General features: G+C 42.7%; 3 protein-coding genes across 3 annotated transcripts; 2 read left to right on the top strand and 1 right to left on the bottom strand.

Annotated features, from left to right (window-relative positions):
- Nucleotides 1-34,849: 34,849 nt before the first annotated feature.
- mmadhcb (metabolism of cobalamin associated Db) lies at nucleotides 34,850-54,584 on the top strand. The gene is made up of 8 exons (XM_076747033.1): nucleotides 34,850-35,069; nucleotides 35,191-35,255; nucleotides 38,229-38,373; nucleotides 38,482-38,696; nucleotides 41,060-41,165; nucleotides 41,468-41,598; nucleotides 53,179-53,265; nucleotides 54,150-54,584. Exons 1-8 carry the CDS (start codon nucleotides 35,057-35,059, stop codon nucleotides 54,342-54,344), a joined length of 957 nt encoding a protein of 318 aa, XP_076603148.1. The 5' UTR covers nucleotides 34,850-35,056; the 3' UTR covers nucleotides 54,345-54,584.
- A 2,939-nt stretch (nucleotides 54,585-57,523) lies between these two features.
- Nucleotides 57,524-62,285, top strand: LOC143330035 (uncharacterized). Its single transcript, XM_076746183.1, has 12 exons — nucleotides 57,524-58,577; nucleotides 58,688-58,809; nucleotides 59,144-59,459; nucleotides 59,564-59,646; nucleotides 59,819-59,871; nucleotides 60,071-60,110; nucleotides 60,188-60,255; nucleotides 60,356-60,445; nucleotides 60,582-60,895; nucleotides 61,040-61,218; nucleotides 61,450-61,622; nucleotides 62,063-62,285. The coding sequence occupies exons 1-12, from the start codon at nucleotides 58,418-58,420 to the stop codon at nucleotides 62,283-62,285; spliced, it is 1,821 nt and encodes a 606-aa protein (XP_076602298.1). The 5' UTR covers nucleotides 57,524-58,417.
- Nucleotides 62,286-62,872: 587 nt separating this feature from the next.
- On the bottom strand, nucleotides 62,873-65,137 carry LOC143330033 (uncharacterized). Its single transcript, XM_076746182.1, has 3 exons — nucleotides 64,196-65,137; nucleotides 63,300-63,518; nucleotides 62,873-63,208 (listed from the first exon to the last, which is right to left on the bottom strand). The coding sequence occupies exons 1-3, from the start codon at nucleotides 65,041-65,043 to the stop codon at nucleotides 63,001-63,003; spliced, it is 1,275 nt and encodes a 424-aa protein (XP_076602297.1). The 5' UTR covers nucleotides 65,044-65,137; the 3' UTR covers nucleotides 62,873-63,000.
- Nucleotides 65,138-71,162: the final 6,025 nt, after the last annotated feature.

Here is a 71,162-nt window from a genome sequence, read left to right as displayed (position 1 = left end):
AGGCCAAATCTCTCCATCACCCCAAATAAATAGTCCCACTCCATCCCACCAAAGGCTTTTTCGGCATACAGGGACACCACAACTTCAGGGCAGGTAGTACCCGGCACGTTTAGTATGTTGAAAAGTCTTCTGGTGTTGTGGAATGAGTGGCTCTCCAACATGAAGCCCGTTTGGTCTAATGAAATGATCTGAGGAAGAACATGTTGAAGACGGAAGGCTAAAATCTTAGCAAGAATTTTATAATCTACATTTAGTAGAGATATGGGTCTAAAACTACTATAGAATAAGGGATCTTTATCTTTTTTTAAGAGAAGAGTTATAGTAGCATTAGTTAGAGTTGGAGGAAGTCGACCAAGAGACAGAGCCTCATTATATACATCCCTTAAGACTGTTGAGAGAAGTGGAGCAAGTTTCTTATAGAATTCTACTGTGAACCCATCAGGGCCCGGTGATCAACATCAATATTCCTTTATTTGTCCCGCGAGGGGAAATTTCAGATTTGCCACTCTGTAAAGTCTTAATAGCACTTATAATCTCAGCCGTTGAGATTGGGTTGGCTAAACTCTCCGCCAGCTCTTCATCCACTCTGGGAAACTTAAGGGTGTTGAGTATATTAGCTGTACTAGTATGAGGATGTTCAGATGTATACAAATCTGAATAAAATTTGCAAAATGTTTCATTAATAGATTTAGGGTCAGTAAGAATTTCACCTGATGGGGACCTAATACTGGGAATAAGCCTGGAAGTGGATGTAGCCCTAGCTTGCTGGGCAAGGAGTTTTCCTGCTTTGTCACCTGATTCAAAAAAACGCTGTCTAGACTTAAGCAGTTGCGATTCTGCTTCATTTGTAGATAAAAGATTAAACTCGGCTTGGAGTTGTAAGCGCTTGGATTATTAGAATAGCTGTTATCAATCTCTAAAATCTTTTGTGATAATTCCACTTATCTGGACATGGACATTTTCTTGAGGTGCGTTGTGTAGGAAATTATTTGACCTCTTAGGTAAGCCTTAAATGCTTCCCACAAAGTTCCTCTTGATATATCCGGAGTGTTGTTTATTTCAAAAAATATTTGTATGTTCGATTTTAAAAAGTCTACCAAGGAGTCATTGGATAATAAATGTGAATTAAAACGCCATGGTTTAAAGATACAACTGTAGTTTTGAAACTGTATATCTAATGATGTGGGTGCATGGTCTGAAATCACAATACTGTGATACTCACATGAGTATACATTGGAGAGCAGTCTGTTGTCTCAAAGAAAAAAATCTATTCGAGAATAAGAGTGGTGAACGTATCAAAAAAAAGAAAAAGGTCTTTTGTTAGGAATAATTAGACCTCCATGGATCTGAGAGACCCAGCTCCTTGGCAAAAGGGGTTAGCAATTTGGCCGAATTGATCTGTCTAGAACAGCGTCTTGTACAAAGTTGAAGTCCCCCCCCCAATAATAATTTGGTATCTGTCAATGTTGGGGATAGAAGTGAAGAACCTGGAAAAAAATTGCTCATCATCCCAGTTTGGCGCATAAATACTAGCTAATATAACATTAGTGTTGCAAAGCCTCCCTGATACAAGAACAAACCTGCCAGCCGAATCAGCAACAGTTTTCTCAGATTCAAACGAAATGTTGCTCTGAATTAAAATTGCAGCACCCCTGGCTCTTGCACTAAACTTTGAATGATACAAATGGCTGAACCTGCCTCTTTTGATCCGCAAAATCTCTTTGCTGTGCAAGTGTATCTCCTGCAAAAAAACAACATCACCTTTCAAATCTTGACGATGAGACATAATCTTATTTATTTTAGTGGCTTTATTCACTCCCTTAACATTCCATGATATGAAACTAATGTTATTCATGATGTTTTTATTTTCCATATGGGCCTAGGCAATGGATTGTCCTGTACAGCATAATGTAATATCTGAGAGTATCTGGGAAGAGTGAGAGGGGAAGGGGGAGTGGAAAAAAAAAAAGGGGGGGAAGAAGAGAGACCAGGTGCAAGTTCATGCCCCATTCCAAGCCCACACATATTCGCAGTGACCCACCCCCCACCCACCGATCCCACAAATACCCATAACCCCTGCACAAAAGTGCTATCTTCACTCAACAAAATTCTCCCGGGGTTTCTTTCCTCTAGTCTCCCACCCCCCCCACCACACAGTATTCCAATTAGTGAAAAGACAGACCTCAGCATTATTGCCACGCACTTTTGGGGCACAGCTGGTGTAAAAACAACATAAATGAAGACCTTATAATGTATCATGAAGAGGGAAGTTATCTCCTCAAAGTGGTAAAAAATAACACAACTAGCCCAGGTTATTGAAAATGATGTAACAAGTAGCATGGCAACCTTTAACATCAACATAAGGTCAGTCAATAAAACACTGTTGTATACGTGCACCACACAGTAACATGGTTGAGGAACTCTATTCAAAGTAAAATGTTGGTACAGACCTGCACCATAATAGAAATTCTCAGAACAAAATAAAGTAGGCTATCGTATATTAGCCTATGATAGGTTTTGTCCATTATTGTCCATGTCAATAGGGAAAGAAAAAAAAATAAATAGAAATAATAATTATAATAATAATAAAGATGATATGGGAGAAAGAGCAAACCTGTAAATAGCTCGACCGCCATTTATTTACATCAGTTCTCTGATGAGGGCTTTTGGTACGTGGTCAAGACCTTCTTCGCTTCGGTCACTAATAAGAGACGCTGTCTACTCCCGTCCTCAGCTGCAATGAACAGCCGCGCTGGGTAGAGAAGTGAAGGCTTCAGATCAAGGACGTAGAGTTGGCGCATAACATCCTTGTAGACCTCTCGTTGTTCCAGAACTTCAGGACACGTAGACTGGTTTGCCATCATATTTGACTTCGTTTCGCTTTTTACAGGCAGCACGAATAACCGCATCTTTAATCTGAAACTTGTGAAAGCAGATAATCACAGCTCTGGGTTTTTTTCCCTTGGCTGGTTTGGGTTTGAGTGCGCGGTAAGCCCGTTCGAGTTCAGGGGGAGAAGGAAGCACATTTGTACCCAACAGATCCACCAGAAAGTTAGAGAAAAAAGATGTTGGCCATGAACCTTCGATCGCTTCAGGCACTCCTATGAGACGAACGTTGCACCGTCTGCTTCTCCCCTCAAGATCAGTAAGTTTCGCTTTTAGTTTAGCATTATCTTCCGCCATGGAGGCTACCTGTGCTCCAAACAACTGCAGCTGGTTTAGTCCAGACTCCAGATCAGATATTTGCTGTTCGTGGTTGGCTACAGTGGATTGAATCCCATCCAGTTTGGTGTCAATGGCAGCGAGCTTGTTTTCAAACTTTATGGCGAGTGAGTCAGGATTGGTCAAAAGGTCTGCCCTCAGCTCCGCTAGCCTGTTTGCTAATGTGACATTTTCGATATCGTCAGATGCGGCGGCTTGTTCCGACTTTTTCGATGGCTTGGTTGGTCTGGTAGACATTGTTCGGTGACAAAGTGATTAGGTAGCGTTTATAAGTTAGTTGTCATCAAGTTGAGGTCGTTTAAGTTAACATATTGTCAAAATAGAGACTGTGTGGCAGGAGCCTGGAAAAACCTGACTACTCCATCTTGTTTACCAACCGGAAGCCCAACAAACAGTAATTTTAACAGATCTCATAAGACAATAACAAATACCCTGTGTGAAGACTTTGCAGACCACTTCAGACACAAAATTGATAACATCAGATCCAGTCTTTTATCTCAACAAGTTTTAAGTACCAACACGTCTGGATCACAGGTTTTACCTGAGGAAACACTGGGGAGTTTTGCCCTGGTTAATGCAAGGACACTTGGTCGAGTTTTCTCCCAGGTAAACCCCACAACCTGCCTTTTAGATCCAATTCCCCACACTGTTTTTTAAAACACTCTATGGATTCTTTGAGGAACAGCTGTTATACATGGTGAATTGCTCTCTTCAGACGGGTGTCTTCCCCACCTCCTTTAAAACGGCGGTGGTGAACCCCTTCTGAAGAAGAGCAATTTAGACTCCAACATTCTTGATAATTACCGACCTGTATCCAACTTACCTTTTTGAAGAAAAATTTTAGGAAAACTTGCTTTTAACCAAGTAAATGACTTTTTAAACAAAAACAACATTTTAGAAAGGTATCATTCTGGTTTTTTAGGATGAACCACAGTACAGAGACAACCCCATTAAAGATTTTAAATGATATCAGGTGCAACTTAGATAAACACAAGCTCACAGTCTTGGTATTACTGGATCTAACCGCCGCCTTCGATACAGTAGACCATCACATTTTATTAGACAGACTGAGGCACCTGGTCAGCCTCTCAGGTACTGCTTTTAACTGGTTCGTCTCATACCTCACTGACCGACACTTCTTTGTGAGTTGGGATGCATGTTCCTCAGGAACCCATGAGATCAAGTGTGGGGTTCCCCAGGGGTCAATTTTAGGTACAACTCTTTTTAATCTTTACATGCTACCCCTCGGGGACGTCATCAGGAGCATGGCATCAGCTTCCATAGTCATGCTGATGATATGCAACTGTACATTGCCCTGTCTCCTGATGACACAGGGCCAATTGATTCCCTTTTTAACTGCATTTTAGAAACCAAGTCATGGATGGCAGAAAATTTCCTTCAGCTCAACCAGGACAAAACAGAGCTCTTAGTTATTGGTCCTGAAGGCCAGAGAGAGAAACTTTTACCAAAACTACAAGATCTTAAACCAACACATTCTGTAAAAAATCTGGGCGTGATTTTTGACTCTGAGCTTACTTTTATTCCACACATCAAAAACATAACAAAGATAGGTTTTTACCATCTTAAGAATATAGCCAGAGTCCGCTTGTTTCTCTCTCAGGCCAGCACGGAGGTGCTGATGCATGCTTTCATCTCGTCGCTTAGATTACTGTAATGCCCTGCTCTCTGGTCTTCCCAAAAAGAGTATCTCCAATCTTCAATTACTACAGAATCCAGCCGCATGAGGGAAGCACATTACACCAGTTTTAAAATCGCTGCATTGGCTCCCCGTACATTTCAGGATAGATTTTAAGGTTCTTTTATTAGTTTTTAAATGTCTTAACGGTCTCTGGTCTTCTTATTTATCTAACCTACTTTTACCCGATCAACCCTCGCGGACCCTGAGGTCCTCCGGCACTGGCCTCTTAACCATTCCAAAAGTAAGAACTAAAACACACGGGGAGGCGGCTTTTAGTTATTATGGCCCCCAATTGTGGAACAGCCTGCCGGAGAACCTCAGTGCCGCAGAGACTGTTGATGTTTTTAATAAGAGGCTCAAGACCCACCGTTTTAATCAGGCTTTTAATTGATTTGTTTGATTTATCTAATCCTTTAATCAGGCTTCTTATCGTATTTAATCTTTATTCATATCTTATTTTAGTTGCATGTTTTAACGACATGTTTAATTACTATTTATTTCATTTATTCATTTTATTTTATTTTATGTTTATGTCTTAGTCCCTTGGTTTTTAGCTCCAGTGTTTCCTCATGGGGGCCCTTGGTTTTTAGCTCCAGTGTCTCCTCATGGGGGCCCCTCACACTGGGAGCTGCTCTTGGTCTACTGATGGGGGCGCTGCCAAGGGGACGGCTCTGGCCTGGATGGCTGGAGGCCTCTGCACCTTGTTGTGGGGCCTCCTGTCTGCCTGGGTCGGGTCCCTAGTCATGAGCCGGGAGCCCTCTCAGTGTGGATGGCCCCCAAAGGTGGCTTATTCCTTGCTTTGTCCGTATGGGTGTGTGCGCGGCTGTGTGTGCGTGCGTGTCTGTGCGTGTGTGTCTCTATATGTCTCTGTATGTATTTATGGGGGTGGGAGGGCTGGGTTTTCTTCTTTGTTGTTTTTAGCCTCTGTGAGGCACTTTGTGTTGCTTTTTAAGTATGAAAAGTGCCATATAAATAAATAAAGTTTGAAGTTTCTTCTTTGGGGTTTTACGGCAGCTGGCATCCATAATGTTGCATTACTACCATCTTCTGATTTTACTTTACATCTTTATCCATTTTAAGGGGAGATACTGTGGCATCCCCACACTCTAATATACATTTAACGGTGTCCTCCACCTGGCCTATTTTCTGTAACTGTGTCATCATTTGTCATGTGTCATGTATAAATTTCCTGCATGATATTAGAATATGCTCAACAGTCTCAGCCCTCGACACTGAGTGCAAAGACCTGTTGAGTGTTTTCCTAGGATGAATACTGTACCGTTAAGGTTGCTGTGGCCAATTAATGTGTTCACTCCACTCCAATGCCATTAGAATAGCATATAGTTCAACAGTATATATATATTCAAATAATCTGATGTTCTCTTGCTAAATCCACTTGGTAACTGGGCACAGCAACTGCAGACCATGTTGCTTTTGTTTGAGAATCCTTTGATCCATCTGTAAAAATCTGAATACAGTCTTTATATCCCCGGTCCCTGTAACTATAGTATTCCCTGATTAAATTGGCATTCTTGTTACTGTGCTTAATTCTGAGCAATTCTGACACACAGATCTCAAGTAGTTCTGTAAAAGGGGGGCATTGGAATAGTTTAGGGGGGATTTTCAGTTAGGGTGTTATGGAGGTTGGTGAATTAAAATGAGTGAATAGACTGGGAGAACCCCCAGCAATCAAGTGCACAGAGTAATACACTCCGTGTAGAAGCTTTTTGATCGACCCTCTCTGACTAACACGTGCAAAAATATTTAAAGATGAAACAGAAAGTTATTGATAAGTGGAAGGACTGTAAACCTGGCTCCTTGGGGTTGGTATTATTTGAAACAGTGGCTAGATGGCAGAAGAAAGTTCCAAAAGAAGAAGAAGAAGAGAAAAGAACAGATAGATTTGTAGATTGGACTAGGTAAATGCAAATGAGGAGAATGTTTGGAGGATGTGAAAGCGCTCCACCAAAATTGAGCAATTTCAATATGTTTTTGAAGCAGGCAAAGAAGCAGGAGGCTGGAAGGCTGCAGAGAGGCAAGGCAGAAAAAAGGTAAAAAGGGCAGAAACATTTTTCACAAATTGTCAGTGTTTCATGGGAGAAGTTAAATTCTTCATTCAGACACTGTCCGCTGCACAACCAAAACATCAAATGCCAGTTAAGACCTTGACTCCCCCAGAGACACAATTTACTGAGCCAAAAGATAACACACCCTTGCCAAAATATCAAATGACAAAGCTTTTGTTGAAGTTAAAACTGCTCTGTCCACACCCTGCTCCCTCCATACCCCGTACTACTCAGAGCCTTTTCATTTGGATGTTGATGAAAAGAACAGTTTTGTGAATGCCATTCTTTTTCAAAAGGGGGAGAGAAGAAGTGCAACAGACAGGAAAGTGTTGATGTACAATAGCTCTAAGTTAGATGATGTGGAAATAGGACATGCTACATGTGTCAGACATGTAGCAGCTATAGGAAAAGCAGTAGAAAAAACATCCCCCATCACCATGGGAAACCAGACTATTGTGCACACTATACATGGAGTGAAAGCATTTCTTGACTCCAATGCATTCACACTATCAGCACATAGAATCCAAGGCCTACAAGAGCTGCTAAACAAACCTCACATTCATTTCACTAGTGCAGGAGCTAATATGGCCCTACGATGGATACCAAACAAGGTCGTGACTGTGTAGCAGAAACTAATAAGGAAATGCAACTACACTCTACACAAAGAACCAATCGAAAATGCTCAAATGATATTATATTGCGATGGACACAGTCATCATACACCGACTGGCACGTTAGTGACATCATATGCTGTTGCAGAGGAAACATCAGCAGGATAAGACACAAGACAAGCACAGATAGTCCCTCAACCAGCATCAGCTCAAATAAGATAGAATTTATTTATCTCACAATGGGGAAAAGTCTTCTCGATATATATAGATAGATAGATAGATAGATAGATAGATAGATATAATCGATATATATATAGATATATATATAATCAATATATATATATTGATTCAACTTTGGATGTTCGGTGTATGTTGTCAATGTTTTTCCTGTGTTTCTAGCTTGTAAAATGACAAAACTATGATCTTAAGCTCTCATAATCTTTTTTTTCTTGTTTTTTCCGGTTTCTACCACGTAACCATACTGCCATTTAGAGACCAGAAGCAGTTAGATTTCAGACACATGACATGACAGTTATAATTAGTAACGCTTAATTCACCAAATATAATCTGCCTTTCCTTGTTTCTTTGTTCTGTTAGTTATGCTATTAGTTATCATATATGCTAGTATGAGTATTGAAGAATGTTGTCATTATTCATAAAAAGGTATGTTAGCCCCGATTCTTTGTTGGAAGCACAAGAACAGACCAGAGAAATCTTCAGTTCACAGCCGAAGTATTTATTGAGGTCACAGGTAAAGTATATAGCAGCGCTGGGCCCGAAGTGACAGAGTTCTCAGAGTATATATCGATATATCTATCTATCTATCTATCTATCTATGTAGATAGATAGATAGATAGATAGATAGATTTGTGCTTAGTGCAGGGATGTGGTACTGGGAATGTTACACAGGAAATTGTCATGATCTTTCATGTCTCTGTTTTCTTTTGTTTCCGGTTTTATTTTGATAGTCTCATTTTCCCCTGTGTTGTCTCTATGTTTACTTCCTCTCTTTGTTCCCCTTCCCACCGTTGTGATTTTCTGCCCCGCCATAATGTGCTTCACCTGTGCTACCTCCCTCCTAGTTTATTTAGTCTGTGTCTTCCCTTCTTCCAGTGCCAGATCTTCTTTGCCTTCGTGTGAGACTTCCAGTGTCCTTAGTATCTGATCTGTATTTCTAGTGCATGTTTCGACCCTCTCTTTGTTCTTTGACCACTCATCTGCCTGCCGTTTTGGATACCTCTGCCTGTTTGGATTGCCTGCCTGTGCACCGACCTTTGCCTGGATTAAACCTTTTGAGCTGTATCAGCCTGTCTTTTGCTTTTATGAGTCCATACTTCTGTGAGTCTGATAGAAACACTGTTTCATTGGGCCACCACCCCAATGAAACAGTGTTTCTATCAGTGAGAATGCTCACTGGTTTTTATGTAGAAACAGAAGTTTTTTTTAACAGTGTTGGGGCTCAGATGGTTCCTCTTCTTAGAAACAATCTCTCCGGCCTTAGAAATACCCTTTCACATGGAACAGAAGATGCAGGACAACATAAAAAACATGAGAGCCAGGTGGTAAAGGTGGGGATGTTGGTGTTTCTGTCTACTCCAGTAGACAGGGGGATCTTCTGGGGACTATGTGAATAGAAAATCCTTTCACAGCATCAATGTCCAGGTTTGTGACCTACCATCTTAAAAATTATGTACATGAAAATGTATACATTACAATACACTGTAACTCATGTCATTCTCAGATTTGCACATGGTAAGGAAGCTAAAACTTTATTCAAATGTTATTTGTCTCCCTTTTTAATGCACTCAAGTGTGTCCTCTATAATTACAGGAGTGTTTGATGGCTACCTACTGGGGGATCAAGGCTATCCATGCCAGTCCACTCTGTTGAGCCCTTGCCCTGACCCTGAGCCGGCGTCCCAACAATGTTTTAATGTGGCCCACTGCAGGACTAGAGCCTGGGTTGAGGTGGCCATAGGCATACTCAAATCCCGGTTCAGTGCCTGCGTAAGCTCAGGGTCACCCCAGAGAGGGCATGTGACATCATTGTGGCATGTGCAGTTCTCCATAATATTGCAACTATTAGAGAGCAACACCCTGCCGTACAAATGAATGACCCTGAGGATGACCATCCCATCCACCCTGCAGATGTCCAGGATGGAAGGGCTGTAAGGGACCTAATCAGCAGAAATTACTTTTGATTAAAACAGTCAGATAAAGACAAATTCACATGTGATTTGGTCTTCTTTATTCCCTAAAAGTACAAAAGCAGCAGTTAGGATTTGTTATATAGTTCCAACCATTAACATTTCACCTCTGAAGTGCACCCACCTCAACCTGCATGCCAGTAATAGAATTTCAAGGTCTGTTTATCTAATCTGGTGATCCAGATAGACCATTTCCTTTTCACTTTTCTCTATACTCTTCATGAGGTGGACTCTATACAACTCCTTCACTGGTAACTGGGAAACAAATGGACAACATTTAAATCCTACAGTTCTACATACAGATTTAACATGGTATTGACTGAAAATCTCACTGCGTCAAGCTGCGCTGTGGAAGTTGATGGACCCTCCTCCTGGTGATGCCCAGCCATGTTCTGTTGAAGGACAAGAATGTGCTAGCTGTTTGTCCGTTATTTATGCTCATCACTTCAGTGTACATGTCAAACTCCAAATTCCACTCAAGAATGTAAAGGAATGTGAAGGGGTAGAGCACTGCCAGTAGCTACACATAACATTAAGACACACTTCAGTAAGCCTCTCTGGATCTCTCCATGTGGCAGCAGACAGCGTTTCATCGTCATCATCATTCCCCTCCTCCTGTGATGCAGGAAAAGATACTTTCAGAATACTTCGAACTATTCAATTCAATTCAATATTCCTTTATTCGTCCTCTCCGCCACCTCCTCCACCAGTTCCAGAGGGCATCCCAGCCCAGAGCTGGCCTTCCTAATGAGTTTGTCCAGCCTCTTCAAGAAGATCACCACCTGACCAATGGTGACAACGAGCTGGGTCCCCGGGCGCCGGTCTGGCTGCCCACCGCTCCTGGTCTGCCGCGGAGGAAGGACGACCAGGATGGGTGAAATGTGGAAGACAAATTTCACCTTTGTGTGCAGTGTTCCGCATGTGCATGTCGTGTGACAATAAAGGGGAATGTCTCCCCCCGATTCTTCTTCTTCTTCTTCTTCCTGTCAGCTGTTGTGATGATGCTTCCCCAGCAGACTACACCATAGAAAATGGCAGAGGCCACAACAGAGTCATAGAGTACCATCTTAGGCAAGATCTGAGTATGGAATATTTACAGCTGCAGGGTGTTTAATTATTTCAGTAGTAGGAGGCTGAATGAGGCAGATGACACCATCCACAACTGTTGGGTGGTGGAGATTTTATATAGTTTTATATATAAGAAGTTTTATATATAATGCAAGTTTTATTTTTTAAAAAGACACAAGTGTACACTTGCATCTGATATCTGACGTAGGCACTGTGTCCTGGGGGGTGACAGGCTCAGATGAGCATCCCCCGGGGATACCTTCAGCCACCGGTCGATCACGGTTTTGGCTCTTCCTTATTAAGAAGAAGAAGAAGAATCGGGGGAGACATTCCCCTTTATTGTCACACATCATGCACACATGCGGAACACTGCACACGAGGTGAAATTTGTCTTCCACATTTCACCCATCCTGGTTGTCCTTCCTCCGCGGCAGACCAGGAGCAGTGGGCAGCCAGACCGGCGCCCGGGGACCCAGCTCGTTGTCACGAGCTGTTGGATGTTTCTGTTGGATGAGCAGAACTCAGTATTTTATTGAGTGTTCGTGTACACATCGTCACATTTTAAATGACTTCAATACGTATAAGATAAAAATGTGTAAACATTGTATCAAGTGTTAATTACTAAGTGGGGTGTTAAGTGAGATGACGTGTTAAAACAACATGTTATTAGGGCTTTAAATTACTACTTGAAATAGCTACTGAATTAATATTTACTTTGTTTAATAGCCTATGTCAATTAAAAAAAAAAAAAAAATCAAAATGAGGTACAATCATAGCCTAGCAAAATATGCCTTACCTTTTTGAATGATGTTTCTATATTTCATTTTTAGCTGTTTCCAAGTTCATTTCTCCCCTGTTAGATTGCACCTAAATGGAAATAAGATTTTATTCCTATTTACATTCATAACTGTATGCTACGATCTTAAGTACGGTTAAATGTTAAGTCAATGGAATAGTACATTCAAACTTACGCGTTGACTCGGGTAGCAATTTTCTCCCATGTGGTTTCTCTCTTCTTCGCGGCTGCAGCGGTGATACATTTACGCCGAAATATGTGCTTATACTCTGTAGAGGCCTGCAATAAGACCTCCAACTCTGTTGTGCACGCACGCAACTCAAGGTGAACATACTCAGCTGATCTGGGTTGGAGGGTATTCCAGGTAGGAGGTTCAACAAACTCTGAAGGTGTGTCCCAATTCAGGGGCTGCATCCTTCGGAGGACCCAGCCTACGCGAGGTGTGTCCCAATTCAGGGGCTGCATCCTTCGGAGGACCCAGCCTACGCGGTCTCTGGAGGCTGGGTCCTGCGGAGGATCCTCCGTCGGCCGCATCAACTATCGGTAAATGGGACGGTCTAGCCTTCGGAGCGTGTCCTGATTGCGTCACGACGTCATAACTTCTTCCCTCCTAACCCGGGAAAAACACACGTACGGGGTGCAGAGATGCGCCCGTACAGCTCCTATCCCTTGTAAGAGGCGCGAAATGTAGCCTATTATACAACTTACATATTCACCTGATGTGAATATCTTCACAGCTTCGCGTCGGACGGTTCACGCCTCCGCGTCGTCCATTCATTTCTGATAATGGACACCTCGAAGGGCGTTATCCCGCTTATACCATGGTCACTTACGAAAGAAATAAATATTAAATCAATTATTAATACGTTAATGTTGTTGTTTTTTTACCGTTAACATCGTAAGTTTTTCACAAGACGCGGCTGAGTGGACTATTTAATATCGCTCGTTGTGACGCGTTGCCAAGGTAACCGGCTCTGGCCACAGAACCTGCAGCTCGGTCGGCGCAACTGTTATATTAGACCTAATCAGAGGAGGGAAGTGACGTGACTGCTTAACGTTATGTTACGTGATACAAAGTATCGTTTCAGAGGGCAAGTGCACCTCTTACCGCTTGTGTGTGTCCAGAGGATGATGCCAAATTTCGTTTCAAAGACTCAAAGTCCACAGATAGTTTCCTAAATCATTTTTATTGCAAGAAATATTATCCACCATTCATTCTGATCATTAAATGTGGTCAAAGGAAACTATAAAATCACTCATGTTGTCTACTGTCTTGCCGTTGTGTTAAATAAACTGTGAAATAATGTATGTTCTGAGTTTCTGTTGCCACGGTTACCAACTAGCGTTTGAGCCAGCGCAATAATTTAGAACAATCAGGCTATTTGACCGGAACTTTTTTATAGTTGTCCTACAACACTTTTTAAACGGAGACCCTGCAGCCAATCACAATCGAGTATTCACCCAAAGTAAGATATTAGTTGACATGCAAGCTTGTAACATTTGTAAGTGAAGAGTTTTAATAAGGCTAACTGTTAACTGAGCTCCTCATATCAACAGGTCGCCAATATTAAAAAAAACAATTGGTGCGCAAAGCATCTTGGGATATGGGAGGCCGTGAAGGATAGTAGCGACGCATCCTCCAAATACAGGGAAAAGGAGGACGCATTTGTCGGCTGCATTTGGAGGATCCTTCGAATTTGGACGAATTGGGACAGCCTTCGCGCAGCGTTATGACGTAAGCGGCCTTCAAATACATCCTCCGAAGGATGCAGCCCCTGAATTGGGACACAGCTGCGGTCTCTGGAGGCTGGGTCCTGCGGAGGATCCTCCGTCGGCCGCATCAACTATCGGTAAATGAGACGGTCTAGCCTTCGGAGCGTGTCCTGATTGCGTCACGACGTCATAACTTCTTCCCTCCTAACCCGGGAAAAACACACGTACGGGGTGCAGAGATGCGCCCGTACAGCTCCTATCCCTTGTAAGAGGCGCGAAATGTAGCCTATTATACAATTTACATATTCACCTGATGTGAATATCTTCACAGCTTCGCATCGGACGGTTCACGCCTCTGCGTCGTCCATTCATTTCTGATAATGGACACCTCGAAGGGCGTTATCCCGCTTATACCATGGTCACTTACGAAAGAAATTTATATTAAATCAATTATTAATACGTTAATGTTGTTTTTTACCGTTAACATCGTAAGTTTTTCACAAGAGGCGGCTGAGTGGACTATTTAATATCGCTCGTTGTGACGCGTTGCCAAGGTAACCGGCTCTGGCCACAGAACCTGCAGCTCGGTCGGCGCAACTGTTATATTAGACCTAATCAGTGGAGGGAAGTGACATCATTGCTTAACGTTATGTTACGTGATACAAAGTATCATTTCAGAGGGCAAGTGCACCTCTTACCGCTTGTGTGTGTCCAGAGGATGATGCCAAATTTCGTTTCAAAGACTCAGAGTCCACAGATAGTTTACTAAATCATTTTTATTGCAAGAAATATTATCCACCATTCACTCTGATCATTAAATGTGGTTAAAGGAAACTATAAAATCACTCATGTTGTCTACTGTCTTGCCGTTGTGTTAAATAAACTGTGAAATAATGTATGTTCTGAGTTTCTGTTGCCACGGTTACCGACTAGCGTTTGAGCCAGCGCAATAATTTAGAACAATCAGGCTATCTGACCGGAACTTTTTTATAGTTGTCCTACAACACTTTTTAACGGAGACCCTGCAGCCAATCACAATCGAGTATTCACCCAAAGTAAGATATTAGTTGACATGCGAGCTTGTAACATTTGTAAGTAAAGAGTTTTAATAAGGCTAACTGTTAACTGAGCTCCTCATATCAACAGGTCGCCATTATTAAAAAAAACAATCGGTGCGCAAAGCATCTTGGGATATGGGAGGCCGTGAAGAATAGTAGCGACGCATCCTCCAAATACAGGGAAAAGGAGGACGCATTTGTTGGCTGCATTTGGAGGATCCTTCGAATTTGGACAAATTGGGACAGCCTTCGCGCAGCGTTATGACGTAAGCGGCCTTCAAATACATCCTCCGAAGGATGCAGCCCCTGAATTGGGACACAGCTTATGTCTATCCCTGAACTCTGAGTTCTGAGATGGGAAACTCTGAGTATCCGGTTCCAGAACAGCTGATCTGAGTTAGTTCAATTAACTCTGAGTTCGCCTTGAGTTGCGCACAACCACTATAAAAAGCCATCATCAATGGAGCCCCTACGGTGGCCGGGAGGTGCAAACCAACATTACAAAATCTGAGACAATTTAACATTTTGGAAAACAAATTAACAAGACGTGAAACACATTTACAAGTGCCGAGACAAATTTACAAGTGGCGAAACAAATTTACATTTTGGAAAACAAATTAACAAGACGTGAAACACATTTACAAGTGCCGAGACAAATTTACAAGTGGCGAAACAAATTTACATTTTGGAAAACAAATTAACAAGACGTGAAACACATTTACAAGTGCCGAGACAAATTTACAAGTGGCGAAACAAATTTACATTTCAGAAAACAAATTAACAAATACAATCTACCGGAAAGGGAACGTCCCAAATACGGGGTTGACCCGGAAGTGATAACGGGAGCGGGTCAGTTCGATTTGTTGATGTTTTCAATAGACGGAGATGGACAGAGACCGAGTCATGTTTTGCCTGTTTTGTGGCAAACACATGAGCCAATTAACACGGTTTTGTTTTTCGTGTACTGTATGCACTGCTCTAACATATCTGGTCCGCCAGTCTGGTCCAAGCCTCTTAAACACTGTAACGACCGACCACACGAAAAACAAAACCGCGTTAATCGGCTCATATGTTGTCCACAAAACGGGCAAAACATGACTCGGTCTCTGTCCATCTCTGTCCATTGAAAATGTCAACAACTCGAATTGACCCGCTTCCGTTATCACTTCCGGGTCAACCTGGTATTTGGGACGTTCCCTTTCCGGTAGATTGTATTTGTTAATTTGTTTTCTGAAATGTAAATTTGTTTCGTCACTTGTAAATTTGTCTCGGCACTTGTAAAAGTGTTTCGTGTCTTGTTAATTTGTTTTCTGAAATGTAAATTTGTTTCGGGAATTGTAAATGTGTTATGGTAATGTAATGTTGTTTTATGATATGTAAAAATGTTTTCCAAAACGTAATTTTGTCTCACAGTTTGTAATGTTGGTTTGCACTTCCCGGCCACCGTAAGCCCCAATACCACGAGTCACCATAACAACTGAAAAAAAAAACCAAAAAAACATCAAGTTATTTTACCCCGATGGAGTTGGAGGTCTTATTGCATGCCTATTGGGAGTATGAGCACATATTTCGGCTTACTGGTTTATGCTTCTGCGTCGCGGCGACGCTGTACCTACGGCGTGCACCCGACGCCGTCACTGAGCATTCATGGTTCTGCGTCGAGGGAACGCGTTGCTCCGCAATTCACCGCCAAGCCGCTAAGGGGGTGTGGCTGTGTCTTTGTATGGTTTCCGGGGGCTCTTGTCGGATTTGTTGGTTTTCTTCCGGTCAGAGACAACAATGGCGAGATGGAGCGGTTGTTTTTGGAGATGGAGCTCATCGATATTGAACAACAACCATTTTTTCTTGTCGCTCTCACCACAGAAACTTTGAAAATGGCGGTGTTGTTGTGCTGCGACCATAGGGCTGCGACTGAACCGGAAATTACGTTCTGAGTGGACCAATCACAGTCCTCGACGTTCACGTCACGACGCGTCGACGTGACGCGTAGTCAGGATTTTTTGGAGGTGCACGTCAGGGGTATCAGAAATGAGTTAAAGAGAAAAAGTATTTTTCTTATACTGCCAGAATAAAGGCGCAGATTTTTACTTTATTCAAGAATCTCATGCCTCAGACACAGATTTACCATATTGGAGGAGTCAGTGGGGAAAGGATGTATGGTTTTCATGTGGCAGCAATCGGTCGGCAGGGGTAGCTATTTTGCTTGGCAGGTTTAAAGGCCAGGGGCCTCATTTATAAAACATTGCGTAGAATCCATACTAAAAGTGTGCGTACGCCCAAAAGCTGAAAATGGCGTACGCCAAAAAATATTCGGATTTATAAAACGTGCGTACTCACACCTGCACGCAATTTTCCCTTTATAAATCACACTCCACCTGGAAGATTGCGCAGGTGGATTCACCTCACATCCCGCCTCCGACACACCCACATTTTACCATGAATGGTCAATGCAAAGTACCTCATGAATGGCTTTGCATATAAATACGCCTGCTGATCAATGGCATTTTACGTTCGATCATGGCAGAGAAAAGAAAAAGAAATTTTACGGAGACTGAAATCGAGGTGCTTGTGGGTGAGGTGGAGGCCAGAAAGGATATTTTGTTTGGTGGTCACAGTAGTGGCGTCACGAATACAATAAAAAAAAAAAAAAAAAAAAATGAGTGGCGGCACGTCGTCACCGCAGTGAATAGTTCCAGTGCCACAGAGCGATCTGTGGCAGAAATTACAGATCCCTACACTACTGTGCGTCAAGATGAATGTGTCATGTGTTGACCCAGGCCACCGTGCCACTACATTCGTCAAGATCATGTCCGAGGTACAAATAATTTGTACATTGAGTGAATGCACATTTTTTCGATTCACATAAGCAAATTCATTTTCACTCTGAGCCCTTATAGCAATATATTTGGGAAACCGGACATTGCTGCAAATATCCCAGACCTAAGGACACAATTTAACTGAATTATATCATACCCAAAAGGGGCTTTAGACAGACAATGTAACATTATATAATATTAACCATATCAAACACTTGCCTGTCGGCTAATTCCCACTGAAAGGAGCCAGTCGCCAGAAACCCCAGAGTGGTCAGCACCTGGATGCGCCGGGATGGCGCGGTTCCGGCGGGTGGGTCTATCTAACACTGGGCCCAGTTCAGCACATAGATCCAACAGCACCGCTCTAGGGAATCTAAATCGGCTTATTAGCCAGTCATCATCATGGGCCAGCAAATCTCCGTGGTCCCTAAAATTTTTCTCCATCCTGATCCTACCATTTGCGTGATCTTCCAGCAGTGCCAGCGCATCCATTGTGCAGCATTACGCACGAGTGTCACCGCACTATTTATATGCTTACTCAGCAAATTGAATGATTGTTACACACCTTGTCAGAATTACTACTAATCCATCAGTGCCATCCACCGCTCTGTATCATTTGAAGATGGAAGTATGATATATGAACATTGTGCATACAGTAGTAGGCCTAACGGCTCATTAAAGGAACACATCTATAACACTGCAGACTTGGGTGTTTATGATTACGCGGGTCTATAAGTCTGATATGTGATGACATTAAATGTATGAGATCAATCTGGCTTCAATTCACCACCTCACCATCTGCACCGCCAGTTTCCCCGTCTCCAAAATGTTCGTACGCAAGCTTCAAAGTTGGCGTACCGGTGCGCACATTCTCACGCTAAATTTATTTTTATAAATCACAACCTTTGCGTAGGAAGTTGCGTAAGCAACTTTCAAGCCCCGTTTTGTGCGTAAGCAAGTTTTATAAATGAGGCCCCAGGTAATTAAACACCTTAAAGATACAGAAGGGAGATGGATGATTCTGGTTATTGAGATTGACCATCAACAGTTCATTCTGGTAAACATCTATGCCTCCAATAATAAAAAAACAAATATGGTTTTATTTTTAAGAATAGAAAACAAACTCAGGCAGTTAACAACAACTTTGCCTATGGCTAAGATCCTATGGGGGGGAGGACTTTAATACTGTGATGAATGAGAGTATGGATAGGTGGCCTCCCAAAGATAAACAAACAAATGAATTAGAAAATATTTGTGGCAGGTTAGGTTTAATTGATATCTGGAGACACAGGCATTCAAATGAAAAAACATATACTTGGAGTAACAAAGATAGGTCTCTTCAATCTCGTATAGACTTCTGGTTAATTTCATCAGATGTGGAGGAGAAAGTAGAGTCAGTTGCAATAGAACCAACAGTTCTTACAGATCACAATGCTGTAACCATCAGAATAGACATGGGGGTAAGAAAACACAACTTTAACAGAGATTACTGGAAATTAAACAAGACACTGTTACAGAATAAAGAATTTCAAAAAGAAACTCAAAAAATTATAGATAAACACTGGAAACAAGCTAAATTATTTAATCGTTTCAGTAAATACTGGGAGTTAATGAAATTTGAAGTTCGGAATTTGGCCATATTAATGAGTAAAAAGATCTCAAATGGTCACAAAAATCCTAAAACTATCAAGTAAAATAAATCTGTCTGAGGAAGAAATGAAGGATCTGACAACTGCACAAGCTGAACTAGACAAAATATATGAAGAAAAAGCCAAGGGTGCCTTTGTCAGATCTAGGAGAAGATGGCTAGAACAAGGTGAAAAATGTACAAAGTATTTCTTTAACTTAGAAAAAAGAAATTATGAACAGTCATCTCTGGGCAAACTCAGAATTAATGATGCAATATGTGATAATGAAAAGGAAATCTCACAATATGTGGCCAAGTTCTATGAAACACTTTACAGTGCTGATTTAGTAGTCCAAGATAATATTGTATGTGTTCCTTAAAGACTTAGAACCAGGCATTAAAAAAATTGACGACAACTCTAAGTTAATATGTGACCAAAAAATTAGCGTAAATGATGTACAAACTTGCATTAAAGCTTTGAAAGACAATAAATCACCTGGAAATGACGGGTTAATAGGAGAATTCTACAAAGATTATAGCAAGACATTAGCCCCATTTCTAGCAGCAATGTTTGAAGAAGCCTTAGAAAAAGAGGAGTTACCTCCAACCCTGAAACAAGAGCTAATTAAACTAATTCCAAAACCAAACAAGGACAAACTCAGCATTGAGAATTGGAGACCAATCAGTTTGTTGAATAATGATGCTAAAATATTTGCGTGAATTTTTGCCAAAAGGCTAAAACTTGGATTAAATGACATTATTGATGAGGAGCAACCGGGATTTATGCCTGGAAGGAACATAATCAATAACATAAGATTAATATTAGACATGAATGACTATAATCATTATATTCCTGATGATAGCTTTATTTTGTTTGTTGATTTCTATAAAGCATTCGATACAATCAGTCACCAGTTTATGATTAGAACTATTGAATTTTTTGGATTTGGAGAAAAGTTTCAAAAAGTAGTAAAAACCTTGTATAAAGGGTGTAACAGTTCAGTTAAATTAACATGTGGTACAGCCCCCAGATTCTGTGTAAACCGTGGAATTAGACAGGGCTGCCCATTAAGTCCCTTTTTATTTCTTTTGGTTGCACAGGTAATGGCTGTACATATAAAAAAGAATTCATTTAAAGGTATAAACGCTTTAGGCAGAGAACTTAAATTAGCTCAACTAGCAGATGATACAACAATATTCTTAAAGGATAAGTATGAAGTAATTAAAGCAATCAGCTGTATTGATGAATTTTCAACTGTATCAGGTCTAAGAATGAATTTAAATAAATCTGTGTTATTACCAATCAAAGAAAGTGATCTGTCAGACCTGGATGGCATTCCTGTAAAGAACACGGTCACTTATTTAGGTGTGGTTGTTGATAAGAATGAAAACGATCGCTGCAATTTAAATTTTAACCCAATAACACAACAAATAGCCAAGAGGTTTAATATGTGGTTGATGAGAGACCTGTCAGTGAGTGGTAGAGTTCTCCTTTCTAAAGCTGAAGGTATTGTGACGGCTGTGGTCTTGGGTCAGTTTTTGCTCTCCCTATGTCTGATACTGCATTCTGTTCTCTCATTTTCTCATGCAGCAGGAGGGAGCGGGAGAGGGGCGGACCGATCTCATTGGAGCAGACTCAGGATCCACACCTGCAGCTCATCAGCCATTAACACAGCTACTTAAGCCACCTTGTGCGCCCCCCCTGTGCCGGACTATTCTCTTGAGTCCATGCTGCACAAGCTCTCCTGCGTGATCGCTCGTCTCTCGTCTCGCTCCTCCTGTGTGCCTGTGTTTGTCACTGTAGCCTTTTTTACAGTCGCCTTTAGTTCTTTGTTTGACGGTCTCCCGGCAGTTCCGGTGATTTTTTGTTAGATTATTTTGCTACTTTTGCTCTTTTGATTTTTGTCTCTTTTTCCCGTTTTCGCTGTGATTTTCTGTTTTACTCGCTGATTAGCGTTGTGCCTGGTTCAGGTGATTTTTTGTTATTTTTGTTTGTTAATAAACCTTGGTTCTTTACTCCTCTGCTCCTGGGTCCTGGCCTTCCTTCCTTCCGCCGTGACAGAATAGTCCGGCCAATATGGACCCAGCAGAGATCGAGAACCTGAAAAGGGCCCTCTCCTCCCAAGGAGTGCTCGTGGGCCAGCATGAGTCGACCCTACGCCAAGTGGTGGAGCATCTACAACAGCTTTCCGCCAACGTGAACCAGCTGGGCGGCCAGCTGGCGACCATCAAGGACCGGCTGGCTCCTTCTTCGGGCGCGGCGTCACATCCTCCAGCGGCCGAGCCGGAGGTCACTCCTCCCTCGCAGCACAGAGAACCATTCATCCCCATCCCTGCAAGATATTCAGGTGACTTAGGGACATGCGCTCAATTTCTGCACCAGTGCTCACTAGTTTTCAACCAGCAGCCCCACACTTATTCCACCCATCAGTCGAAAATAGCGTTCGTGATGAGCCCACTGACCGGTCAAGCCGCAGCTTGGTCTCTAGCCATCTCAAGTGAACACTCAGACATAACCACGAACTAAACTCTCTTCTCAGATGAAATGAAAAGAGCTTTTGATCACCCCGTGAGGGGCAGACAAGCCGTGAGTCAACTACTCGATCTACGGCAGGGAACTCAGTCGGTCTCACAATATGCCATCACGTTCCGCATTTTAGCAGCAGAAAGTGGGTGGGGGGACCCGGCCCTACAGGCTATTTTTGTAAAAGGTTTGTCGGGGGAAATTAAGGACGAGCTGGCTGTCCTCTCTAAACAGCCTCATTGAATTGGCCATCTGCTTAGACAACCGCATAAGGGAAAGACGCAGGGAGAGATCAGATAGATCCCGACGGCGGCAACCAGTCGTTTTCCAACCCACCTCTGTAGCACCCGCGCCCTCTGCCCGAGGAGATGACCAACAGACATCCGACCCTCTACCTGGCCCGACTGACGAGCCCATGCAGCTGGGACGAGCCCGTCTCTCCCCGGCGGAGCGACAGCGACGTTTTCAGGACAAGCTGTGCATCTACTGCGGTCGAGATGGTCACTTCCTGAGACACTGCCCGGAGCTGCCAAAAGACCAGGCTCACCAGCAGGACGGAGGTCGCTGGTGAGCCGTATCTCCTCATCCTCCTCGGCCCGGATCCAGGTATCAGGTAAGATACACGGGCCCCAACAAACTCTCCCGGTTCAACTTTGTTAAAGTTAATAATCTTCCCATACACAAGCTGACCACACCAAAAGAGGTGCTAGCCATCGACGGAAGATTGCTTGAAATGGTAACACACAGAACAGCGCCTCTTAAGTTAATCTTCTCAAGCAATCACCATGAGCATATAGAACTGTTTGTTATATCGTCTCCACTCACCTCTGTTATTCTGGGTATCCCCTGGCTGAAGCAACACAACCCGCACATAGACTGGGCCACTGCCACCATCGGCGACTGGAGTACGCACTGCCACGCGCATTGCTTAAGGTCAGCGGTTTCTACTAGACCCGCTGGCCCAGTCCACTCTCCGGAGGTAATAGACCTAACCAACGTTCCACGTGAGTATCATGATCTCAAGGAGGTGTTCAGTGAAGACTCTGCTTGTTCTCTTCCACCACACCGTCCTTACGACTGCGCCATAGACTTGCTCCCCGGAGCTTCTTTTCCCACCGTGAGACTGTATAATCTCTCCAGGCCTGAGAGAGAGGCCATGGAGAACTACATAAACGACTCCATGGCTGCCGGGCTTATCAGACCATCCTCCTCTCCGCTCAGGGCGGGGTTTTTCTTCGTGGAAAAGAAGGACAAGACACTCCGTCCCTACATAGACTACACCGGTCTTAATGAAATAACAGTTAAAAACAAGTACCCTCTTCCTCTTATAGACTCTGCCTTTGGCCCACTACATCAAGCCACGATCTTCACCAAGCTAGATCTACGCAACGCTTATCACCTGGTGGGGATACGGGAAGGCGATGAGTGGAAGACAGCTTTTAACACACATCTCGGACACTTCGAGTACCTAGTCATGCCCTTCGGTTTAACTAACGCCCCCGTAGTTTTTCAATCGATGGTGAATGATGTTTTACGTGACTTGCTGAACAGGGTGGTATTTGTCTATTTGGACGATATCCTCATTTTTTCTCGCACTCTAGAAGAACATGTCAGGCATGTAAGAGATGTGTTGCATAGACTGATGGAAAACAGGTTATTCGTAAAAGCCGAAAAATGTGATTTCCATGCCACATCTGTAAGTTTTCTGGGTTACATTGTGGAGAAGGGACAACTCCGGGCTGACCCGGCCAAGGTGGAGGCGGTCCGAGAGTGGCCTGTCCCCTCCACCCGTAAACATCTACAAAGATTCCTGGGGTTCGCTAATTTCTACTGAAGGTTTATTCGGGATTACAGCCGCGTAGCAGCTCCCCTCTCCCAGCTTACGTCCAGTAAAGTTCCCTTTACCTGGTCACCCGAAGCCAGTGCAGCTTTTGAAAAATTAAAGAAATTGTTTACTAACGCACCTGTCCTCATCCACCCAGATCCAGAGCTGCAGTTTGTGGTCGAGGTTGATGCCTCGGATTCCGGGGTCGGGGCCATCCTCTCCCAACGCCTGCCTGCGGACAACAAGCTGCACCCCTGCGCTTTCTTCTCCCGACGACTCACCCCGGCGGAAAGGAACTATGACGTCGGTAATCGGGAGCTGCTGGCTGTGGTGCTAGCGCTACAGGAGTGGCGTCACTGGCTGGAGGGGGCAGTCCACCCTTTCGTGGTATGGACGGATCACAAAAACCTGGCCTACCTCCGCGCGGCTCGCCGTTTGAACTCACGTCAGGCGCGTTGGGCGCTGTTTCTAGGAAGATTCAATTTCACTCTCACATACCGTCCGGGCTCCCGAAATATCAAACCGGACGCTCTCTCCCGGCTGTTCGCGCAGGAGAAGGAGGAGGGAGACCTGGAGACGATCCTCCATCCCAAGTGCGTCGTGGGGGCGGTCCACTGGCAGGTGGAGCAGGAGGTCCGTGACGCCCAGCAAGGTCATCCGGCACCGGACGGGTGTCCCCCCGAACGGCTGTTCGTTCCCCCAACCGCTAGGTCGGCGGTGCTGACATGGGGACACGCATCCCGGATAGCCTGTCACCCGGGGGTCCACAGGACGCTCACTCTAGTCAGACAGCGATTCTGGTGGCCCTCCCTGGCCGCTGATGTCCGAGCCTTCGTCGCCGCCTGTCCCGACTGCGCTCGCAGCAAGCCCACTCACCAAGCTCCGGCTGGCCTCCTACAACCGCTGCCCATCCCTTCACGCCCGTGGTCGCACATAGCGGTGGATTTTGTCACCGGTCTCCCTCTGTCTGAAGGTAATGACACAATCCTAACCATTGTTGACCGTTTCTCCATAGCAGTGCACTTTGTCCCCCTCCCTAAACTCCCCACCGCTTTGGAGACCGCCCACCTGTTGATCCAACACGTCTTCCGGCTACACGGCATACCACGTGACATCGTCTCAGACCGGGGTCCGCAGTTCACTTCACAAGTCTGGAGGGTTTTCTGCCGAGCCCTGGGAGCCTCTTCCAGCCTCTCCTCCGGTTACCACCCACAATCAAACGGTCAGACGGAGCGGGCCAATCAAGATCTGGAATCTGCACTACGCTGTGTAGCCTCCCGCTTACCGGCCTCCTGGTCCTCCCACCTCCCCTGGGTCGAGTACGCTCACAACTCCCTGATCAGCTCGGCTACGGGCATGTCGCCCTTCATGGTAATGATGGGCTACCAACCTCCACTTTTTCCCAGCCAAGAGTCAGAAGCATCAGTCCCCTCAGTCCAAGCTCAGCTCCGTCGGGTCCGGCGGGTGTGGCGTGAAGCCAGGGCGGCGCTAGGGAGAACGGCGGAACGAAACCGGCGGCTGGCGGATCGCCACCGGACCCCCGCGCCGGATTACCAGGTGGGACAACGTGTGTGGCTCTCCTCCCGCGACCTCCCCCTCTAGACCGACTCCCGGAAGATGGCCCCCAGATTCATCGGACCCTATCTCATTGAGAAACGGATAAACGCCAGTGCCTACCGTCTCCGCCTCCCGGCTTCTCTCAAGGTTCACCCAGTTTTCCACGTCTCCCTTCTCAAGCTGGTGGCAGACAGTCCCCTCCAGCCTCCTGCACCACCACTGCCCCCCCCTCGTCTCATTGATGGCCATCCAGCCTACACCGTTAACCGCATCTTGGATGTCCGCAGGCGGGGCCGAGGTTTCCAGTACCTCGTGGATTGGGAGGGGTACGGCCCCGAGGAGCGCTCCTGGGTATCACGCTCCCTCATCCTCGATCCACAGCTGCTGCGAGATTTTTACACCAGACATCCAGGTAAAGCGGGCAGGACGCCAGGTGGCGTCCCTTGGGGGGGGGTACTGTGACGGCTGTGGTCTCGGGTCAGTTTTTGCTCTCCCTATGTCTGATACTGCATTCTGTTCTCTCATTTTCTCACGCAGCAGGAGGGAGCGGGAGAGGGGCGGACCGATCTCATCGGAGCAGACTCAGGATCCACACCTGCAGCTCATCAGCCATTAACACAGCTACTTAAGCCACCTTGTGCGCCTCCCCTGTGCCGGACTATTCTCTTGAGTCCATGCTGCACAAGCTCTCCTGCGTGATCGCTCGTCTCTCGTCTCGCTCCTCCTGTGTGCCTGTGTTTGTCACTGTAGCCTTTTTTACAGTCGCCTTTAGTTCTTTGTTTGACGGTCTCCTGGCAGTTCCGGTGATTTTTTGTTAGATTATTTTGCTACTTTTGCTCTTTTGATTTTTGTCTCTTTTTCCCGTTTTCACGGTGATTTTCTGTTTTACTCGCTGATTAGCGTTGTGCCTGGTTCAGGTGATTTTTTGTTATTTTCGTTTGTTAATAAACCTGGGTTCTTTACTCCTCTGCTCCTGGGTCCTGGCCTTCCTTCCTTCCGCCGTGACAGGTATATCCAGATCCGTATATGTGTCCCTGTCTCTGGAAATGCCCCCAGCAATCTACAAAAAATTAGATCAAACTGTATTTAACTTTATTTGGAGGAACAGGTGTCACTACATAAAGAAACAAATTTTATGCAACCCTAAAAGTAAAGGAGGCATGGAGGTTCTAAGTTTTGAAATGTTGAAGAATACTTTCAAAGTGCAGTGGTTAGCAAACCTAATCAAAGAGAGAGACAGCATTTGGAATATTTTCCCTAAATCTGTATTTAATGATGTTGGTGGAATCCATTTTTTATTGAAATGTAATTACAAAATAGAAAAACTACCGGTTAAATTGTCCAACTTTCATAAACAAACTTTACTTGCCTGGAAACTGATTTATAAGCACAGCTTCTCACCAACTAATCTCTACATTTGGAACAATGAAAATATTCTCTATAAAAATAAGTCGTTATTTTACAGGAAGTGGTTTGATCAGGGGATCATATATGTTAAACAACTTGTTAATGATGGAGGACAATTACTCTCATACCAAGAATTTTTGAATAAATTTCAGTTTCCAGTCCCACCCAAAGAATATGCAGTAGTGTTTGATGCTGTACCGGGGGGGTGCTGCAGCTTCTTAGAAGCGCAGGAACTTGTGGTTTTAATTTTGCTACTGCTGGATCCTTTAATAGTCAGATCTTTGTGGGGGGAAATTGATATAGCAAAGAGGAAATGCCCAAACAAATACATTAGAAATTGTTTTCAAACCACAACTTTACCTTTAGGACAATCCTTTTGGAACTCATTCTATGGAGGAATTAATTGGCAGAAAGCATGGATGGTTGGCGAGAAGTTTTGTTTAAATAATAAAGTCAAAGAAGTTTCATTTAAGATACTACATAAGATCTATCCAACACAAAAAATATTGGCAAGGTTTAATATTGATATTGATGTGTTATGCAAATTTTGTGGGAAGGAAGAGGAAACAATTCATCATTTATTTTATCAATGTGAATTTTCAAAAGCATTCTGGACTGATGTAGAGCATTATATAAGGACAATAACAGGACAAGTAATTCTTCTGCAAGAAAAGAACATTTTTATTTATTTTGAAGAAAACCTGGATAATGATTCAGTCTTTTTTGTACAACTAATTCTGATGCTTGGGAAATTCCACATTCATAAGAAAAAATGGACAGATGCCAAACCAAATGCTGATCTCTTTGTTTTGGAATTGCAGCAATACGTTGCTACAATTAAAGACTGTAAAAATAAGAAAGCTGTCAGAACAAACCGTGTACTTCAGAGTATCAATATTCATCCCAGTTGAATATCCTCACCCTCACTGGTAAACCCTGGTAATACTGGTCGTAATAATATTGTGCTCCTACATTGTTGGCTTTCTCTTTTGTTTTGCTTAGCTTTTTCCTTTCTTTCTTTTACTTTTCTTTTCTTTCCTTTTGGGGGGGAAGGGGGTGATTGTGTGTGTTTGTTTGTTTGTTTGTTTGTTTGTTTGTATGTATATATATATGCTCTGTACCTGTGGCAATAACAATAAAAACAAAACAAAAAACGTCAGGCTACAGCATAGGGTCCGCGTAGGGGTCTGCGTCGACGGCATAGGTACGGCGTCGACGCGACACAGAAGCATAAACCAGTATCACTTCCATATAAAGCGGGTTTGAAACTCGCGCTTCTTCGTGGGTGTGTCGGTGTTTATGGTAATGTGGTGTCAGTGTTTCAGCGTGGCAGTAGCGAGTGTACGAGTTAGCGAGTTCAGTAGATAAATAGATTATTAGCGAGTGAACTAGATTATGGGGGTATTCTAGAAAGCGGGTTATGTGAAAAGTCTCTCCTGCGCTGCTGCAGCGGTGATACAGTAACTGTATGAGTGACACTCTTCAAGTGAGACAGTTATGTAACCCACAAAAACCGAGGCTTCGTTTGTCATCGGCCACGTGATTTCCGCAAGAACAATACAAGCCTCAAATCGGGGCTTCATCTGGCACGCCCACTTTTACTCGACAGACGTTCCAAGGCCTCGTGAGGGGTGGGCGATACTAGGAATTTTGGTATTGATCCAATACCAAGTAAATACAGGGCTAGTATCATCGATACCGATACCAATACCCATACTTTTCACTTGAAACGTCATGATCATTGAATAATTTTGTGATTTTGCCTTTAGTTGGTTTAGATTTATCATGTGTGCAAAACACGGATAATGTGCCCAACCTGCTTTACGTACAGCAGCAACCATACTGGCACCATTATCTGTGACTACAGCCTGAATTTTGTCAGTTATCCCAATCGTTGGTGATTCTTTTGAATTCTGAGCAAATGTTGTCAGCACTGTGCTTTCCTGAGAAACTACTGGTTTCTAGCACATATGCTTACATTTGCCACTTTCATCAATAATATGGCAAGTGACAGTTAAATAAGCCTTTGTGGCTCTTGAGGTCCACATATCAGTGGTCAATACAGCAATGCCAGCAGCATTGAAACATTTTTTTTTTTTGCTTTTGAGTGACACTCTTCATACAATAAAGTCATTTTCTCTCCCATGAAATATTTCCTACTTGGAATCCTGTAGCGGGGATCAGGTGTCTTCACTAGACTCTTAAAACCCTCCTGTTCAACTACAGAGATGGCTTGTAGTAGGGATGAGCAAGTACACCACTATCTGTATCTGTTCAACCATCTAAATTATCTGTACCCGTATCTGTACTTGAAGTGGGCCTGGTAGTAAACTCGGAAATCGGAAATGCTTGGGGCTTAAATCGGTACATTATTTTAAGTCTGATATCCAATGAAAATATTAATATAGGCTACTTTGTGTGTTCAGCTATGTGTGTATGTGTGTAAGTGGTCTTCAAGACTGTTTATTTTTTAATGATCTGTGTGAACTTGGTGATTCATGAAAACATCCAGTGATGGCAAACAGGGAAATAATATGAAGAAGAAGAAGAAGTATCGGGGAGAGACATTCCCATTTATTCGTCATACACATGCACACTGCACTGCCCACGAGGTGAAATTTATCCTCCGCTTTTCACCCATCCTGGTCGTCCCTCCTCCGCGGCAGAGCAGGAGCGGTGGGCAGCCAGACCGGCACCCGGGGACCCATCTCATCGTCACCATCGGTCAGGTGGTGATCTTCTTGCATGTTTTTAGTGGGGGTATATTTTATGGAGGATACCCCAGGTGAACACGGGGAGTACATGCAAACTCCACACAGAAAGGCCTTTTTCCTCAAGCAGCAGGCACCGAAGGCATGGTGGAGGACACACCCCCGGTGCCCGCGGCGAGAATCGAACCTTCTTGCTGTGAGGCGACAGTGTTGCCACCGTGCCAATATGTCAGCCTTGTTCACTGTATTCTTCTCAAAAGCACCGCGCTCAGTACGAGCAAAGTTTTCCAACTGACTTTATATCACCAGCCAAACTATGAGCAAAAAAAAAACAAAAAAAAAACGACGCGACATGAAACGTTTTCAGTTCTGTCTTGTCAAATGCACCGCGTACGTTACGAAACAAGTCGTGAGAACAGAGCAGAGCGTGAAGACAGTTACCCAGTGAGGATTTTCGAGCACGGATATTGACGAGTTTTACTCGTATCACGCTCGCACTCGTCAACCCTAGCTTGTAGGTCCTTCACTATCATCTCAGCAATGGTCCTTGTAATATCCATGGCTCGTTGTGAGTTATCTAGGTGAAATAACAAAATGATTAAGATAATTAAGTCTGTAACTGTAATCTGCATGTAGCCTATACTAATTAGAGAGAGAGAGAGAGAGAGAGAGAGAGAGAGAGAGAGAGAGAGAGATGCGCTGTTTGCACAAGGCACCTTGGTATTGACATTTAGATCGATACGCCCAGCCCTACCTCAGATCACTTGGCCCATCATTAGTGATGGGTCGTACCCTGCCAACTCTTCAGAGCGTGTAAGTATGCCAAGTTCGGAATTACGAACTTGGCAGTTCGGACTTAGCAAGTTCGACCTGGGAGTACAGTCTCTCCAGGACGGGAGGACGCAGGACGGCCATTCTGCTATAGGGACGGCAGCGTACTTGATGACGTCACCATCACAGCTCGTCTGCCGGTTATCTCCGAAAACTTTGGAGCAAATTTTAAACTACGCGCTATCGTGATGAATCGACCACAGATTTTAAGTTTTAACATCCACTTTCTTACATAAAATAATCTTAAAACCACATTCCGTGCTACTAAAACAGTAGTATTTCGAAACTTGTAACTTTAAATTTGTGAGTCCTCTCCTCCGCTATCATTGCTACGAAATGCATTCTGGAATACGTGGCTGCCCCAAGTCCACACAAGTCACCACCTGATGCATCCTCGATAAAATGGGAGGGGCAAGAACACATCCGGGTATTTGACTGTACTTGGCGAGATGCGGACTTTTGAATTGGAACAGTACTTGGACTGAGACTGATGGGGTTTCTCAAGTACACAAGAACACAAGTCCAGAGAAGAATGCATATTGAGAGAGGCCTATATACACGCCGCATTGAGCTGGTTGGGCCGTTGCTGCATACGTCAGCGTGTCCGCCATATTGGATGTGGCAGATCTGCTCTGTAAACTAATGTAAGGAAATGGACCAAACTTCATAAAGCGCCTTTCTACAAACTGATTTAACGTGATGCCTTGTATTCACCCATTCACACACACACACACACACACACACACACACACACACACACACACAAATATATTTGGGAAACAAATAGGCATCAAAAACATCATATGTAACTTAATGCGATGCGAGAATGGTTATAATCTTATAGTATTTTGCGACATTTTAATATAGCAATATGAGATTGTACCACAGGAACACTCCGGAGGAAACAAATTATAGCCTTGAAGTATTATACAGGGATGGTAGCAGTACCATAGAACACCATAGAGGTATTAAATAACTATTATGGACCTTAAACCTTGATTATACATGCTAAAGAGATCTTATAGGATTCCTATAGAGCTTTTTTCGTTAGAGTACAAAAGTACCAAACCAGGGTATATTTTTTAAGTTGTTACAGCTGTCAATGTATGCAACACTGTTATTGTGATGATAAATATTGAAATATTAAACATCTGTTTATAATAACCAGATCCTGAATTTTTGATGTGACATGTGGGTTTTCTGAATAAAGAGCACAAACATTTACATTTCACTGATTTTGATTAATCATTTTCATATTCAATGGTTGCTGAACATATATACATACATATATATCTGTACAGGGGTGGCATTGATGAACATATATACATACATATATCTATACGGGGTGGCATTGATGAACATATACATATATATCTGTACAGGGGTGGCATTGATGAACATATATACATACATATATCTATCAATCTATACATTTATACAACTAGTCTCTGTGTGTGTACTGCATGTGTGTTTGCGTAAGCTAAAAGCCTTGGAAACTGGGCACAGGCAGGGGTTCGGTCTCCTGGACATGCTGGGAACAGTACGGTGACAAGGTCTCCTGTGCCTTCTTTGAGGTCTGAGACGTCCTGGTAGCCAAGGACTAAAGTGAAGGATGAAATATAGAAATGGTCTCACAGTGTAAAACTAAATTGACTCCTCCACATTCAGAAAGGGAAAACATTGTTCGCATAGTGTGGCACTGAATGATCTAATCCTTACAGCCTATACACCTACCCTGTGGAGATGAGCTGGGAAACTGAAGACAGAAGGAAAAGCTCCATCTCTGATCCTGACTGTCTGACCTGTCCTGTCAAAATCGTCTGGTCTGAAGTGTTCACTGCAGAGCACGGATGACTGACTAGCAGAAAACCCTTCCCACCTGACAGCTGTTTCCCACTTCTTTCAGAGCTCTTTATTTTTGGGAAACCTACAGAGTATATGAAAAGTTAACCAACTAACAACAATCAGTGTAGTTACTTAAGGCCACTTTAGTCAGGAAAGACTTCGTTGTTCAGAGGCTGGTTTCGCTCGGGAATCCACGGTATTTATATGCAGGACTTCATGTTATAGCCACAAAGTCAGCATATTCTGTACGTAAAGTTATGTTACAATGGCAACATACAATCAAAAGTTTTTTTTCATTCTTACCTGTGAAAGGTAATCCCTTGTGATCGAGTTTGGAGTGTAAACCTGTTGGTACAATTCCACGCTACACAAGAATACGGCATCTTCTCTGCTCGCTGTTGCCACATTCAATATGGCGGCGAGGCTGACTCCATTACCTATAGTTTATAGGTTCCGCTCCGAAGCGTTGGCACGGTACCACCCATCACTATCTATAATACTGTATATCTGGCTGTTTAACAGTCTTTGACCAGCAGGGGGGTTTGTGTGCACATGAAGCCTTGATAAATGAACCTTTTTGTGAACCTTTTGGCTGGAAGGCTTCAAGAAGCTTCACCTGGCCAGCACTACTTGAAGGCTTCAAAAAGCTTCAACTCACCATCACTATATGTTTGTCTTCTCCTTCACTTAGTAGTTCTGGTTCAGTCCCAGCCTGTGAAATGGAGGCGGAGGAGTCATACTCATTTATCGAGAGGGGTGGCAGTGGACTGTGCCAAGTGTGGTTGAGAGGAGGGGGGTCCAAATTGATTAGTGTATGTATTCTTTTATGCATCTAACGGATCATAGGGTCATTGCAATTTATTATGTTTTGTTACACATTTTGATAAGGTTATTATGGTTACATTGAATTGGACCTATAATGTATTGGGGTGTTAATTGAGAATTAATTATGTTTTGTCTCTGTACAAGGGGCTAAGAGGATATAGGTAACCAGCACCCATGGCCCATTGGTGCCTAGCTCGCTCTGCCTAACTCCTGGCCTCGTGCATAGGGCCCCTCCAGGGGCTTAGTCTATGCTTTGGTTTCTATCTTAGTTCTGCTTTTGTCATTGTTTATGTAGTTTTCTTAATCCATTATTTAATCCTTTATTCTTCTTTTCTTATCTGTTTTAAAGACATTTTTTGCATTTTTGTATATTTTTATCACAATCCAATCTGAACATAGTCCTGGTTTCTGCACAAGAAATTGCCACATGGGAATACTTCAGCCTGCATCAGCCAGTGCCTTCCTCTTTTTCCCACTCACCATCCTTACAGGCAGAATGTATTTAGATTATTTATTCATTATATGCATCTGTATTTAATGAAATCCTGAACGTACCACAAATATGAATATGGTGTCTCTTGAACACTTGCAAATCATTTATTAGGCTAAATGTTTTCAGGGAAAATCTCAGCATCAAACCGAGACTCAGGAATTACTAGCCTCACGTGACTGAATGGAAATGATGATTATTGATAAAATTGCTGACTGATAGACTCTGCTACTCTCTCTGACTTTATTTGTATCCATGACAAAAGTTAATGAGGGAAAAATCAGATCATGAAAAGAAAAATCCTTCTCATAAATGAAGAAATTTGTTTGTAGTTTTCTTGCTGTCCAGACCTACAATCAACACAGATGTGTAACTAGATAGTGAAACAGAAAGGCACCGGTGATCCCTGTTTCCATCCAGGGGGTCAGTGTGGACATTGTCGAGGATTACAAGTACCTGGGGGTACATATAGACAAGAAACTGGACTGGGCAAAGAACACTGACGCTCTCTACAGGAAGGGCCAGAGTCGTCTCTATTTTCTGAGGCGACTGAGGTCCTTCAACATCTGCCGGACTATGCTCAGGTTTTTGTATGAGTCTGTGGTGGCTAGTGCTATTCTCTATGCTGTTGTATGCTGGGGCAGCAGGCATGGCAGACGCCAACAGACTCAACAAACTGATCCGCAAGGCCAGTCACGTTGTGGGAATAGAGTGTGACTCTCTGATGGTAGTGTCAGAGATATGGATGCTGACTAAGCTACAGACTATCTTGGACAACGTCTCACACCGACTTCATGATGTGCTGGTCAGGCACAAGAGTATTTTCAGTGAGAGACTCATCCCGCCAAAATGCACAACTGAACATCACAGGAAATCATGTCTGCCTGTGGCCATCAAACTGTACAACTCCTCCTTCTGAATGGCCCTTGGACTTTTTCACTCCCTGTCAGATCATTCATATTTATACTGCAGTTCACTGCTGACTTAATACAATAATCATGTGCAATAACCAATAGTGTAATTACTCTGTGCAATAATTCAACTTGTGTAATATCCACTGTCATTCCTTCATTCATCTTCTATACCCGACTATCCCTTTCGGGGTTGCGGGGGGGCTGAAACCTATCCCAGCTGTCAACAGGTGAGAGGCGGGGTACACCCTGAACCGGTCCCCAGTCCATTACAGGGCAACATATACAGACAGACAACCATTCACACTCACACCTATGGACAATTTAGAGTCACCAATTAACCTAATGAGCATGTTTTTGGTCTGTGGGAGGAAGCCGGAGTGCCGGGAAGAACATGCAAACTTCACACAGAAAGGCCCTGCCCGACCCGGGGATCGAACTGGCGAGGCACGCGCACTACCTGCTGCGCCACCGTGCCGCCCATCCACTGCCACACATTTATTTATTTTTTACACAGTTATTTTTGTATCACAATGCACATTCTGTACATTCTAAATATTTACTGTATATACTCTTATTACTGTATAAACTAATTTTATTATCTATTTTCGCCAATAGTTTTCAGTATATATACACACACACGCACAAACACACATACACATATATGTTTTTCTTCTCTCTCTCTCTTCTAATTGCATCTACATGTTAATCTCTGAAGGAGCACCTGTAACGAAAACAACTCTCCTTGGGGATCAATAAAGTATTTCTGATTCTCATTCTGACTCTGAAAACAAATAAAATATAAAACTTGTGAACACTACTCTTGAATTTAATGTGTTATCTGTGTTCACTCTGGTATGAAATTCCCGTGACGTTGTGATGTGTCAGATCAGACCTGGGTCTGACCCTGAAAGCTGGGCTTGTGTATCCTCCAGAGTGTCCCTAAAAATACTGACTCCGGACCGATGGGTGGCGGTAATGCGAAGTGAAGTTGTTTTCCATCCGGCAAAGGCGACGAACCTTCACCACAACAGCGCATGCGGCCATTCAAGGTGATCCTGTCATGGAGCATTTCCGCTGCTTTTGTCCCAGTTCTAGTTATGAATGATCTCGGTTTTTATAATCACCTGTACGACTAATACAAAATATCACATAACGCTATCAGAAATCAAACGTCTTTGAACATCTGTGTTCTGTCTAACACTTCAAATGGCCGTTAATCAACGCTGTCATTTATAATTAGTTTGAATGTTAACGTCTGGTAAGTCCTCGTTCTTGCCTATTAGCCTCCAGTGATAGGTACATTATGTATTTAACTTGTGTATTTAAGACGTTCAAGTTCTCCTGTTGCTGTCTTTAGAAATAATTCTTTACCGTTTCAGCATCTACGCTTACAGAAACACTACTGGACACTGCAAAAAAACAGAAGCACACCAGGATGGCTAGTGTAAGTAAAGTTTGTGTAGTTTTGTAAGCGACCGAGAGAGAAATGTACGGTGGTCTGAAAGCTCAACTCTCTGCATGTTACACATGCAAATAGACAAAACGCAAGCAAATACAGGAGCGCTGCAAGTAGCACAGATGACAACGGAAATTGTTTCAAGGTCAGCAGGATACGCTCTTGTCATCGTTTGTAACTGATTGAAGTCGGCTAGCCATAATAAGACTGGGTGATTACGAACCAAAAAATCTTATCTATGCATTTTTAGGCTGAATACGCCTTACGTATTAAGGTATTTTCTTGTAGGAAATGACTTAGGTGTGCAGTTGCAAGTCAAAGCCACAGTAAAATGTCACTAGCACTTTAATTACAACACCTCTGGTGTAGCCCTGTACATCTCTTACAGGATTTGTGCAAGGAAAACTAGCCTATCAATAGCCGTAGTCTCCAGTGATGCCCCGTGACATGTTACAATGTTACCCCTGCAACTGACTTTTGGAAGGGAAGTTGCTGGCTGATATGCTAGGTGACTTACAACCCTGTTTACAAAAGTGTTGGGACTCTGTGTACAATGTAAATAGAAACAGAATGTGATGATTTGCAAAACATTGAAATCCCATATTTAATTGAAAATAGAACTAAAATAACATATCAAATGTTGAAACTGAGAAATGTCAGTTTTTTGGGGGGAGAATTATATTCTCTTTTAGAATTTAATACCAGCAACATTTTTAAAAAGTTGGGACAGTGGCAACAAAAGACTGGAAAACATGATTGGGTATAAAAAGAGCAGACCAGAGAGGCTGAGTCTTTCTGAAATAAAGATTGGGAGGAGTTCACCACTCTGTGCTGGCAAAGAGTGATCCAGATTCAGAGATGCCACCCCCTTCTCTGGTACTGAGCTCACCACTGTCCTGTGGTCTGACAAGTCATGGTTTGACTGTTTTATTGGAAATTATAGATGTTGTGTCCTCCAGGCGAATGGGACCATCAGGCTTGACAGTCACAGTTCAAAAGCCATCATCCATGATAGTATGGGGGTGCATTAGTGCACATGTCATGGGTAACCTGCACATTTGTGAAGGCATCATTAATGCTGAATGATACAGGTTTTGGAGTAACATGTAAATGATGTCTTTTTCAGGCAAGGCCTTGCTTATTTCTGTGATGAGCTGGCAGACCCAGCTGAACCTCGTTGTCAGCCAGCTCTCTTCTTTTCCTCCAGCTGTAGAGCAGTTGTCTACTAATTAGAAGTCATTGATCCCTGGCCCCTTCAGTTTACATGTTGAAGTGTCCTTGGGCAAGATGTGAACCCCAAATTGCTCCCAATAGCTGTGCCATTGGAGTGTGTGAATGGTTTGCTCTTGATGAGCATTTTTTTTTTTTTTGCACTATTGTGTGGTAGCCTCTGCCACCAGTGAATGCATGTGTGTGAATGTGTGAGACATAGTCTCTGTGACATCACCCATAAGTTACTGAAGAGCCATTCTGAAGATCTCTGCCTGACTCTGCCTGTCTGTCAGCTAATCCAGATATGGGCAAAGAGATGGAGCAGGTTTGGAGTGGAAATGAGTCAAATGAACCCTGGTTGCTGGAAGCTAGTGGCTAGCTGACACTTAAAACTACCATCCCCATAACTATGCATAACTCTAAGCCTGAATATAATTCAAACAAGTGAGTTATATAAGAATTCACCCCTGCAAAGTTGTAAACATGTTTATGTTTCCTGTAAAATTGGACATTTGTATATGGACAGCGATGGGGATTAAGTCACTTTTTGAGCCAGCCTCAAGTGGGGATCTGCAGTTTGTTGCACTTCAACTCTGGCTTCATTGTTCAGCCCTGGAAGCTGCTGCTTGGTAAGAATAGAAAAGGTAGTAGTAGTAAAAATATGAAATAGTAAGAAATGCAGTCAGAGCCCAAAGTGACACCCTCACAATGTTTTTTTTTTTGTTTTTTTTTGTCCAACCAACAATAGGTTTGTGACAGAAAGCAGTTTCCTCTAATAATGAGATAAATGGAGTACCAACGCTGTTATTATCAATGTCCTCACCTACAATAACCACCTAATCTGTTTTAAGAACTAAAACTCAATGAATTCAGACAAAAGTTTTGAAAAGAGGACCAGGAGCGTGGTAAACTATAACAGTTAAAACTGGCTGTGGTTTTCCAGGTTTGGTATTAAAGACTAAGAACAAGGCTTTCGAATGAATTATATTTGAGTTTAGGGTTAAGGTTGATTAATGGACTAGAGTCAAAAATGGCTGCGACTCCACTTCCTCAGCGGGGCCTCGAGGAATGTCAGTATTAATATGACTCAGGGGAGTAGCTTCATTTAAATTAACATATTGTTCATGACACAGCCAAGTTTCAATAAGACAAAATAAATCAGCGTTATAATCTGATATTGCATAATTTACTAATACAACTTTAGATTAAACAGATAAGATGTGCAAGAGCCCATATATAATTCTCCTATTTTGTTCTACTGTTGCAGTGGTGATGTTCATTTTTAGTATGTTTTTAACTCATCTTTTGTTTTCATTTGATTGAATTTGTTTAAGTTTTGGGTGTGTAACTGCTCTAATGGAAGTGGAGAGAAGCGTCCAGGACAGGACAACTCTGTCTCCTGGTCTCAACTCTTTGTTGTCATGTCATGGTACGATAAAAGGTAGAAATTATACTCTTTTGCCAGTTTATTAGATACACCTACCTAAAACAATTCAGTCTAATACAACAGTCCTGCATTGAATCCTCCCACCATGAAGGTTATAATGTTCAGCATTTGTTGAAACTGTTGCATGTGCTGTATACTGTTTCTAGTATTTATTCATATTTTAGACTTGTGAACATGGAGGTGTTTGAAATATATTTGACTGACTTGTTTTTTTTCCACTCTGAATGCACTACATACTCATACTAATCACTATGTAGTGGTGAGAAAGGCTAACATTGATGTGTTTGCGTGTTTGTGTTCAGGTGCTGTGCAGCAGAGCCAGGCTGGTCAGTTACCTCCCTGGGCTTCATGTGTTGGTACATCGTGTGGCTGGGGTCAGGGCCTTTTCTGCTGCTGGATCCTTGGGTTCTGATGAACCCCACGTAGCCATGACTCCCTCTGGCATGGGTATGTCGTAAACTTTTTATTTTGCATTGAACATTTTAACACATATTTTCTGCTAAACCTAAAATGTCATGCATCATGTACTTTTCCAAACATGCCTCCCTGGTTAAGGACTGCAGACAGTTTGGCCTGATGAGAGCATGGGACCTTTTGGACCTCAGGACCAACACTTCCTGCTACCTGGTAATGTTGGTTTTGACTGCCATCTGGAAGGACTAGCAGAGCAGAAGAGCCTGGCACACGAGATGGTGCCTGATGTATTGTCTGCTCTGTCCAGCACTGACAGACATGAATTCATACTGACCCAGGTCGTTGGAGAGTTCCTTGTAAGTGTAATAATGTTAACATTAGTATTTTTTCTGAGAACAGGAAAACTTTTAATATTTTATACCATGGGCAGAAAAAATACTTGTTTCAGAGTGGTTAGCAGTTATGTAAAAACCTCTACCAGGACACCACAAATATTGTTCTAGTTCACAGTTTAACCCTAACCCAAAGGTACTGTAGCCATAACAATAGTAGTTAATTCTGTAGATATACTGTAATACTACAGACTCCCTGGTATAACTATTTTAACCATAATTCATCTACATTTATATAGGTGCAGCTCACTGTGGAATAGTACTTCTTTAATCATTCAGATGTAGATGTGTAACAACACAATTACATCATCAATCTGCACAATATAGAACACAGGATTCATGACTTACTGCACTCATAAAATTTTTGATAATTTTTGAATGAACAAAAACAATTGTTAGAACTCACTAATTGGCCGTTTTGTTAGGTTCACCTGTTCACCTACTCTGCCATGCATTCTGCCTTGGCAAAGCTTATACTGTTCACTTTTCAGCCATGTAAAAGGGGTGGCCAGACTATATGGAGAGAAATTTGTCTCCATATTGGTGACAAATTCATGATCTACAAATGAAGATTTACAAATGCACGTGATAACTTATGAGACATTTGTGCCATTCACAAATGCATCATCCAATCCACAAACAAATTAAATCACCATAACTGACAGGAGACAATAGCAGACATTAAGTTAAATATTATTGTAGCTGGGACGTTTGCATTAGTACTTTCTCCAAACACCCCAAACCCAATTTGATTTGCATCTCTGCTGCAGGATATTTGTTGACCACAAGCTGGTCAACATATTCAGGCAGTAATTGAGCCCTCTGACTGTTATCAGTGTTGATGGATGACTTTTGATTGCGTCATCTTGTATTTAATAAGTTGGAGTCATCATAACTGGTCATATTTTAGTTAATATTGCAGTTTATTTTTCAGCTTCATGTCACATATTTTCTCATTTTGGTGGAGTGAAATGTTCTTACTCTCCTGCATACTGTATGTGTCTCCTCTGGCCTTATTCCTCATGTGTTTGTGTTGGAAGATGGTGGTGAGTTGAGTGGAAGATGAACTGATCTTCAAAAGGCATAAAGTTAAAGATGAAACATCCTCTTCAACATTTTAGGCAAGATTATTATTGTATTATTTTTATTTTGTGTAATTTTAGAATGGTAATAAAGGAAAGGACCACCAGGGAGGCATTTGGGCAACCCAAGAGATTTGAGTTCTCATAACTTTTCTCTCTGACCTTAATTAGTTTTATAGTGCTATGGCTTGATCACAATCATTGTTAGGAAAGGCCAGGTGATGCCAATTTCAAAGCTTTCCAAATACTTTGACTCCTCAAACCTTGTCTTAACAACCAGCAGCCATGGATTTCTCTAAGTAGCTGCCAAGCTCTCTGAAAATTGAAATAGTTGATGCCCGAAAATGCAGGAGAAGGCTAAGAAGACAGCGAAACATTTTCAAGTAGCTGTGTCCTCAGTTTGTAATGTAATTAAGAAATGGCATTTAGCAGGAACAGTTGAGGTCTGGAAGACCTGGAAAACTTTCAGAGAGAACTGCTCATAGGATTGTTGGGAAGACAAAATAAAACACCTGTTTGACTACAAAAGACCTTCAGAAAGGTTAAGTCTCTGCAGTGGTGGTGCACTCTTCTGCTGTGCAGGGACACCTACACCTTCACGGAAGTCATCAGAAGAAAACTTTTCCTGTGTCATTAAATTCTGTTAGAAGTTTGCAAAGAATGGCTTCTGCAACAGGATAGTCCTAAGCACACCTCAAAATGCCTCGTGTTCCCATCTGACCCTAATGGGCTACATACATTGGCATATCAGCTACAGTGGGACAGACCCATCCCTTGTTCTACTTTACAATGAAGGAACAAAATATCAAAGCTTACATGATAATTGATACACATGGCCTCCTATAGACTGTCAGCTTTGATCCAAACATGTCTGCCAGACCTTCTGGAACAATAAACTGCCAAAGTAAATTTAGACTTAGATTGGCTTCCTTATAATACAGGCTGTCCAGTAAGCTCAAAGGATACCTGAGCAGATTGGTTAGCTTGACTGCTCTCCTCAAGTTTGTAATCTTAACAAATTAAATTTTGGTTAAAGCATGCTGCCAACACAAGAAAAGAAAAGAGAAGAAAAGAAAACACAGACAGACAGCAGTCTCCACCAACAGGAGTGCATCACTGAATTGCTTGCTTTAGTCCTCACAGACTGACACTGACAGCTCTTTGCATGTGTGTGTGTGTGTGTGTGTGTGTGTGTGTGTGTGTGTGTGTGTGTGTGTCTGTGTCTGTGTGTGTCTGTGAGAGAAGAAAGATGACCCTGCCTTGTCTCAGAAAGTCAACAGCGCTGAACAGTACTTTCACAACTCCAGTGTTGAGTGTGCTATGCAGTCCTGCCCTGAACTACTTAAGAAAGGTACAGCACTTCTCACGTAATTATCCATAACATCTTTCTTCATTTTTTTTTATTCGGACTCGCTATTGAGAAAATGCAATATGTATATAAACAGGCTACAGGCAAATAAAAGCTTTTGTTTCATGTGGTCCTCAGTTAACAGTTAAGTTTTGTGAATTTGTCATGGTGTCTCTGCCTGTATGGTGACTCGGTCCAGCAGAAGGAGAGCTGTGCTATCCTGTGCTGTGCTGTGCTGTGCTCTCATTGCTGATGAGAAGCAGTGTTTCTGTATGATTTTTGTGTCTCTTGATCATGATGAACAGATTTCCAGTCCATGTTTCCTGAGGCTCCAACTTCTGGTATGATGGTCGTCACGGTGACCCAAAAGACCCAGAATGATATGATGTCATGGTGTGCTGATGTGGAACAGGAGAGAGACCAGATGCTTGACAAGGTGAGCTGCTGTCTGGAGTTTGTAAGAACATATGAGCAGTGATGATGCTGCTGTGGAATAGCTGTTTTTCCTGTCTGACAGGAACACAGACTGTTACAGTTACAATTTGTCATTTGGCAGACGCTTTTATCCAAAGTGACGTACATATGAGATTTTCATACATCATAACCAAGAAAGAAAAGAAAAAAAGTCTTTTTCTAAAGATCAAGAGGGACTCGCAGAACAAATGGAGTTTGGTAACTTGTTCCGTCACCGGGGAACCACAGAAGAAAAGAGTCTAGCTAGAGACTTAGGGCCTTTTTGAGCCAGCAACCCCTAGTGCTGTTCCTGGGCAGAGCGTAGTGAGCGGGAGGGAGCATAAACCTGAATTAGGGAGTTCAGGTAGGTCGGAGTGGTTTTCATGGTTATTTTGTAGGCAAGCATTAAGGACTTATACTTGATGTGGGCAGCAACTGGGAGCCAGTGGAGGGATATGAACCGTGGAGTGACATGTGCTTGTTTGGCTGGTTGAAGGCCAGGTGAGCTGCCACATTCTGGATCATCTGCAAGGGTTTTAACGAGCATGCTGGGAGCCCTGCCAGTAAGGAGTTACAGTAGTCGAGGCATGATAATACCAGGGCTTGTACAAGGAGTTGTGTTGCATGCTCAGACAGGTAGAGCCTGAGGATGTTGTTGTCCTCATGTATATATACTGCAGGAGTAGGGGAAACACTCTGAAACACTTCTTTCTCTTCCTGTTCTTTCACATACAATAAGTCAGGAACACACAGTAACACAAACTGGGTGCATTATACTTAACATGATCTAACATCGAAGTAGAGGAATAATATGGCAGGCAAGTTGGCTTTTGCTCGAGGATCTTTGTGTCATTTCAAATGTGCTATTCCATCTTGTAGCCACATCTTTTTTCAGCTCCAGAAGTGTATGCTTCTGCTAGAGGGCATGATTTGCATTGGTGCTGCAGTGGAAAAATCCTGTGATTTTCCCAATCCTCCCCAGCAGTCGTGACGCAGGCAGCAGCTTTAGAGCTCTCTGTACAGTGAGGTTGATGATGTGTGCAAAACACTTAATGTGTTTTATGTTGCCCAACTGTGTAGCTGATACCATGTGAGCACCATTATCGGTAACCATGTCTGTGGTTGTCAGACCCCCCATTCCAGTGCAACATCCATCCATCCATCCATTTCCACCCGCTTTATCTGGGACCAGGTTGCGGGGACAGCAGTCTAAGCAGGGACGTCCAAACTTCCCTCTCCCTGGACACTTCCTCCAGCTCATCCGGGGGGACCCCGAGGCGTTCCCAGGCCAGCCGAGCGATATAGTCGCTCTAGCGTGTCCTGGGTCTTCCCTGGGGCCTCCTCCTGGTGGGGCATGCCTGGAACACCTCCCTAGGGAGGCGTCCAGGGGGCATCTGGTAGAGATGCCCGAGCCACCTCAGCTGACTCCTCTCGATGTGGAGGAGCAGCGGCTCTACTCTGAGCTCCTCCCGGGTGACAGAGCTCCTCATCCTATCTCTAAGGGAGTGCCCCGCCACCCTGCGAAGGAAACTCATTTCAGCCGCTTGTATCCGGAACCTCGTTCTTTCAGTCATGACCCAAAGTTCATGACCATAGGTGAGGCTAGAAACGTAGATTGACCGGTAAATCGAGAGCTTCGCCTTTCGGCTCAGCTCCTTCTTCACCACGACGGACCGATACAGCGACCGCATTACTGCTGCCGCTGCACCGATCTGCCTGTCAATCTCACGCTCCATTCTTCCCTCACTCGTGAACAAGATCCCAAGATACTTAAACTCCTCCACTTGAGGCAGGATCTCTCCTCCGACCCGGAGGGAGTAAGCCATGGCCTCGGACTTGGAGGTGCTGACTCTCATCCCAGCTGCTTCACACTCTGCTGCGAACCGCCCCAGTGCATGCTGAAGGTCCTGGCTCGATGGAGCCAACAAGACAACATCATCCGCAAAAAGCAGAGACGAAATCTGCCGGCTCCCGAACGGAAACCCCTCCGGCCTCTGGCTGTGCCTAGAAATTCTGTCCATAAAAATAATGAACAGAACCGGTGACAAAGGGCAGCCCTGGCGGAGTCCAACATGCACCGGGAACAGGTCCGACTTACTGCCGGCAATGCGGACCAAGCTCCTGCTCCAGTTGTAGAGGGACTGCACAGCCCTCAGCAGAGAGCCTCCAACCCCATACTCCCGGAGCACCTCCCACAGAATGGCGCAAGGGACATGGTCGAATGCCTTCTCCAAGTCCACAAAGCACATGTGGACTGGTTGGGCAAACTCCAATGAACCCTCAAGCACCCTGTGGAGGGTATAGAGCTGGTACAGTGTTCCACGGCCAGGACGAAAACCGCATTGTTCCTCCTGAATCCGAGGTTCGACTATCGGCCGGATTCTCCTCTCCAGTGCCCTGGAATAGACTTTCCCAGAAAGGCTGAGGAGTGTGATCCCCCGATAGTTGGAACACACCCTCCGGTCCAGTGCAACAGTGCCCCCCTAATATAATGGAGCTACATTCTTCGCCCGGTCCGAGTTGGCTTGAAGTTTAGAACATTGTTGCAGAGTGCATTGGTGTGCTGGAAGGCTTGCAGCTACTGGGGGCTGATGTTCCAAATTTATTTCTGGATGAGTCCTCAAGTTTGTGGTGTTTCTTAAATACTTCACCTTCACTTTGCAAAGCTTGTATATTGCATTAGTCTTTTCAAGCTCATTCTACCATTCGAGAATTTGAAATCCAAAGTATGTGATTGCCTTTATTGTCGATGGTTGTATTTGTTTTTCTCTTAAGTACTCTATTGCTTTTGGTGTCTCCATAACAACTGCTTCACTTCCTTATTGCTAATGCCAGGGAAGTGAGCTTGAGTGAAAACTGGTGCACTGTCACAGTGCCATCTATGAGATTTAGCAAATTAACACTATCATCGCAAGACAGAAAAATGTGAATTGATTCTTGAAATTTGTGAATCGATTCTGAATCGGTTGGTATAGAATCCAGATTCTTCTGTGTATTGATTTTTTTGCACACCCATATTCTCTACATAATAATAATAATTGTGTATACATTCTGTGTTTGCTGTATGTTTAATTGCTACTACAACAAAATAATTTCCCAAATTGGGATCAATAAAGAAACCGTCTAAGTCTAATGTCCAATGTCCTTAAAAGATTAAGAGAATATGAAGAACTCTCCTTACACAAGGGACAAGGCCAAAAACCAATACTGAATGGCCGTAATCTTAGGGCGCTCAGAGGGCACAAACACATGATTCTGTAATGGACATCCCTGCATGGGGTCAGGAACACTTCCAAAAAACACTGTCTGTGAGCACAGTTTGTTGCTGCATTCACAAATGCAAGATGAAACTCAGCCATGCAAAAGGGACACCGTATATAACCAGATCCAGAAACACCTGCTTTCTCAGGATCCTGAGCTTCTTTAAGATGGACTGAGGTGAGGTGGAACTGTCCTGTGGTCTAACGAATCAAAATTTGAAATTCTTTTTGAAAATCATGCCATTGATTTCTAAATGAGGATATAATTTTCAAGAAACAAATTTTTCAGTTTCAACATTTGATTTTTGTGCTTTTTTCAATTAAATATGGGATTACAGTGTTTTGGTAAATGGACTGTATTCTATATAGCACTTTTCTAGTCTGCTGACCACTCAAAGAGCTTTTACAACACAAGTCTGTAATCACCCTGTCTCACACACATTTATACGATAGCTTGGCCACCAGTTTATTACAAGCTTGTAACTATTCACACACACTCACATGTAGATGGTACAGCACCGGGGGCAATTTGGGGTTAAATATCTTGCCCAAGGATACATGCAGACTGCCAAGGCCAGGGATCGAACCACCGACCTTCTGATAAGTGGACGGCCACTCTCCCTCCTGAACCACAGCTGCCCCAAATCATCACATTCTGTTTCTATTTACATTTTAAATAGGGTTCCAACTTTTTGGAGTTGTACGTATACTGTTTGCTATTTGTGAGGATTAATACAATACGTATGCTGTATTATGCTATATTTGCACACAATGTATAGTCCTGGCAAAAATGTGTGTGTGTGCGTGAGCACGCACATATGGAGGCATTGGCTATGTTGCATGGTGGGTCGTTGGAGGATAAGGGAGGGTACTGGGATGAGTTGTTGAGAGTGGTGGCCTTAGGGGAAAAAACTGTGTAGGTGTCTGTCGGTCCTGGTTCTGATGGAGCCAAACCTGCAGCTGGATGGAAGCTTTCTGAAGGGCAGTGAGCTGGGTGTCATGGGTCTGCCTCTACTAGCCCACTATCTGGCTCTGGCATCATGTAGAACACTCATGGGCACTTATTCAGTGAGTTTGTGAGCTGCCTGGCTGTTGATAGTGTTGTTGATCATTTTTCTTATGAATCAATGGATCACATAATATTAGTTTGAATAATGATCCACCTGTTTTGGGTATGGAAAGTCTGATGTGGACCAGAAGACTGTACATGGCAAATTATGCCACAGACCTGTCCCCATAACAGACTCAAAACACCACTAACCTGTTTACCACCTACACAAGAATATTGTCCACCCTGTTGATTTTCAGCTCAGCATTCAACAAAATCATTCCCGTTAAATTTAGCACTATGGCCTTGCATACCATGCTCTGCATCTGGATATTGGACTTTCTGTCAAATAGATGACAGACAGTTTGGGTTGGTGATCACACCTCCTCCACTCTAGTGTTCAACATTGGAGCCCTTCAGGGCTGTGTGCTCAGCCCTCTCCTTTTGAAACTATATACCCACAACTTCAGTCCTTGAGATGGAGAGCTCTTGTTGTGAAGTTTGCAGACAATACCACCGTTATCAGCTGGATGACAAACAACTATGAGACTTCGGATCGGGACAAAATCAACAATCTTGCAGAGCGGTGCACAGAGAACAACCTACAGCTCAACTTAAGCAAAACCAAGGATCTGATTGTTGATTTTAGGATCCTTTCTACATCAGTGGAGGTGAGGTGGAGCAGGTGAACAGTTTTAGGGTCCTGGGAATCAGCAACACAGAGAACCTGTCATGGTCATCACACATCTCCACCTTGGAAAAGACAGCTGTCTTTTCCAACGTCCAACGACTGGATTTCTTAAGGAAACTTAAGGTGGCAAATTTATCACACAAAGTTCTTGTTATCTTTTACCTTTTTATCTTTTACAGAAGCAATAGAAAGCAACCTGACTAGAAAAAATGTGAATTGGTATGGTTTGTGCAGGGCGGGAGGGTTCTGCAGCAGGTGATTAAAACCACCCAGAACATCATTGGTACCCATCTACTGAGCATCACTGTCATCAGTAAAGTGAGGTGCTTTCACACAGCCCAAAGGATATGAAATAACAATACCCACCCCAGCAACAACCTGTTCACCCTGCTGCCATCTGGCAAGCAATACAGAAGTATCTAAGATAAGGTAACATAAGACTTTATTGATCTTACCCTGGGGAAATTTAGTCATTACAATCAGCAAGCATTACAAAGAGCAAGCACATTGGCATAAAGAGGTCAAATAAAAAAAAAAAGTGTATTGGGTACAGAATAGAAAAACAACTATGTATATGTACATTTGTACAGATTATAAAAAATAGTAAATACCATAAAAATCCTACTGCCATAAAAAAAAGTACTATTGCCAATATTCTTATGAGAAAACTAACTAATGAGATGTGTTGTATTGCACTTGAGAAAGTCCCGTCATGCTTCAAGTCTGCCACCATCATCCCAGTGCCTAAAAAACCTCAGATCACATTACTCAGTGACTTGCGGCCTGTTGCACTCACTCCCATCATGATCAAGTGCTTTGAGAGGCTGGTAAAAGAGCATATCATCTCCAGACTCCCCCCTATGTTTGACCCCTTCCAGTTTGCTCCACCGAGGATGCCATCTCCTCCGCTCTCCACCTGAGTCTCGCTTACCTGGAGCAAAAAAACACTCATGTGCGGATGCTGTTTCTGGACTTCAGTTCAGGATTCAACATCATCATTCCACAGCATCTGGTTGAAAAACTGGGACCCCTGGGCTTCAGCACCCCCCTGTGTAAGTGGCTGCTTGACTTCCTCACTGATAGACCACAGTGTTGGACAGAACACCTCCCGTGTCACCACCTTCAGCACAGGCTCCCCTCAGGGCTGTGTCCTGAGCCCACTGCTGTTCACCCTGATGACACATGACTGCGCCCACAAGGCTGCCACCAACCAATTTGTGAAGTTTGCAGATGACACAACAGTGGTGGATCTCATCAGGGATGAGAACGACCTGGCCCACAGAGAGGAGGTGGAGCAGCTGGTGGGCTGGTGCAACAACAATAACCTGATCCTGAACATGGACAATACCAACGAGATCATTGTTGACTTCAGAAAGAACCAGCCCAGTCACACTCCACTTCTCATCAACAACACAGCTGTGGAGGTTGTCAGCAGCACCAAGTTCTTGGGGGTGCACATCACAGACGACCTCAGCTGGTCTGTGAACAACGTGTCACTGGTGAAAAGGGCACAGCAGCGCCTGCATTTTCTGGGCAGGATGCGGAGAGCCCACGTACCCCCACCCATCCTCAATACATTCTACAGAAGCACCATAGAGAGCATCTTGACCAGCTGCATCTCTGTGTGGTGTGGAGGCTGCAGCTCCGCCGACTGGAAGAATGTGAGGAGAGTGGTGAGGACAGCGGAGAAAATCACTGGGACATCTCTCCCCTCCATTCAGGACATTGCACCCAAATGCTGCATGTTCCTGCCGAAAACATCAGCAGGGACTCCTCACACCCCCACCATGGTCTGTTCTCCCTGCTGGCCTCTGGAAAGAGGTTCTGCAGCATTCGGTGCAGGACCACCAGGTTCTGCAACAGCTTTTTCCCTCAGGCCATCAGACTGCTGAACTCAAAAGGAGCATCTTTTGCACCACTGTTGTCACCTCAGGTCATTCTTCTCAGATGCACTTTAAAATTACTTCAATTTGTGCTGCTTGTTTTTTCACTTACCGCATATCCCTGCTGCTATTTTCTAACTTAACATATATTCCTACCGTTTATTGTACACACTGTTTATTTACATACTGTATATACCAGAATTATTCTGTTTATTTTAACATTTTTTAAGATACTTGTACATATTTTCACTACATACTCTTCATTTAATCACACACACACATACACACACATATATACACACACACACACACACACACACACATACATACATATATTGTACATACATATATAGTTTTTAACTGTCTACAACCCTGTGCTGAGCCTGCTGCAATAGAAATTTCATTCAGTGTACACCTGCTGTTTACTGAATGACAATAAAGTTTGTGTATGTGTATGTCTATGTTTGTGTCTATGTCTAAAATACTATTTCACCTGAGAACTATTATTGTACTTGAGAAATATTATTGCACTTGAGAAATATTAGGACTATGTTGAGTGGTACTTACCATAGTATGGATTAGAACAGTCGTCAAATAGGGCTATTCACTGTATAGACCTTTGTACCAACCCTACCTCTGCACAACACAACTGATGGTCTCAAACTCTTTACGAAGACAAGAAATTCCAGAAATGAACTCTTGACAAGGCACACCTGTTAATTGAAAACCATGGTGGCTACTTTGAAGAATCTAAAACATATTCTGGTTTGTTTAACACTTTTTTGTTTACTACATAATTCCATATGTGTTCCTTCATAGTTTGGATGTCTTCAATATTAATCTACAATGTAGAAGAAAAAAAAAACATTGAATTTTACTTGTATTGTATACTGTGCATTCGGAAAGTATTCACACCCCTTCACTTTCCCCACATTTTGTCATGTTACAGCCTTTTTCCAAAATGGATTTAATTCCCTTTTTGTCTCATCAATCTACACACAATACCCCATAATGACAAAGTGAAAAAGTTTTTTTTTTTTTTTTTTTTTTTGTTAATAGAAATTTTTGCAAATTTATTAAAAATGAAAAGCTGAAATATCGCATGTACATAAGTGTTCACACCCTCTACTCAGTACTTTGTTGAGGCACCCTTGCCAATTAGAGCCTCAAGTCTTCTTGGGTATGACACCTCAAGTTTGGCACATGAGATGCTATACTATACCTGCTACCTGGGGTATTTCTCCAATTCTTCTCTGCTGATCCTCTCAAGCTCTGTCAGGTTAGATGGTGTTAGATGGGGTCAATCGGATTCAAGTCTTGGCTCTGGCTGGGCCACTCAAGGACATTCACAGACTTGTCCCGAAGCCACTCCTTCATTGTCTTGGCTGTGTGTTTAGGGTCGTTGTCCTGTTGGAAGGTAAACCTTTGCCCCAGTCTGAGATCCAGAGGAAAGGGGAGAGCACTGTCCCCTGTGGGGCCCCGTGCTGCAAACTACCACATTGAACATGCAGTCATGAAGCCTCACATAGTGTGGTCTGGTGAAGTGATGGTCCACACAGCCAGGTGGCAGTCTACGCCGGCTTCTTCCAGCTTCCCCCAGAGCAGTGATGGTTGAATTGTGTTGAAAGCACTGAAGAAGTCGAAAAACACGACCCTCACCGTGCTTCAGTATGCTCCAGATGAGAAAGAAATCGACGGAGCAGGTAGATGACTGCATCTTCCATGCCAATGCCTGGATGATATGCAAACTGTAGGGTGTCAAGCTTGCTGCTCACTAGGTGATGGCAGTGGTACAGTATAATCCTCTCCAAGGTCTTCATCAGATGGGAAGTTAAGGATACCAGCCTGAAGTGGTTGGGCTCCCTGGGATGCGCAGTCTTTGGGACAGGAACCACTCAGGAAGTTTTCCAAAGGGCTGGAACTTTCTCCAGAATGATGCTCATACTGAAGATGCGCAGGAGAACCCTGCAGAGCAGATCTGCACAATCCCTGACCCAGTCTGGAGCTGGGGGGAGGGGGCAGAGGTATATTCAGATCTTTTGAAAAACATTTTCAGTTCATTTGCCATTCCCAGTCTCCAGATCTTTACCCTGATGTGCCATGGGATACCATCTGTTGTTTACAAACATCGCTCCTTGCAAGTCCGGCGTGATCTCCGTTACCCAACTTTCGGTGAAACACATGAGGCTACACCCCCGGTACTCCCTCTGCACTCTGGCTAGCGCTGTTAGCTCTTCCATCTTATTTGGGAGAGATTTCACATTTCCTATTATAAGAAACAGCATGAATGATTTGTACCATCTTTTCTTGTGCCAGCACTTTGCTCCAGCTGTGCATCCCCTTCTCCTTTACCTTATTTCCTTGGGGATCTCCGGTCTTTCCACTGGGAGTACGTTTGTGTTGCACAGCGTGGTCAGCTGTTCCTGAGTGTAAACAATGGACCCGAAGTTCAGTGGATCTCCTGAAGTTGATGAAAGTAATCCACAAAGTAGGAAAAAGCAAATCCCTAGTCTCACCAGTTGTACATCCTAACATACGCATGACTGACTGAGACGTGATGGAAAAAACACTAGAAAGACACAAAAACACACTAATACCAAAACACCCAGAGCTGCTGTAACAAGCTGCCACTCATGCAGCACCGTCTTGATCTGCTGTCGTACCACCACATTACAGAGCAGCAGCTTCTTTTCCTCCGGCTGTGGGACTGGTCAGTCTATCCTTCACACTCCACCATAAATAAATTACATCCAACATTACACTGACATTTCATATACTATACATACTTTCTAATGCTGGGCAGTATACCAGTTCACACCGAATACCGGTTTATATTTTTGTTATGATACAAATTTTTAATATACCGCCATACCGGTGTATTTGATGACACAACGTTCGGAATGCTGCGCTGCATGACACTGTTTAAGACCGGACCCTTTTCTATGTTGACAGTAAACTGTAGTGCTCTGGTGTTACATTACGGTGAAGATGGATGGGATAGACATTGAAAGTTACTAAATTGAAGCTGCAGAACTAGTAGAACATGATGACACAGAAGAAGTGTTGTCAGGCTAAAGTTGTCGCCGGAGGCGGCAACACAAGCAGTTTGCTCCACCAAGTTAAGATCAGCGCCCTCCACATCAGCAGGTAGCACGGAAAAAGCAAAAGAAAAATCCAGCCAAATGTCACTTCAGACATGTTTGTTAGAGGGACTCCTTATGAGGATTGAGATTACAAACTAATCACAAACAAATCACTATCCACTTAGCCAAAGACATGGTCCCACCAGCCAATTTGCAATCCCAGACTTGTATCAAGGGTGCATTATGAAGTGTCTTTGTTGGTTATTCCCCATTCTGTATTTTTTTTTACATCACTTTCTTGGTTTTCTTTTGAATGAGTTATAGATTTGTATTCCTGTTCATTACAAATACATTTTTCTGTACTTCTATCAAGAAATTTGAGCTGACAGCCATCGGTTCCATGTTGTGATCGGAACTGGTGCAGAGCTGTGGATTGTATAGATCCATTTATAACATTTAGAGAGATTTAAGTTTGCGAGTTTAAATATGTTAAATCATTTTGGGGGCTCATGTTCATTATTAGTCATGTCAGTTTTAATTTGGTCGTAGATTTAAGTTAAGTAGCTATTGTACTGATAAAAAGGCAAGTCTGATACTGTTTTACATTAGGTTTGATCTAGTTCTGTCTAACTAACATTGTGGGTTGGTCTGATAAATACATTTTACTGACCACTGTAGCCTGGGGAAGTTTCTTATATCTCATTGGCACAACCTGGAATGTCAGGTTCATATGTGCATGTTTTTTGTGTCACACTTTGGACTTTACCCAAATGTTAACCCTGGTATGACAAAGCCAGAATATGAACTTACTGCCCATAAAATTTATGTGGATTTTCCAGGTGTGTCTTCTAAAAGACTGATCTGCTCCTCCTTCCAGGGAAGGCAACTCCTGCCCATGACTTCTTCATTAGAGAACTCTGCAGTGTCGCTGGCTTGGATTTGGGTGTGACACTCGACAACCAACTATCATTCACTGCCAACATTGCTGTAATGACCCTTTCCTGCAGATTCATTCTCCTCCACATCAGCAGGATATGTCAGTTCCTCACCTAGAAGGTGGTGGAGGTTCTGGTCAGGGCTCTTGTTGTCTTGTATGTGGACTACTGCAACTTGCTCCTTGCTGGTCTGCATGTGCTATTCGACCTCTGCAGCAGCCCAGTTGGTCTTCTCCTTTCTACACTGCTCCTCTGCATCCTGCATTGGCGACCAGTGGCTGCTTAAATCCAATTCAAGACACTGATACTTGCCTACTGTGCTGCAGATGGCTCAGCCCATCGTTCAGCCCAACTACTGCCCAACAAAATCATGACAGTTTGCTTTCCTGGCTCCCCAATGGTGGCACGATCAGTACAGCAGAATAAATGTTTATAATGTATTCCCATTATCGCCTCATAAGTGTGTCAAATGAATGACTAATAGATTATTTGAAGTCAAATAACACATTTTTGGCAGAAAAATACTTTTGTTGGCTAATTTTGTCACTTAACTTGTTTTGCATATGTCACATGAATACCTGAAGACAGTAAGTTATCAGTGAAAACAAAATCACTAATTATTGGAGACACCGAGTGAGACTAAGTTTTTCCTCTGCTGTGCAGTTTGTTGATGGAGCAAAGGAGATCTGCTATGCCCTGCAGAGAGAAGGATTCTGGGCTGACTTTATCGACCCATCCTCAGGCTTGGCGGTAAGATACCACAGTCACCCAGTATTGTAACAGGGATAGGGCTCAATAGCATTATGTCTAATCTGATTCCAGTTCCAAATCCATTTATTGAATCTCAATTTGTTCATCATCCTGATGTCTTCATTCCATTTATGGAAATCCAAAAGGATTTGATGAGGAATTCAAACAGTACCCATTACTACACCCCAGCCTCCAAATTTCACTTAATTTGAAGATTTAAAAAAGTTATCATAAATTGAGAGTGCCCTGAAAGTTCATAGAAGAAGTCCACACCTAGTATCGTAGTACCTTGGTACAATTGTCAATCATGTCACCACTAGTTAGTAGGGCAAGCCAGATTTTTTGACTGGGTGAAGTTACATTGTTCTGTTTCGCGCTGCCCAACAGCCACATACACTACCATTCACAATAAAGTTTAAAATGTGAGCAGTGAACTGAGAGAGGGTTTGGGGAAGTTGTTGGCCACTCCAACAAAGATAGGGAAACTGCCTTTACTCTTCACTCATGTTGATATGTCTGAGCTGTATTCAGCAATGGAATATGTGCAGATTTATTACTGGGAGCCCATCTCAATTCCATTAGTGTTTATGAGAACTGTTTCAGTCATGCTAAGGGAAAGCCAGTGCACACCTTTTCTGTGGTAAAAGTTTTTGTCAGCTGTAACGGACATGCGTGGCAAAACTGTGAACTCCTGAATGAGCATATCTGCTCTCTCTGTAGGAAAACAATGGCTTATGCTGGCACAAACTGTTGATCATGTGTAAAGGAGACCTGACAGTTTTACAGTTAAAGCACAGACATTCAGGTCGTATTTGTTTTTTAAACTGTCTTACTCTGACAAAATTCAAAGCAGATGACTGATAAATGTATGTGTTCATCCCCAGTTCTTTGGCTCATACACCAACAACACACTGTTTGAGACAGACGACAGGTACCGTCACCTGGGCTTTCAGATCGAGGACCTGGGATGCTGCAGAGTGATCCGGCATGCTTTGTGGGGAACACATGTTTTTGTGGGGACAATATTAACCAATGCACCACCCTACAGCCTTATCATGAAAAAGTTGCAGTGCAGCTGAACATGCTCAGAGACACTGGGTTGCTATTAAAACTTAAAATGTTTATGGGCTGTTTGTTGAAATGATGAAGCTTCAGTCAAGACACACATCTTTAAGAAGTCACAAACTGGCTCCTTAGTGTTTTTACCTGTGCAACATGTATGAATAAATATTAGCTGATTTTGAAATATATTTATAGATTACAAATCCGCACTCTGAAATGTGAAATGCTGTTTTCACAATAAAGTGTTCGAGCTGCAAGTGGGTTTACCTCTTTTACCTTGGACACAAGGGGGGGTGTCAAACAATGAGCTGTATTGACTGGGAAGACTTCCACGATCATCACACGACCCAAAAAGTATCCCACACATTTATCATTTCAAAAGGAGCAAAAGGAGGCTATTTCTCAGAATATGAAAATGGGAAAAAGATTCAAGAAATCACAAAGGACTTTTCCAGTAGTAGCATTGGTGCTCCCTGAAATATTTAGGCACACAAACACAAAATTTAGGAGCACCACTTACATCAGCATGCAGTGCAACACATTTATTTTTTCCCATCTTAACTATATTACTGATTAATCAATAGACAATGTACAGAAATAACAATATGCTGTTTTTTTTAACCATTATATTAGTCCATTATTATTCGGACAGACTCCTAGAGAGGGTTCTTGCCTAGTGCAGAGACAGTCCGGCTGATAAAAGCGGCTCTGGAGGAGTGACCCAGAGAGGAGCAGCAGGAGCAGTCCAGGTAAAAGGGACTTCCACAGCTGAACGGGTTTGTGTGTTTACCTGGGAAAATACAGCTCACAATCTGCTGTATCAGCAGCACCGCTGCTGGCTATTTGTTTTACAAACTAACTGCATGAAAAACATACAACCAGAATACACATAATATGGCATCTATGCTTGACTCAACCGTTTCTCATTATGGCCATTCTGTGTGACACAAGGCTTTTGTCATATGGAAGTGGCCATGGTTTCATCTAAACTGGGTTGGAAAAACAGGCCCTACCCATGCAACTTTAGAATGTGCTCCAGAACCTGACCAGAACAATGCTAGTTAGGCATGGTTCCTTTTTCCTTTCTGTTTCGCTCACAAAAGCACATGCAGCATGTACACAAAATACCAGATGTGAAAAGGTAACATTAGGTTATCACTTCATCACTACTATCTGCTGTTGCTTGATTATCAGCTGATTTAACATCACGCCTGCTGCTTTGTTTGCTGTGTGCATTCCATTAAACTGGGTTTCGTTTGTCTGGGCTCCTTTATAACAACAACAGCTTATCCAGTGTCTTTCTTCCTCACCTCAGCTTTCTAAAGCTAAACACTAGCCCACAGCATTGGCTGTTTAGCCTACCACAACATATGCTCTTAGAATTGACTACAGTATAGATGTTGTCCCTAACAGTAATGAATGAAGCACATTAAAAATAAATGTTTTTGCCCCTGGCACTCATTAGGTAAGGTTGCCCCAACAGAATTCCAGGTATCCATTTGACAAGAACTCAAGAGAGATGTAGTTATAAGAGGAGAACTGTGATCAGCTTTTAAGTCTGGTCACAATGTAGCTGCGGTAAACAAATAAAGAATGCAAATAACACCTTATAGTTTCACCCATTAACAATCTTTGTATATTGCTATTTTTAATTGACACAAGCTAAATTACTGCCTCATTCTTACTGTGTAATTAGTAAAAAGACCATCGAAAGTCAATATTAAATGAGTTTTCAGTGATGTAAAACACATAAAAGTAGTCAATCTTCCCTTTGGAGAACTGATATCTGGTATCCAGTGACTAGTCTTTTCAATTTAAGTTTTTTTTTTTCTCATTTTGACACAATGAATAAGAGGAGTGTAGGTGGTTAATGTCATATGCTTGAACATGATTGACTGGAAGCATGCCAACTATTACAAACCAGTTCTCATTCACAGCATTTTTGAGGCTTGCTTGTTGCCACCTCTGAACAGATGTGTGGACATTTTAGAATGCCAAGATGTGTATGTGATGGAGATGGACTCACTGAAACAAACATCATGACATAACACTATTCTGTGATCAGAAGCCCTCTGTTGGCCAGATGGGGTAACTACAGTACCAGAAGAACCAGTGCTCATTTAAATACATCCCTTTAACAAGTAGAGGTACATAGTTGCATCACTCATTACAAACATGCTTATCCTTTGCACATTGTCCAAACCCACAGAACTACTACATTCATGTCAGGCTGACTTTTGGGAAATACAGCTAAACTGATGAAGAAGAATCTTAGAAGAATTGGGGGGAGACATTCCCCTTTATTTGTCACACACATGCACATGCACGCACTGCACACGAGGTGAAATTTGTCCTCCGCATTTCGCCCATCCTGGTCGTCCCTCCTCCGCGGCAGACCAGGAGCAGTGGGCAGCTAGACCGGCACCCGGGGACCCATCTCGCCGTCACCATTGGTCAGGTGGTGATCTTCTTGCATGTTTTTAGTGGGGGTATATTTTATGGAGGACACCCCAGGTGAACACGGGGAGAATATGCAAACTCCACACAGAAAGGCCCTCTTTTTTTTTTCTTTTTTTCCTCGAGCAGCAGGCACGAAGGCATGGTGGAGGACATACCCACCAGTGAGAATCGAACCCAGGACCTTCTTGCTGTGTGTGAGGCGACAGTGTTGCCACTGTGCCACCATGCCACCTGACTGAGCAGACTTATAGTATATTTCCACTGGATGTAAAGGTTCTGCCATGTTTGCCCACACACCAGATACACCAAATCACTTCAAAGTGTTGGAATCTCTGGATGAAATACGACCTCAAGATTCTATTAAATTTTATTTGTATAGTGCCAAATCCCAACAGAAGTTGTCTCACTTTCCATATATAGACCATACTTGACCCAACAATCCCCTCATGAGCAAGAACTTGGCAACAGTAGTGAGGAAAAACTTCCTTTTAACAGGCAGAAACCTCAAGCAGAACCAGGCTCTGGGTGGGCGGCCATCTGCCTCGGGTTAGAGAGAGAGACAGAGAGAGAAACAGACAGAAACACAGTCACAGTAACAGTGGCAGTTCAAATAATAGACTCAACTATATGTAGTATATATATATATATATATATATATATATATATATATATATATATATATATATATATATAGCATAGTATATACAAATATGATATATTTATGATGTGATATATGTATGTATAGTAATAAACTTTATTTGTATAGCACCTTTCATACAAAAATGATCAAAACAGGTATTGAAAATGAATGGAAAGTAAGATGCACCATAAAACCCACTTGATAATGATAATGAAAGGATGCATAAAACAGGGATAGAAGGCCATAATATACAATAGAAATAGAATATAGAGAATGCATAAAATCAAGTAAAATACAACATTTTGAAAGAAGTGCGGCAATGCATAAGTGTGAGGCAAAGTGCAAACAAGAGTTTTAGGTCTCTATTGGGAAAGTAGCTTCTTAAAGGCTCAAGTGAAGAGAACAGTTTTTATCTTTCTTCAAAAAAAAAAAAAATCCAAAAAATATGGAATTCATTTTCATCAGTAATGGTGGTTGTTTAACAAGGGAGATCAACTCTCATGATTCCAGGCAAATTTATGCTGCCATTTGATATCATCTTTTGTTATTGTTTTGACTGAGAGGCCCTAGTGACAGAAATGACAAACTGTGTGTCTAAAGCCAAGATAAACTGAAGTTGTGCAGACATTACATCATAAGCATTGCCAGGACAATCTTATCATGTGGACAGTATGCTACGGTGGCCGGGAGGTGCAAACCAACATTACAAAATCTGAGACAATTTAACATTTTGGAAAACAAATTAACAAGACGTGAAACACATTTACAAGTGCCGAGACAAATTTACAAGTCAGAAAACAAATTAACAAGACGTGAAACACTTTTACAAGTGCCGAGACAAATTTACAAGTGGCGAAACAAATTTACATTTCAGAAAACAAATTAACAAATACAATCTACCGGAAAGGGAACGTCCCAAATACGGGGTTGACCCGGAAGTGATAACGGGAGCGGGTCAGTTCGATTTGTTGATGTTTTCAATGGACGGAGATGGACAGAGACCGAGTCATGTTTTGCCCGTTTTGTGGCAAACACATGAGCCAATTAACACGGTTTTGTTTTTCGTGTGGTCGGTCGTTAGAGTTTTTAAATGGTGCCGACCAGACGGAAGGACAGGGGACATCTCAACAGCCGGACAACGCTAAACAAAGTAAGTGCAGCATAACGCTAGCTATCTTAAGTCTGTGAATGAAAGTGAATAGTGCTATTGGTCAGCGGCTGCTAACTTTCTATTTTGAAACGGAACTTTGTTTATTTCAGCAGAAAAAACTTGCCCATCATACAAACAGTTCCTAGAGTACAGAAGCTCAAAGTCCAAAGAGCGTCAGTCTTTTAACTATGGGCCGAAAGGAAGAATGGCAAAGGACAGAAAACACGTCCAGGTAAGTTGCACTGACTGTCTTAGTACTTATCAGTACTCGACTAGCGTTATCTGACTCGAGATGACTCAGAAGTGGATCAGTATCAGTATCATAGTTGACTCATCCCACAGATTGAAGCAAGTTAAAAAAAAAAAAAAAAAAAAAGATTATCTTTGTCGCATCTGAGTGTATAGACATGTTTGGCTCACTGTGAAACTGTGGTGGCACAAATTAGACCATGGAGGGACACCACTTTCTGCATAATTTATGGGAAACACTGATGTATATATGTATAATCTTTTATTTTACCTGTGCATAATACATGAAATTAATCATATCTTTGTTATTTTACTAGATAAACATTGGATTGATGGTGCCAAATGGAACTGACGGAACTGCTCTAAAACCTCTAAGAGGGAAAACACTCCCGTTATTTGTAGACCCAGAGGTAGCAGCATCTGATATACTGAAACAAGCTGTCCAGAAAATGAGAACATTTAACAAGGACATGCAAGAAGGACCGTACGTCCTTTTGTATCCAGACTGCTCAGAGGTGGTCCATGTGCCTGGGTCAGAAAAGCCATTCAAATTGCCAGAGTATAAAAAGGAACTAGGAAAGCCATATTCCAGGATCACCTTTTTCATCTGCCTAGAAACACACTTTCAAGGAGGTTAGTGGATCTCATGATTCAATATTTTCCACATATTTTAGATACTCTACTGTAGGATACATGTACAGTATCCACATGATCTGTTGAATTTTCTGTTTTTACAGCAGTGGATGATACCTCAGACTCTGATTCTGAAATTGTCATTGCATCAAGGAGCACAGCTGAATTCAATCGAGCAGACACTGTGGTACATCAATTATTTATTTATTGTTTTAATACTTATTTATGTATCAATGTATTTATTGATTTATCTATGTCAATACAAACAGCCTTTCACCAGTGATATATAGTGTATGTAGTAAGGGAACAATTATGGAAGCTATTACAAATTGCTGATAAATTTATGCATTTCCTCTCAGGTTTTTGAACCACAAAACCAGAGTACTCCCAAACACAAATCTAAAGAAGAAAGGTAAGGACATTTTGGCATCTAGCCCTTGTCAGGGACAAATAAATGAATAACATATTTAATGAGATGGCTTTTCTAGTGCTAATCAACCAATAGGAATCTTGGCTGTATTCATTATAGTCTACATTATTTGATGACTATTGTAGGCCTGAAGGACAGTCCTAATTAATTTAATAATTTTGTAATTTGTATCATGTTTCAGAGATGCACCAGGGCATTCAGCAACAATTCAGCCTGGACAGGTAATAAGGCAGACTGCAGCAGCCTGATGTTTCTTACTTTCAGTGTTGTTGTTTTGACATTTTAATTTGTTTTTCAGATAGTAATATCTGACACTGATGATATGGATCCACCTGAAACAAATCCAGACAAGACTTCTTGCTACAGGTAAGCCAAAAATCAGTGACTCAAATAATTTTAATTTAACTCATGGAGAAGAACTTTGTTAGTAAGATGTTTTAACATGGAAGTTGCAATTTCCCAACAGTAAATACACAGACCTGTATGCACCAGGTGTGGAGGAAGAGGAGGAGGAGCTGGTTGCAGTCAATGTGGAGAATTTCCAACACACAGCAGTGTAAAATGAGCTTTTGACAGTGGCATTCTAGTGTTTTCATTGTGCAGTATTTCTGGCATTTAAATAATTTTTGTAAAAGTGGCAAATTGTGCACTGTCTGAAATGTCTATTAATTAGATCTCTTTTGTCATTACAGGGAAGAGATGAACATTACACTACCTGACATTGTGGCAAACTTGTCACTTCCTATTGATCACAAAAGAGTCAGCAGGTTCAACATATCAAGGGCTAATGTTTGGGATGGAGCAGTCAGAGGTTTCAAGCGTACAACATATTGTGACAACTGTGACATGCTGGTCAGATTTACTGATGATGCTGGCGTTCCTGAGGAGGGAATTGACACAGGTGGTCCAAGACGAGAGTTTTTAACTTTGCTAATGAAACACCTGAAAGACCGGCCCATTTTTGATGGACCAGAAGGACATCGGTTCTTGGTCTACAATGCAAATGGTATGCATAGGGTTAGATGTGTACTATACTAATGTTTGGTTAATGATCATTAAACATATATTTACCATGGCATATGCTTTTTTTCCGCAATATCTTAAAGTATATAGTGTATGTTTTAATTTTGCAATATGAATTCATTCACAGCTGTTAGGGAGGATGAATACTACCTGGCAGGAAAGATGATCGCAGTGTCAGTTGTACATGGAGGTCCAGGACCCCATTTCCTGTCAGAAGATCTTGTACATTATCTTGCTGGCCAGCCTTCGTTCAAATCAACAGTTAATTTAATAACTGATGAAGAAATAGGGAAAGCTTTGCAAGAGGTGAGAATAGCATAAGGCTACAGTGTGGTAGGGCAGAGTTTTACATCCTGCAGTGTCTTAAGATAATGTTTACTTCCAATATTGCATACACAGAATTGGCTTCATTTATTAGTTTTTAATAGGGTAGGGTTACACCATGCTATGTATGTCACTGAATAAAAAAGGCATAAATGTACAGTACATACAGTTATTTATTGGAGTGTTTATGCCCCCCTTTTTTGTATCTTTCAGATTGAGAATGCTGCTTCATTGGATGCTCTACAGGAGTGCATCATAAGACACAGCACAATGTTACAGACAGCAGGTTGTCTGAGACGTGTGTCTGCTGTGGAAGAAAAGAAAGAAATCGTGGCTGACTACCTCCGATGGTATATTATCGACCGCAACTCATCTGTAATTGACAGGTAACATCATATTTATAATGATGTGGCTTCTTTTTTATGTATTTATGTAATAATCTTTTGTTTGAAATGTCTCATGGCATGTCCTTCTCTTATCAGTTAGTCCCTGTGACAGAATTTGTGCCTTAGTGTATTAAAACTGATAGCCTTTGTGATGTATGTCTGTCCATTCCCTGCCTTGTGCCAGTCTATAACTACCCATGCCACCCTACCCTCTCTGTCATTCCTCTGTGTGATTGTGTAGTTTTTAACACTTACCATAGTCATGTGCAAGACAAAAGAATTTAAGAGTGATGTTCAACACAAAATCATTTTCCCCAAACATAGACGTGTTTAGGCAGATTCTAATTGTAGGGAAGAGAATATTCAATAGTTTTCTTTAGATAATTTAAATACAGTTGGCACTACACAGCAGTGAAACAGTGTTTGTGTTCACTTTGTAGATTTAAAGATGGTCTTTCAGCCCTGCAGTTTTTGACTGCACTACAGCAACACCCTACTTTGCTGGCCCCTGTCCTGTGCCACTCTGAAAAGCAACTCACTGGCTTTGAACTTGAGAGACTTTTCAAACCTGACCTCAGTCCTTCAGGGAGTAACAGGGGACTTAAAGAAAGTCAAGCCTTGGCCTACTGGGCAGACTATCTCCTTGATTGTGAAGGTTTGTAAGGTATTTTTGTAACTAGTTGGAAAACCACATTACCATGGTGTATCTAAACATTTTTTTCCTTGCAGAAGGCCAGGCTGCTGTGTCTGTGAAGGATGTTTTGATGTTTGCAACTGGGCTGACATCACTTCCCCCTTCTGGCTTGGAACCATTGCCACGGATAGAGTTCCTGGATGACTCTCCATTCCCAATGGCAAATACATGTTCAAACTTGTTGAAATTACCACTCCTCGACTCATACAGTGTGTTTAAGTCACAAATGGACTTTGGAATTCAAAACAGTCCAGGATTTGGCTGTTTGTAAGCCATACGACTAGATGACCTCTAGAGCCCAGACTCTGTCTCTGTTGTTAAAGGTGCACCTAAATGTGCAGTTGCTGTTGTTAACAGGGTTTTTATAGTGTAAAGATATGTGAGCATGTTTTTTTTGTCAGTTTCTCAGCATTTTGACAATTATTTTAGCTCCAAACTGTGTTAGCTCAAACTGTGGTCTGTTTATGAATCGCTGTTTTTTGATCAAATAAGACAAACAGTATTTCACGAGATTCTGTTTTCTATAATACAAAAAATTTAATGTAATAAATAAATATTACTCATTACATTACTTTATTTTTTATTCATTTATTTCCCATTTAAAATAATGACACTTTTGGTGACAGATTCAGACACTTTATGTTCCACCATTACATAGAACCTCCCTTTTTTATCAATTTTAATTCATAGCTGAGCAATTTCTTTCAGTTTCAGATAAAGTTCAGTTGCAGACTGCCAGTACTCTGGCTTCTGTAAGTGATTGTGCTCCATGGTAAAGTCCAAGTACTCCTGCATGTTTGGGTCCCCACATGGAGCTCTTGACAGGTGAGCCTCAGGAAAGGCATCCAGTTCAGCCTGTTCAGTTTTAAAGCCACAGTCTCTGGAGCCAAATCTATGTTAAACAGAAGACATAATTGCATTTAATTAAAATAAAGATAAAAGTAAAACAAATACAGATATTTATCTGCTGCCAAATGTATTACCTGTGTGGTAAGTAGTAGAGTTCATTGGGCACTCCTCCTGGACATGATGCTGTTCTGGAGGGGCGAATCCTGTGAGTGTTCCAAAGTCTCACACACTCATCCAAGTCCCTCTGAATAACATCACCAAAACAGTATCTTAACAGACACTGATGCTCGTGACTCCCGTTGAAGTATCCAGCGTCTCTAAGGTCTGCAAATAGTTCCATCCAGAACTGACACCTATAGAAATTGATATGAAAATAATAGTGCTGTCAATCGATTAAAAAACTCAATCAGATTAATCACAGTTTTAGGCTGTGATTAATAGTGATTAATCACATTTTTAAGATACTACAAATTCATGCAAACTAGTTATTTCACTAAAAAGTTACTGAATTCATTTATCATTTACTGCATGTAAAAGTGATTATTACTGAAAAAAGTGTCAATTTTATTATAAATGTGCACATACACAGCTAGCCTACATTATTTTTGTGTGCCTGCTGTATTTGAACACACCATGATGACTGTTTTGTTTACCATCGCCTAATAGCCATTTTTCCGAGCCGACCTTGCACACATCATAATGTAACCTTATGGTACCTCGTTTAGTTTGCTAATTAGCTTTTATACTGCAGAATTCAACAGAAATTTCAACATCGGATTACTATTTTTTAACAAACAGGACATGCTACAATGTTTGAGTGCACTTAAAGAGGCTGCTTCGACTAAAAGGCTTGCTCTGTAGCTGCAGCAGCCAGAGGTGACAGTTATTTCATCCAACAGATATTATTATTACTATCATTATTATTATTATTATTATTATTATTATTATTATTATTTCTAAGCATATATGCATGTTTGAAGAATGAAATCAATGGTTAAATATAATTAAATGACTTTATGAAGGCGCTTACCTTCCCTTTCTGAATATGGACCACCAGGACTCAATCCTCTGGTTGTTTGTGGATGAGCCGTACATGTGGCTGGATGCTCCAGAGTAGTAGTCATTGTGGTGGTGGCGTAAAGTGCACTGAATTGCAGCCATGGTCCCGTTCTCTGTGCCACAATCAGTCCTCAGTCTCATGGGGATGACACCAAGGTGTCGCACACATGACAGGAAATAGTGAGCGATCACTGATGGGTCATTATTTGTTGGTCCACATGCAAGCCACAGTACTTTACGTGATAATCCATCGATGCACCCTGAGAGGGCCAAACCGAATGGCTTGAGTTTATCATAACCATCCGCGTGCCACATATAGTTCGGTCCCATGGAGTGGTAGGTTCTTCTTATAAACCTTCGGCGTGCTCTCCTCTCGCACCCTCTGGGATTAAGCTCCCGAAGCAAATTCATCACATGATCCCTTTTCACTCGCAGGTTGTACTTTTGTTTGAGTACCTGCCACATCATGCGGTAGCCAAACAGCTGTCCGGGTCCACGAAGTTCCAATCGGATGGCCCTAATTATCGCGTTTGTAGAGGAGTAATCCTTTCTGCGATATAACCCGGCTTCATTCAGTTTACTTTTCAGTGACCTCAAGCTGATGTGTACACCATGTAAAGATGACATCATGTCCATGATTACAACGTACGAGTGGCCCTCATTAAAATACTGTATGCACTGCTCTAGCATATCTGGTCCGCCGGTCTGGTCCATGCCTCTTAAACACTGTAGAGACCGACCACACGAAAAACAAAACCGCGTTAATTGGCTCATATGTTGTCCACAAAACGGGCAAAACATGACTCGGTCCCTGTCCATCTCCGTCCATTGAAAATGTCAACAACTCGAATTGACCCGCTTCCGTTATCACTTCCGGGTCAACCCCGTATTTGGGACGTTCCCTTTCCGGTAGATTGTATTTGTTAATTTGTTTTCTGAAATGTAAATTTGTCTCGGCACTTGTAAAAGTGTTTCGCGTCTTGTTAATTTGTTTTCTGAAATGTAAATTTGTCTCGGCACTTGTAAAAGTGTTTCGCGTCTTGTTAATTTGTTTTCTGAAATGTAAATTTGTTTCGGGAATTGTAAATGTGTTATGGTAATGTAATGTTGTTTTATGATATGTAAAAATGTTTTCCAAAACGTAATTTTGTCTCACAGTTTGTAATGTTGGTTTGCACTTCCCGGCCACCGTAGTATGCATCTAAGACCCAGCAATTACACTCACAGTTGTCTCATGCTTCACAGGTATAGCACTTCAATCCACAAGGGAATGGAGTGACTGAGGAATGAATGGATGGAATGTGTAATGAACATACTAAACATACTTTCTGCCTGGTTAAGAAAGAAAAGTTGGTTTTGTGTATTGCTCAGCTTCAAGCTTTGACTGCCCATTATCAAAAGTTGACCATAATGTAAAACACATTTTAAGAGAATTTTAAGTTTAAAATAGACTGGCATATTTGGCAAAAAACAATTTAGTCAAAATTTAATGTTAGACTTCAGTAACCAAATTAATATGATAGAAATGTAAATGTCTAATGAAGAGTTTATAGGATAATACAATTAAGAAAACTGAAAAGATAAATCTGGTTTAGCATTTGTGAGCAAGTTTTGAAAGCCAGAAACTTCAGTCACTGACCAGGTAATGGCTATTGATCATTGTATTTACTTTGTGTTGTGTGAATTAAGGTGAAGATGCTGATACACACATTGTAAATGTAAGGTAAACTTGAGCAAAAAATTTGTCCTGAGACAAAAATTTTAAATGAGACGAAAAGGACGTGTCTTAAAAAAAAACAAAAAACAACAAAACGTATCTTGGATTTGAGGTCAGCGAATGTGACAACATAAACATGACAATATGTTAGCAATGACAAGAGCAGGCAGCGCTTTGTCAGTTTGATATTTTCTTGTCCTTAAAATTCTGTTTGTGTGGTATTTTTGTGCCCAGTGCATACAGTGATTTTTGTCAAAAACAGCAAACTGCATACTTGGAGAAAATATGCAGCAAATGCGGAAAAATAAATGCATCAAAGCAGGAACTTCAGTAAATGAGTCTGTAATGATATTGCTTGTTGCCCTGAACTGACATCAGCATGCCTCACCCATGGGATCAAGTTCATTGACAATTTCAATATCTTTTGGAACTATAAAGACCACTTTAAGCCTGATGGGACACACCCAAACATTACTGGTTGCAGCCTGCTAGGTGCCAATCTACATCATTCTGCTGCCATGAGATACCAAAACAAGAATACACAGATAATCACCAAGGACAGCAAGCAAACAGCCTGTAACTCTCCACCCTCACCTGACTCTCTTCTTCACATCACACAAGGAATTCAGAGGATGTCTCTGTTCCTGTCAGGGATCCAGCACCCCTTATGATGTCAAGTTACTCAAACAGATGATCTCCTGACAGACTGACATAAAACTGTATCTGTTTGATGCATGTTGTAAATTAGTTTAACACACAGTCAGAAAGACCATCAATTTTTTTCAAGACGATTTATTAAGATATGATCTGTGAATAAGATTGACACCTTACAAGATAAATAAAAGAAAGCAGTAATATACATTGATTGGTTAACACAAGAATAGACACAGAATAGTCCAGTTTAAAAATGTGTGTTTTGAGAGATTTGAAGGTAGAGATAGAGAAGAAAAGAAGAAGAGAGCCAAACCTGATGCCCTGGGTGGTACTCAGATGCCGGTCTGATGTTGATCTGCCATCTTCTTCTTGTGCTCAGCGAGGTGTAGTACAGCCGCCCGTACATTCCCTCACACCTTCCGGCACCGACGAATGTGGTCCTGGACCGAAGGTACCGCAATTCCCCTCTCCTGATCTGGGAACAGCGTAGACTGATAACCCAAAGATACCTCAAACGGGGAGAGGTTGGTCGCTGAAGTGGTCGGTGCCATTGTAGACTTTATCCACGGGGGGTGTTCCGCCCAGTCAGAGGAATTCTGGGGCGCCACACACCATAGAGCAGGTTCTAAATCCTGGTTGGCTCACTTGGTTTGTCCATTGGTTTGAGGATGGAAGCTTGAGAATATGCATGCTGACACACCTAGGGTGGAACAGAACACTCTCCAAACCTGAGACACAAACTGTGGACCTTATCAGACACAGTATCAATAGGAATTCCATGAATGTGGAAAACCTGTTGGATTAAGAGGTCAGCTGTTTCTCAGTTTTGGGCCCTGTTATGCATCATTTATATGCTCCCTCTGGGCAATAAAATCTGTTCTTATTTTACCTTGATCTTCCATTTTCATGCTGATAATAATCTACACACACATCAAACACAATGACAGCTGTGAGTTGTCCAACCTTGAGGTCTGTGTATTATTAAAAGTTGGGTGTCTTCCAACTTCCTAATGCTTAATGCAAGCAAGACTGAAATATTAGTCCTCTGAGAAAAAACAAACATTTTAATCATTTTTATCTCTAGATTCATGTAAAAATATAACTAAAGTTGCATTTTTTTTTCACCAAATTATTGTGTAATTTCATTCATTCATTCATCTTCTTTACCCGCGCATCCCATTTCGGGGTTGCGGGGGGCTGGAGCCTATCCCAGCTAGCAATGGGCGAGAGGCGGGGTACACCCTGAACCGGTCACCAGCCGATCGCAGGGCTACATATACAGACACACAGACAGACAACTCACACACTCACACTCACACCTACCTACGGACAATTTGGAGACCAATTAACCTAACGAGCATGTTTTTGGTCTGTGGGAGGAAGCCGGAGTGCCCGGAGAGAACCCACGCATGCACGGGAAGAACATGCAAACTTCACACAGAAAGGCCCTGCCCGACCCAGGGTTCGAACCAGCAACCTTCTTGCTGTGAGGCACGCGCACTACCTGCTGCGCCACCGTGCCGCCCTATTGTGTAATTTAATCCTCAATTTTTGTATTTGTATATTCTAATCATCCTCAAGTGAGGCAATGTGTTTTATGGTTGTTTAATAAATCTATGGCCTTTACTAAAGCAATCCTTGCCACAGGAAGTTGTAATGCACCTATTTAGCTGTTACTATCATAGACATATAAAGAATAGACGCCACATTGGTTGCTGGGGCGCAAGAAATGCAGCCACCATCTTGGACCGGTCATCGTACTCCTTGCTGAGCAGCAGAAGAAACAAGATGCCAGAGCACTGTGCAGCATATTCCTGTTCAAATTGGCGGACCGTCAAAAAAACAGGGCATGGGGGATTACTTTTCACAAGTAACATTGAACATTACTATTGGTTGTATTTTGTGAATCGAATATTAGTGTACTGTATTTATGCCCACCAGCGAAATCGTAGCCACTTAGGTAGGCTATGTTTAGTGCCGGTGTTCACCTGTCTATGAACTGAGACTTTATAAGTCATATTCCATAACACTGACTTAGATTACAACTGACACAGGAATGCTATCGTAGAAATAAAACAAATATTACAGGTATAACATTGACCAGCAAATTTTACACAGGTGGCACAGACTGTATTATTCACATGTAATTCACCCTAGCAACAGTAAGCTACCTCTCATGTTTCATACCCACCCCACTTACTTAAAAATACAAACAACTGAACATCTGACTGTAGAATAGTTTGCAAACAAGCTTGTTCACAGTTTTAGCAGTTTTGGTTCATTATCAACAGATATGCATCAAAATAGGAGTTTTGTTGAAGAAAGGTTTTAAGAAATTTGACGGAAGAAAATAAGCTTGACCTCCTTTGTAAAATGTTTTTGTGTAGACTCTCCCAAATCTCCCGTTTTCATTTTGAAGGTTTCCCAAAGACAAAGATGTAATGAAGAAGTGGGAAGTGGCTTTGCAAGTGATTCCTCAGTGGTTTGCTGTAAACATTTTAAGCAGGGCGATTTTGATAGGGCAGGTCAGATTGTCTGACTCAGAGATGATGTTATTCCATCCATCTTCAGCTTCCTAGTTCACCTCCAAAGAGTAGGTGTATCATCATATGGCTATTAGCATTCATAAATGTAAATATTCTATTATCAATCACAGGGCAGGGTGAGGTACTTACCCTGTATATTCTTTTCATTTTAGCCAGAAAAGGACAGGACTACATCTACCACCAGAAGAGCTGAAGAGAGCCTGTCCGTGGCCTCTCAGGATGATCCAGAAACTGGAACCTCACACCCACAACCTCAGCCTAATGATGTGAGTATATCTGCTGTAAACATCATGTCATAATGGTCCTGGACATATTAAAATCTCACTTGTTTGCTGCCACTCATATTAAACACACTCACACATAAACCCATTCACACGCAATTGAAGACATGTTGAACATGCATTCCTGACAGACAGACAGACAGACGGACAGACACACACACACACACACACACACACACACACACACACACACACGGTGCTGGCAGTGGCTTTGACAGGTGATGACTATAAGAAAGAATGTGGGCCATACACCGCTCTTAAGACCAGACTCAATGAAGCCATAGCAAGAGTGGAAAGTCGGGAGCGAGAGAAGAACACCATGGCCAAAGAAAAGACGGCAAAGACCACAGTAGAGAGTCTTTTGGGGGATTTGAGGGAAAAGAACCTCATTAATGAAGAGCTCAAAGAGAGGCTTGAATTCTACTCAGGTAAAATGAAAGTAGCACTTTGAAATTCATGTACATGTTATTCTTACATCCATCCATCCATCCATTTCCATTTCCACCCGCTTATCCGGGGCCGGGTCGCGGGGGCAGCAGTCTAAGCAGGGATGCCCAAACTTCCCTCTCCCCGGACACTTCCTCCAGCTCATCCGGGGGGACCCCAAGGCGTTCCCAGGCCAGCCGAGCGACATAGTCACTCCAGCGTGTCCTGGGTCTTCCCCGGGGCCTCCTCCCGGTGGGGCATGCCTGGAACACCTCCCTAGGGAGGCGTCCAGGGGGCATCTGGTAGAGATGCCCGAGCCACCTCAGCTGACTCCTCTCGATGTGGAGGAGCAGCGACTCTACTCTGAGCTCCTTCCGGGTGACAGAGCTCCTCACCCTATCTCTAAGGGAGTGCCCCACCACCCTGCGGAGGAAACTCATTTCAGCCGCTTGTATCCACAGCCCTCAGCAGAGGGCCTCCAACCCCATACTCCCGGAGCACCTCCCACAGAATGACGCGAGGGACACGGTCAAATGCCTTCTCCAAGTCCACAAAACACATGTGGACTGGTTGGGCAAACTCCCATGAACCCTCAAGCACCCTGTGGAGTCCGGTCTCTGGAGCTCTCCCGGAGGTGGGAGTTGAAGACCTCCCTGACAGCGGGTTCCGCCAGACGTTCCCAACAGACCCTCACAGTACGCTTGGGTCTGCCAAGCCTGTCCCGCTTTCTCCCCTGCCAGCGGATCCAACTCACCACCAGGTGGTGATCAGTTGACAGCTCAGCCCCTCTCTTCACCCGAGTGTCCAAGACATACCGCCGAAGGTCAGATGATACGACTACAAAGTCGATCATTGACCTCCGACCTAGGGTGTCCTGGTGCCACATGCACTGATGGACACCCTTATGCTTGAACATGGTGTTCGTTATTGACAAACTATGACTAGCACAGAAGTCCAACAACAGAACACCACTCGGGTTCAGATCGGGAGGCCGTTCCTCCCAATCACACCCCTCCAGGTATCACTGTCGCTACCCACGTGGGCGTTGAAGTCCCCCAGCAGAACGATGGAGTCCCCGGTTGGAGCACTTTCCAGTACCCCTCCCAGGGACTCCAAGAAGGCTGTGTACTCTGCACTGCTGTTTGGCCCATAGGCCGAAACAACAGTGAGAGACCTGTCCCCAACCCGAAGGCGCAGGGAAACGACCCTCTCGCTCAGCGGGGAGAACTCCAACACATGACGGCTGAGCTGGGGGGCTATAAGCAAGCCCACACCAGCTTGCCGCCTCTCACCGCGGGCAACTCCAGAGTAGAA

Source organism: Chaetodon auriga, chromosome 13 (genome assembly GCF_051107435.1).
Source record: "Chaetodon auriga isolate fChaAug3 chromosome 13, fChaAug3.hap1, whole genome shotgun sequence".
Classification (NCBI taxonomy): domain Eukaryota; kingdom Metazoa; phylum Chordata; class Actinopteri; order Chaetodontiformes; family Chaetodontidae; genus Chaetodon; species Chaetodon auriga.
This window is presented reverse-complemented; position numbering and strand designations above follow the sequence as displayed.

Coding starts and splice junctions, on each gene's coding strand:
- mmadhcb (XM_076747033.1), top strand. Junction 35,256..38,228: donor AGCACACCAGGATGGCTAGT/GTAAGTAAAGTT, acceptor GTTTGTGTTCAG/GTGCTGTGCAGCAGAGCCAG. Junction 41,166..41,467: donor CCCTGAACTACTTAAGAAAG/GTACAGCACTTC, acceptor CATGATGAACAG/ATTTCCAGTCCATGTTTCCT.
- LOC143330035 (XM_076746183.1), top strand. CDS start 58,418: ATGGACAGAGACCGAGTCATGTTTTGCCCGTTTTGTGGCAAACACATG. Junction 60,111..60,187: donor CAACAATTCAGCCTGGACAG/GTAATAAGGCAG, acceptor TTTGTTTTTCAG/ATAGTAATATCTGACACTGA. Junction 61,623..62,062: donor AACTCATCTGTAATTGACAG/GTAACATCATAT, acceptor TTCACTTTGTAG/ATTTAAAGATGGTCTTTCAG.
- LOC143330033 (XM_076746182.1), bottom strand. CDS start 65,043: ATGGACAGGGACCGAGTCATGTTTTGCCCGTTTTGTGGACAACATATG. Junction 63,519..64,195: donor TCCATATTCAGAAAGGGAAG/GTAAGCGCCTTC, acceptor CAATTTCTATAG/GTGTCAGTTCTGGATGGAAC. Junction 63,209..63,299: donor CTCTACTACTTACCACACAG/GTAATACATTTG, acceptor TGTTTAACATAG/ATTTGGCTCCAGAGACTGTG.